General features: G+C 43.1%; 1 protein-coding gene across 6 annotated transcripts; it reads left to right on the plus strand.

The window, feature by feature from the left end:
- The first annotated feature begins 2,284 nt into the window (after positions 1-2,284).
- On the plus strand, positions 2,285-42,199 carry RNF152 (ring finger protein 152). Of its 6 annotated transcripts, none has more exons than XM_058832893.1 (3): positions 34,633-34,742; positions 34,879-35,334; positions 40,933-42,199. In XM_058832893.1, the coding sequence occupies exon 3, from the start codon at positions 41,128-41,130 to the stop codon at positions 41,737-41,739; it is 612 nt and encodes a 203-aa protein (XP_058688876.1). In that variant the 5' UTR covers positions 34,633-34,742; positions 34,879-35,334; positions 40,933-41,127; the 3' UTR covers positions 41,740-42,199. The 6 variants fall into 6 exon arrangements, with proteins under 6 accessions (XP_058688877.1, XP_058688881.1, XP_058688879.1 ...); XM_058832895.1 differs by having other exon boundaries at positions 34,696-34,742; positions 34,847-34,902; XM_058832894.1 differs by lacking the exons at positions 34,633-34,742; positions 34,879-35,334 and adding an exon at positions 2,285-2,385.
- Positions 42,200-71,684: the final 29,485 nt, after the last annotated feature.

Below are 71,684 nucleotides of genomic sequence, written 5' to 3' on the forward strand. Positions count from 1 at the left end.
GCTGTGCACGGTAATCCATTCAGCAGAGGGAGTCAGATGCTAAAATCTGCGGTAGCCCCTCCAGAGCAGGACCTTGTGTTTGCATGCGGGATCTGAAACACTTGATACTTTGCTGTCTGCCTAACTTGGATGGTGGTGTGTGGGGCGACCTGGTCTCAGCTGAGCTGGCTAAACTCTGCTGTAATGATACAATCACAGCAGGAACAGCAGCAACAGCAGCATTGAGTCATTGTGTAAATGCTCTTCAACACTGCACTGCGAGATCCATCTCGGCGAGCGTGTGATCTTTTTCTACATCTGTGTAGCCCCTCTGCCTTATGGGTGGACATCACCTGCAGCAGGGCTGACCAGTGCAGAGTTGGAGGGACATTTGATGCCATTTTGCAATGCATTTTCCTCCCTGGAGTCCATGGAGATCTGGTACCACAGCACTGTCTGTAGACACCAGATGCCACTTTTTTTCTGAGGAAGGGGAAAATGACCTAGGAAAAGGTAGGGACTTGGTGCACAGAGACATGTAAGGATTAATGCCTCCCAAATCTGGTATGTCTCTTTGAAGGCAGGATGTTACATGAATTCACTGATGGGAATTTGGCTTAAATATCTTCTTAACTTGTAAAAGCTGTACAGCCCCCCTCTCCAGCATCTCAAAGGCTTTTTCTGAACAAAATCTGTAGAACCTTGAGTGGCCATGGCAGGAAGGTGTGGGTCACAGTAGGTGCCATGGGCCACATCTCATCCCCAAGAGTAGAGGGAAGGATGGCAGGAGGCCCCTGTTCCTTTAAGGGACACCTCAGAAGCATCAATTTGGATGTTTGCTCTTCAGATTACTCAGCTGGGCAATGGAGGAGGGGAGAGGGGGAAAGGGAGATCAGTAAAATATTTCACATAGTCCTTCTAGGTGATCAACAGAGAAGCGAAAATCAGCTGCATGTGCTAAAATGATGCATGTGGTGTAAAATACATCGTGAGAGGTCAGAGATGGTAGTGACTAATACTTCAGAGACACACATGAAGGGGGAACCAGAGTCAAACTGATGGCTGAAATTTGACCTATTTGACTTCTCCTGTGTTATCTCAATTATTTCATTAGGAAGTTTTGAATCAAGAAGCACTGTGGGATGCAAAAAGCTGCTTCAAACGTTCATTGTGAGAATGGTAATTGAGTTTTAAATATTTATGGCAGAACCTGGAGTTGTACTAGTGAATGCATTATAGGCTCTCCCTAGTGGTAAGCCTGGCTTGCAGGAGACCTTGCGCCGCAAATAGCCCCAGTACAGTGAGGAAGGGAAAAAGGAATTTTATTTTCTGAAAATGATTTATTTAGCTGATTTTAGAGGGCTTACTCCTTCCTAGGCTACACTTTGAGCGTGGAGCTACAGGATATGGGGAGGAGAAAGGTGTTCTAACCTGGATAACCTACAGGTCTGTGTTCACACCACTTGCAACTGTTTGTCCCCAAAAAACACTGGATCTGCAAAAAGATGAGGCAATGAGGAGTGGAAGACTCCTGCCTACTGTTGTCATTTGTAGCTCTTGCCGCTTGGCATTACTGATCCCATGTGAGACGCTAGGAGGTATGTACGCATTTTTTTCTTTTACTGCTGATGGAAATAGGATTGTTTTCTCTGCAGGGAGAGCAGAAACGAGTCTATGGTCCTGTGCTCTGTTGCCGGCATAGGCCTTGGTGCAGTGGATAAAACCCAGGCCCTCGCCTGGCTCTGGGTCCGCTACGGTAAGACAACACACCACAGGCACATATGACTTTAAGGTGCACTATTAACACAGCTCTAAAGCGCCAGCTGAGACTGATGGTCCTCAAGGCACTTCTAGCCGGCGAGCCTGCCTTGCGCGGGGTGTCCCACAGCCCGGCGTTCCCCGCGGGAGCAGCTCCGCAGGGTGCGCGGAGCAGGCGCCGCTCTGTCCCGCCGGGAATGCGCTCAGGTGCAGCCGTCCCTCACCTTGGGCCAGGTGGCACAACAAGCTGCAGCTTAAAGCCGCAGAGCCCTTCCTCAACCCTGAGGAACCCTCCGGCCGCCGCATGCTCCCTCGCCCCGCTGGCGGGGCCGGGTGGCACCGTGCAGGGCACGGGGTGTCCGCGGCCGCCAGCCCGCCCCGCTCCGGCCCCGCTGGGCAGCCGAGCCCGCGGCCGCCGCCACGGAGCAGCCGCCGGCCCCGGCTGGGGCGGGGTGGGACGCACCGGGGTCCGGGGCGGCTCCGGCGCTCCCCGGCGCCTCGGCCACGCCTCGCTCGGCCCCGCACCCCGGCGGGGCGGGGGGGACGGGGGGCGGCGCCGGCTGCCGGGGCGAAGGCGCCGGCTGCGGCGGCGGGCGCGGGGCTGCCATCCCGCGGGCAGGCGCGGCGGCGGCGGCGGATGGCGGCAAGGTCAGTGGGTGCCCGCTGCCCGCCGGCGGGGCTCCCCCGCCGGCCGGGCTCCCCTGCCGGCCTCCCACGGGGCGGCGGGCGATGCTCCCGCGCGGGGGATCCAGCGGCGGGGGCGCCTCTCCCTCCTCCTCTTCCCGGCGGGGAGCGGGGCCGCCGCGGGAGCGGATGCCTCCCGCCCGGGCGAGGGGCAGACGCGGCTTTCGCAAGCGCCTGTCCCGGGCGGGGTGGCCGCGGCAGAGCGGGGTGGCCCCGGGCGGTGCCGCGGCGCGATGCGCGGTGCAGGTGAGCGGCCGAGCAGCGCCCGCCGCCGCCGCCGCCGCGTCCCGGGAGGGCGGCGGGCAACGAGGTTACTTCGAAACCCGGCGGGGTCGCGCCTGCATCGCGCCAGCGCTGCTCCGAGCGGAGGAGGGTCATCCGTGTGCTTTGCGAGCAAGTAAATCCAGATAACTTAGACTCGGCGTTTGGTGGGGTCCTTTGTTCCAGCGGGAGGTTCGGTGGTGCTTTTGCCTTGGGTTGGATTTTGTTTTTGGGGGTTGATTTCCCTTCCTTATGCCGGCAGTTAGCGGAGGAGATTCGCGGTTACTCGGGTGTTGTCATTTAGTGCCAGACATCTCGCCGGGCTTTCAGAAAAAGGCTTTAATTATTTTTTTAACCAGCCTGGAGGAGAGGCGTGAAGCCCCCTGGTCAGGTGGGAGCCCCGCTGTACGGAGCGGCAGCGCTCAGAGTTCCTTACGGCGTTAGATACCGACCCGGCTGAGGTCGAGCTGCCAAAAATGTGATTTACGGACCCTGCCGACATCCGTCACCCAAGCGCTTTGTTCCGATACGCCGTCCGGTGGAGGGACTTCTCCGAGAGCAGCTCTGCCTCGCCGGAGATGTGGATACACTTAAGATACGTGCACCAGGGCTCCCGCCGGCGAGGCATTAAGAGTGTGTGTTTGTGTAATAGGTATCTCACAAAAAAAAACAACAAAACCAAAACCAAAGCAAACAGGCTTTTGATGAAGTCCCATTAATTGAACTGTAAACATAATAATTCCTCTGCGCTTGTTTGCTCACTGAAACTCTTCCTCCTTCTCATCGATATGGCCCATGCTTGGGTTTTTTTGCTTTTTATTTTTTGTTTTCAACTAGTACATTTTACAGAGCTTTTGATACAGATTTACTTAGATTTTTTGCCTGATTTAGGCTGTTGGAAATTATTTGTAGCCTTTCCACTTAGGATGAGTATGAAGGTCCTGTTCTCAGCCCTTCTGTACCACAGGCCTTTGTGAAATGCCCAGCGAGTCTGTACTAATGTAGAGCCTGTGGGATGACAACAACAGCAATCAAGGAAAAAAGTCCTTCTGCTGAGAACTCTGTTCTTGGCTATGTAACAGTGTGCGGCTTCTATTTGCATGAGAGATGGAATGTAAAAGTAGCCCTGGCTGAGGAGTGCGAAGGTGGGACAGCCTTGTGCTGTTGCTGGCTGTGGCACTGGTGGCACTGGCGTGCCCATGGCTGTGGGGATGGGGCTCTGTGGAAAATTCCCGCTATGCACAAGCTGGCAGTACAGTTAAAAAGCCCAAGCCTCTGGCTCGAATCTGTGAGGTCTCTCAGAGGGTTTGGACAGCTGGCCAGGTATGTGAAGACAAACGAAAATTATACCTGTTTTTTGCTGCTTTTGTGGGGGGAAGAAAGTTGGTTGGACCACATACCTGATAGAAGTTTTATATGCATGTTGTGAAGTCTTCTTGGGAGTATTGGACAGTGCTGTGAGATATTCAGAAATGCCAGGAAGACAATAAATATTATTTTAGCCTTAATACACCGTGTTTAATTTATACATGGAAATGCAAGAACTCAGAATGAGCTTCTTTCAGGACCTGCTGTGGCTTAGGAGAGTGTCCAGGGAATGGGCAAGTAGATCCTTGTGGGTGCTGGTCACCCTTTCCAGAGGGACTCACTTTGTCCTTCAGCTTTGCCAAAATCCGTGGATATGTTTTTGTCATACGTGTTCTTGGCTTCGGTTCAGGGCTCTCACCTTGACCCCTCGATGATCTAGATCAGCAGCTCCATCAGCCACAGTCTGATGGAGGCTTCAGCACAGGTTTGATATCAGTCATGTGAGTTTCCCCTTAGAAATTAGAGGGATACTTGAAAACAAGCTCGCATGTGGAGATTTCAAGCTCAGGATTGTCTCTTATAAGCTTTTCAGGATGTGAACTGCACGTTGTTTTTGCTTGCATGGGACTGAGAACAAGTGCCATATCATGTTTGGGTTCCCTCCAGAACAGCTGACCATACTTGGGACCAATACTGGCAGAGTAGGAGCAGTGGTGCTTTGCTGGAGTTTTATGGAGTATTAGTTTGTGCTTGGGGCTTGAAATCTTGCTGGAAGCTAATGAAGCTTATGCTCCTAAATGCTCAAGCCATCCTTTTGAGCAGAATGTAGTTTTCTAAGTCAGTGAAGTATTTTTCATATTGTGACCTCAGTCAATTGACGGGGCCTGGAGGATACAGGTCTAGTGGTGTGAATGGATCTAGATGATGCCCTGATCAGCTGACATGACTCTACCCAAGACCTGGTGATCTGTGGTTCTGACCACATGGCTCTTGACTTTGGGACTTCAGCCTTTTTATAGACTGTCCTTACACTGCCTTTTGTATACCTGTGTTTATTTGTCAGCCACTTCTGCAGCCCCCTTCCATACACTGAATAGAAGATACTCAGGCAAGTAATGTCACTGACTTGAGTGGGGTTATTCAGCTGAGTGAATGGTGTGCAATCCAAGTTCAAAGCAGTAGATTTTGGGTGTGAGTTTTTGTGAAATACATGGGAAACTAATTTCTAGAGCCTGGGATCTTGGCATGCCTTAAATTTTCTCCTGTTCTTATGCTTTGCCTCTATCTGGTGGGTGGGTGGGCTGGAAGTCAGATGGAAGGCTGGGCTTTCCACCCTTTACAGAAAGCAGCTCTTCAGAGAAATTCCACAGCTGTTCCTGAGTCTGTCTGGAGTTGCCTTCTTTGTCGCTGCCGTTTCCTCCTGCTGTGCTCTGCTCTGTGAAGGGAGTGGAGGAGTCCTTGGGACTGATGCAGCTCTGTGGCATGATCTGTCACACCGAGCAGGGTTAGAGGAAACCCTCCCAGCCTTCATCAGTGCAGCCTCTCCCTGAGTCCTGGACAGGCCAGAGCTCAGCATTTGCTGGTCTGACTGCAGCAAGAGCTGCCCCTGCCTAAAGGCAGTGATGGTGGCCAAGCACCACCAAGCATGGGTTGAGGGATGCTGGGGATGGCAAGCAGAAGGATGCTGAGGTCTCCAGGACGAATTCTTTTCCAGGGTTGTGAAGGAGAGCTGCTTTCACACTGAGATCTGAGTAATAGTCCTTCAGCCCTGACAAAGCATTTCACCGCTTTCAGATGCAAATCCCCTTTCCCTGTTTTTCTGCTGCAGAAATTACCTGCTCAGAGCAACCCCCAGATGCGAGTTTGAAATTTGCCCCTTCCTGCTCCAGATGTGTAACAGCTGGGGGTGGTTACAGAGCTGAACTGCATTGTGTGCTATGCAGCTCACAGGCTGGACTGAGCAAGGCGTTGTTTTTTTGGGATGTAGCAGAACATGAGAACACCACTAATCAAACATCATAGTTTTCATCTGGTTTTATTTTATTTCATTTTAACTTAGTTTCCCCAGGAAATGAGTGCTGTTTGTTTCCTGTTTGGCCAGTTTCAACCAAATTGCACCAATGGTTGGCAGTCTGTAAGATCACTAATTTCCCACTTGTGTTTGCTAAGAGTAGTGGGTGGCTGGGAAATCTTTGAAGCAGTGCTCTGATGAAAACTAGACTGCATACAGCTTCTCTCTGCTCTGCCTGGTAGCAGCTGCCCAGCCAGGCATTGCATGTGTGTGGTCAAACACACAGCACCTCTGCAGCCCTGGCCAATTTGCAGGGTGTGTGTGGTGTCCAGGGCAGGGGTGGATGCGAGGCAGCATTGAAGGCAGCTGCAGGGGCAGGAGGGCAGAGGACACAGATGCCCCACAGATGAGTCCTGTTTGTTACTCTTCCTTGCAGCATGGCTACCCTTGGGTTTGTCAAGCTAAAACTGCCCAAGATTTAGGAAGGCTTGTAGGCTGACATCCACAGCTTGGACAAGCCTGCTTTCTCTGACCTCCAGGACACCCTGGGAAATGAGCTTTGGAGCAGATGGAAATGTGCATGCTGGGCAGGACTTAGCAGAGGTGTGTGTGCATGGGCAAACTCGCATGTGTGCAATGGCAGCCCTCTCCCCAGAGTCACCTTAGGTAGGTGTGCACTTGGGCTGAGGTGCTGCTGGGAGATGTCAGGGACATGCTTGTGTGTTGCTGAGCATCCCTGTATAGATGCAGCTGGTTTGGCATGGCTGTCTTGATGGGTCTGCCTCAGAAATGTGGACACCACTGTACAAAGAAAAGCAGACTTTACCCAGGCTGTCTGTGCTAGACAGTATAGCTGTGCTGGGTGTGGTGAGCACATTTCTTCCAGACTTGGGCTGAGGGAAAAGACAAGCATTGACATTAGAAATAAGAGTGTCAGAGGTGTTGAGCATTTATGGGTTGCACATGCAATTCCTCACAATTTTGATACCCTTTTTGTTGCTGCTGTTTGTCAGACAGTGCATACCTCTTGTCTTGGGGCATAGAGCATGGCCCTGCAGAGACCACCAGTGTCAGGCTCTAATGTCAAAATATTATGTGGCATATTAGAGAGCCAAAGTAAATCTCAAACACCCTTAGAGATCTGGGTAAAACCAGAGGCATCTGTCAAGGTGAGGTGAAGGGAGGAACTGTGTAGCTGGCTCCCCATCATGGTTTACAGAGGATGTGGAGGCACAATGTTATTCCCTTTCCCCACACAAAGTCTCTGCCTAGCCATCTCTGGCATCCAAGTGTAATTCTCTACACTGTTAGGGATATGTCACTTAGTGAAGCAGAACATCTCTTGCTTCCCTTCTTTTCACCTCCATGAACACCATTTCTTACCACCAGTAGCTTAGCATGGTAGATGACTGTGGTAGGTAAAGAATGGACTCTTGGGCTTGGACAAGACACTGCAGATCCCTCCTCTGAAGGTGCCAGCCACCCAAGCTTCTGTGTTGTAAATCCTGAAGCAGGCAGACGTGGGGTAGAACGCGGCTGTGGTATTATCTTTGCCTGTTCTCATTAGATGTATTGTGCTACCTGTATATGTTTGGGGATGGTGCAGTGCTTTCTCTGTTAGCTTTTAAAGCTGAACTGAGCAGGTTGCATGCCAAGAGGGAAGGGCTGCAATGTTTCCGTTACCACAGTGGACTTTTCCATGGTGGAGCTTTTCCAAAAGATGTGTACTGAGAAGAGCTGGTGGTGACCCGAGTGCCTGGGACACTGCAGGCTCTGACTTGACTGCACCTCAGGGACTTGACAGCTCCAAGTTTTACAAGCTCTGCTCTCTGAGGATGGGGAAAGACAGAAGTGAAGCTTGCTTTGTTAGGTGCACAAGATCATGTCAAGCTTTTGGTACTCGCTGCCAGCACCCCACGGACAAGGTGGAAGTACTACTTAAAAGAAAGGCTGGGTGTATATGTTTGCAATTGGGTACATACAAAGGCAAACAAGACTTTTAAAAAAGCATGAAGCATGCATAGGGAGCATGCTGTCAGACGCACTGCCTCTTGCCAGCTAATGCCATCTGCAAATAAAACAAGTTAGGTTGTTGCTATTGCAGCTGCTTTCCCTCACAAAGCAGGCTTACCCAGACGCTGAGAAACATGTTGGCAATTGGCCTGAAGTCGGAGGTATGCAGGGTAATTTACTTAAAAGACCCAATATAACAATTGTCATCCAGGATGAACACATACAATTGTAATGTTTGCTTGCCAGTTGTATTTTATATGATGCTCTCCCTGAAGTTGCTCACTGACTGCATCTACCAACTAGCACAGAAACACAGCCTTCTTCCTTGGGCTTCTTCCCTGACCTGCAGTTAGGAGCAGTGATTACACTTAAACAGGCTTTATTGTGGAGGTAGGAGGGATTCCATGGCTTGGGCAGAAGGCTGTTAATGGGGTCGTTTGCGATCAGGCCTGGGAAGCTTTTCTTCTGACTTGGGGCAAGGCACATCAGCTGCTTGGCGCCTCTGTTTAAAAAATCTGATTTGTGACAATCAGCTTCAGAGTAGGTGATTGATACTGGTCTTGGTTTCCTCCTCTGAAACAACCCCAAAATCCCCAAATATTTGTGCGTGGAATTGAAGCAGAAAAGCTCCCTTTCTTCTCCTTGCTGTTTACCTCAGATCAAGGTGGAAGAGAGGTAGTTGTTCACAGCCATGTGCTGGAGGCATCCATCATGTTGGGAGCAAAGGCTGCTGGTTGTTCCACATGTTATTAATGATGAAAAGATCTAAACATATGATCACATAATTGTGTTGCATTTCAATTGCTTACAAAATTATGACATCAGGAGAACAATGGGGTTGCAAAATCAGGTGGACAAAAGTAATGAAGTTCCAGAACTAATGTTGCAGAACTCCCCTTTGCATCTGCATTATGATACAATCTTTAATTCTGTAATTGCATAATTTTTTCCCTTTCAGAGTCCTTTTTTTCACTGGATAGGTAATTGCTGCATAATTCATTTTCTCTTCCCCACATTTACTTTCTCCATGTGGCTCTACATCTATTTATTTTTACACCCTACCCAGACCTTGAACTGAACAATTGCTAATTTCTGGAGGACTTTCTCAGATGGGGAAGTTATTCTTGCAGCATATCAGATACAGGTAGTGTCTGTTTTCATAGTTGAGGAATGAAGTCAAAGAGCAAATCAATCTCGGGTGATTGAAACACCTTAAATTTTGGCTGCGTCAGAGAGGTACTTGGGTATGATTTTATTTTTCACTCATCCCAGAGTACCTGGCATGATGTAGCAGTTCATCTGCTGGAAGCACAAGGACAGCTGACCTCAGCTGCTGGTGTCTGTAGATTAGCCCTAAATGCCTTAAGGGTGGAACCGCCCCATTAGGGGTCACCCGAAGAGAAAACTGGTTTCAGAGACTTGCTGAGCTTCTTAAAAGGTTGAGTGTGGAGCCAAGAAGGAAGTAATTCCTGCCTGCAGGTGATATGTCCAACTTCCTCAAGCAGGGTGGTTGTCTCTCTCTCTCTTCCTGCATTGCTTTGTTCACTAATGTTTCTGACCTTCACTGAGTGAGGCAGGGTTTTAGGGACAGCTGTTGCTTTTATCACACAACCTTACTGCCCTTTTTTTGAAAGCAGCTGATTTCCTGAGCTCCAATGGTTTGTGATCATTGAATTGGAAACAGTCAGTGCAGATACATACAGAGGCTGGGTGAAGGTTGTATGGGCAGTATTCATTATGATACCTCCTAATTTTGAAGTGAGCAAGTTTGCAACCTTTGTATTAAAAAAAATAACATAGCTAGGTTTAAATGTAATTTTATAACTGTACAAAGGGAAAAGCAGGAGATAAATAAAAGGCCTTGTCATGTGAATCTGCAGTGGCCTGAGTCATCCAAAGAGCACAGACCCTTGGGATGTACCATTAATTTCTAATCCATGAGGTAAGGGCCTGGTGAGGAAACAATGTTTGGCTATGGATGGTGGTCAGTGGTTGGAGTGGGATGACATGCTCAGCAGGTTGTCTGGTGCTGTACTGGGGGGTTTTTCAACTCAGAGTCTGATATCCTCAGACCCCAGTTAAGGATGGGGTAGGCAGAATTCCAATGCTTCCCAAGTCCTTTCTGACTTGCCAGTGTCTGTTCTTCTCTTCACTACATGGCAGCCTAGTCATCCCCTTACACTCGCCCTCCCCAGTCCTCCCTCCTTTCACCCTTTGTTTCTCTGTTCCCCTATCAAATGCCATCTGCTTCTCTCCATGTTCTTGGGTAACATCACTTTAGCCTCTTGTTTCTGGTGCCACTTAACGTTTTCCAGAGGTCCCAGATAGCCTGGTAGGGTTATGAACAATATTGATTCCAGTGTAGATCTGTAATTTTTGGTTGTTCAAACTGTAGTTGAAGGCCAGCCCAATACCTTTGAAGCATTTTAGAGGATTCATCTTCCTTACTTTTAGATCAGAGCTGTTACTATAGGATACTTTGAGATCAAGTAGTAGGGAAATGCTGCATTAAGCCAACTCTATTTACACCTTATATCTAAAGAATATGCTGTGTTCCACCCTGTTCCTCAGTGTTTTGCTGTATGCAGTATTGCTTGATGTCACCTACCTTCTGTGGGGTTAAATACCATACTGAAATTACAACAGTTCATAGTGAGGAACACTAGTTGCTCATGCTTTTGTATTTTCTGGAAATGAATAGCAACATGATAGTGCAAGAAAGAGGGTGCAGGTTCTAGAGGCTGAGCTTCCAGCTGAAATGCAAGTTAGTGAACTTGGCCACTTTCCAGAAAAGTGATGTCTGTTGTTCCAGCAAGTCATTAGATGTCTGCACTTCTGTCTTCTGACCAATTTACAGTGAATCTCTTCCTACATCTTTATTCAGGGGAGGGGGTTGGTTAATACCAACCTAACACAGTAAAAGAGGACAAAGTAGACTATTTCTGGTTGTGTTCAAATGGCTTTCTTTATGTACTTTGGGATTTTTTTGTTTCATTTTACTAGATGAGGAAAAGTGGATGTACCAGCAAAGAAAATATGCTTGCCAACAAATCTGGTCTTGGAACCACTGCAGGCTGACCTGCAGTGAAACAGTTGGGATGATAATAATTTAAAAGTTAGACTGGTGTTCTTGGGAGTTTGTGATATAAATCATGGCCATGATCACTATAAACCATGTCAAACTAGATTCATAAAATAATGTCAAAGTGCCTTAGAGTTTCAGATGACTCAAAGGATTGTACACCTTTACAATTAATAAGGCTTATATTAATAAGCCAGATGCTAAAAACTGGCACCAACCGGTTTTTCTCCTTGCATTGCCACTGTGTGCAAGTCCAAGAGACAGTATTTGATTACTGAACTTCATGTATTTGAGAAGAGACAATTAACAGGAACATGGGACTGGTCTTCAGCTCTTACCTGGAAGTTCTTGGGGTTCCAGGGAATTTGTCAAGCCTGTGGAAGGTTACTGGGAGAAATGGCTTGTATCAGTGGAGACATCTACACACCTTTAAGTGGTGGGGGACAGGTTTTGTGTGCGGGAAAAAGTAAACAGCAAAAAACTGTGCACTAGTGGCCTAGGCATCTCCAGCCCGGAAGGCGGTGGTGCGCCTGTGTACTTAGGATTTGGTCTGAGCTTGGATAGGCTTCACTTAATCCCTGATAGAACCTTGTTCTCTGTGTGGTTTTCTTTTGAAGTAAGCATGTTTAGGCAGACCTTCAGCCACTGTAAGTTGCCATAGCTCCCCTGGGAAAGAAGCAGCTCCTCTGTGGGTTGGGCGCCGTGTTAGATGTGTCCTGCTGGTCTCTCTCCACCCCTGGTTTTCCTCCCTCCTCTCCCCTTCCTCACAGCATCTGTGGTTAGATGCTGAAAGGCAGGGACAGGGCTTGGAAAAAGCTGGCTCAGCAGAGGAGGTGGAGAGCCAGCTGATGCCACTATTAATGTTCTTTCAAAATTGATGGATGAGACGATTACAGAATTGCAGAGGGAAGTTAAAGTTTACAGAATCTGTGTTTTAATTGTGTTCTGGATTGTTTTCAGCAGCCAGCCTCTGAGATGCAGGACAAATCATTTTTGTGAGGATGTTAATGTGGACTGCACACTGTACTGTTTTTAAAGAAAGAAAAAGATTCGGCCAGTCTGTTTTCCACACTCTGCTGCTCTCAGTCTTCTTTACTTGCCCTGTGTGATAGTATGCTGTGTCTGGACAGTAAATCAGATCTGAAATACTGTCCCGATGCAGCTAGAGAAAAAAGAGGCTCTTGCAAGCACCTGTGGTGTCAAAGTGCTCAAGCCTGTAAGGGGTACCTAGGTTCTGGACTTGTAATTTCCTCTGTGTGTCCTTCATCCCTCTGGAAAGCAGTGAGGATGATGGAGCTGTCTGGCTTGTGAGTGACCAGCAGTCCCTTCAACTTGAGGGGGATTCTTTATCACCTGATGAAGCCCTCCTGCTCAGTCTGCAAGTAGCAGTTGCGTGCTGCATGAGGTTTTCTTCTGGACAGGTGTTTTGCTTGAGTATACTTCATCCAGCATTGCACCAAAACACTTTCTTCTAAGTTTTGTTTTTCTTCAGGCTTTAAATAAACTAATTTTCATTCTAGTATTTTTCCTAGCTTTTCTTTCCTCTGTGACTGAGAACTTCTCCCCACAGGCTCCTTAATTCAAACATAACTTGCTGTAATTCTGCGTATTTTTAAAAATTAGTTATGTAGGTAGTTAAGAGAATGAAGTATCAGTCTTTTCACTTGCCTCCTCCTGCTTTCTCCCAAGTCAAAAGCTGGGAATGGGACACATTTCAATGGTCTTTAAAGTCCCAGTCTCAAAGTCCTGGCATCTTTATCAAAGAGGCATTCTTTTCCATCAGCTACAGGTGCAGTTGCGTAAGAGAAGGTATCCTCAGAGTCTTGGAGAACTGCTCTGTTTCTGAAAATTAATAATTTGAGGTGGAGATGATCTTCTGTCTCAATGCTTTAGCATGTGTGTTTCTTCCATCACTCTGATACCTTTATAAGTATTTCTCTTGGGCAGAGAGGAGCCTCCCCCATTTCTCCCTGCTTACCTTCATGGGGCAGCAGCTGCCATTCTAGTGGTGAGATTTAGAAATTGGTTCCTCTGGCTTCATTTCCTGCTCTGGAGCTGGTTGGTATTTTAATGTCTGTAAGGTGACAGTAGGCAGGGCAGCACACCAAGGAGCTGGACTACTGTAAAAGGACAAGTTCCTCCCATTTTTGCAGAGAGGAAAACAGGCGTGTGAGGTGTGGTCGTGATCCCTGTGAGTTCCAGAGGCACCTTAGCTGAGCAAGGCAGTAAGTGGGGAAGATGAGCAGTGGATCACAGCGGCTTTCTGACATCCTAAAGGACACAAAATCTTTGCAGTGTTTACTCTGAAAATATTCTCTCTGCCTTTCCAGAAGTGCACTGTTTACACGCAAACACAGAGATTTTGCAGTGTACGTAATTGCGCTGTTTGTGCTGTGGGCACAGCTGGTAATGCTGATAGGAGGGTTTCTCTTGTACAGATGCTTGCTGCTTAGAAAGTAGAAATTTGCTGAGAGTGGCACTGGAAGCCCAGCAATTCTCCTTCCAATGGGGTAGGGAACTGCTGGTGGGGGCTGAGCTGTGCCACAGCAGGACCAGGAGTACTGAAGTGCTGGCATTGTTATTTGGAATATTTAAATCCTTTAAGCTTTTTTTTTCCCTTAGCAATACTTTCCAAATCTATTTATTTAAAAGAAAACCTGAAATACGCTATTTTGCAGATGATTGGGAGCCTTTTTTTTTCCTTCTCTCATGGTAGATCTGTTAATGTCAGTGACTGCAGCTACAAGTTGCTTGTCCAGGTGAAGCTTGTCTTTGCTTTTGTGGTATCAAGCCCTGTTTGGTATGTTTTGATCTGATTCTCACAGAATTTCCTTTTGTTTGCTGCACTGTTGTGTATGCCAGTTTCCCTGTAAATGTTATGAGAACTGGCAGTATGGGCCTGATGCCAAGGGTAAGGGACTAATAGAAATACATTTATTTTTATTTTGGAAGCTCTTGCAATTCACACTTCGCTGGCAGGGTGGTAATGATGTTTCACAGAAGAATGCCTTTCTTTTCATTTTGATTTCAAAGTGCTCTAACAGGGTCCATCCACATTCTTAGGCATGGCAAATGATGCACCAGGATCAGGGGCTATTCAGCAGCAGGAGATGGGGATGGAGATGGGCCTGGGGGCATAGGATGGGCCTGAGGTTCCTCCAGGATAGCAGCACTGCTGTGGCATCCCCAGAGCAGGGTGTGATCTCTCTGGGTGTCTAAAACAAGGTCATGTTTCCATTTTTTAGTTGCCAGGCCAGTGGTGTAGCCGTTCTGCTGTGTTGCTTATTCAGTGTTTTGTTTTAGGGGGCCTGAAGATGCGTTGCTGTAGCTGAACAAGGCGTCCTCTGTGAGATCCGAGATGCCTGCCTTTGCTGTACCTGGCTGTTTGGGGTGTGCAGAGCCAGGGACAGAAGTGGCTGTGAGCCCTTGGGGCAGCTGAGGGTTTGCCTTGGCTCATGGTGCTGTGCTCAGCAGTGTGTGTGATGTACAGATCATTGTCATGCCGGGGCTCCTTCAGTGGGACGCGGCAGCTTTGGCACCCAGGGCTGTGCAGGCTGAGGGCGCAGTGTTTCAGCCGGAGAGACACTTGATGGGAGGTCAAGATGGTTATTTGCATTACTGATGAGATGATTAGTAGATGGTGTTCATGGCTCTCATTAGAGACCTGTGGAAGATTGGTTCAAACAGAAGGATCTCTGTGTGTGCGTAATTTATAAGGGCTGCTGCTCAGACCTTCATTCGTACGCTTAATTGTTGCACAGTGGCAGTGGGGAGGAGAAGCTGGAAAATGCTAATTGTGTCCTGTGCTTCCAAATGGGAACAAAGGCGGCCGTGCCATGTGATCTGCAGAGGCTTAGATGCTCCTCTGTGCTGTGGATCAGCAGTGTAGTGCAGGGGGATCTGATTTTCTTATCTTCTGAATGTCTGTTTACAACTGATGATTGGCTTTCTTTCTATAGAACCACCCATTTTTTAAAAATAGCTGAAATCTAAGGGGCAGGCTCTTTGGTCTAAAACTATTTGTTCTTGTTATTTTGTCACATGCTTAGTTGATTGAATTAATCAAATGGCAAGTGCTTTCTCCCAAACCAGAAAACTTCCATGAAAAGAAATGTACTTCACCTATTTTTTTAATTTAAAAGAAAAATAGAAAAATATCCCTCTTCTCTGCTTCCTTCTCTCACCCTCTTCCTTCTATGTTTCTCTTGGTGGCAAAATGAGCAAAGTAAAAGGTTGAAGAAAATGTTTTGTATGGGCATTCCCACATGTATGTATGGAGAAAAACCCTCAAGTATAGGGGGATTTTTGACTTACCAAAAATAGGCTAGTGAAAAATCAGTGATTTATGTAAGTCTACTTGTATGAAAAAGATGCATTCTAACAACTTGCAGTAACTTTGCAAGTTATTCCACTTTGTATTCTGGTGGTACATAAACAAAGGCTTAATTTTCCACTTTCTTGCCCCTGCATATCATTTTCTAGCTTACAGCACAGTTGCTGTTCATATAAAAAACTAGTCTAGGGTATTGAATAGCCTTGTCTAATTAATTTTTTTCAGCTCATTGTCTTTTTTTAATTTTTTTTTTTTTTTTTTGCTATTAATTAGTGCTACAGGTGGTGGCAACCCTTACTTCTGAAGTGTGCAATGCACCTCTTTGAGTGTCCTGACCTGCGTCACAGTTCAGGAGCCTCTCTTCTCCATTTCCTTCATGACACGTGTCTGAGCAAAAGCCAGTGACTGCGTTCAGAAAGAGGGTCTGGAGTCATGGGTGTGATGTGCTGCATACTTTTGAGATGTATCAGCTTCCCCCTTTTGTAAATCAAATCATCCTGCGATAGATGCAGATCCTTTTATATTTCAGCATGGCTTGCTTGTTCAGTGAAGGGGATGCATGCAGTTGTCTAGGTGGATGAAACTTTGAGTGTTTCAGTACTGCCGCACATGACAGAAATTCTGAACTTTTTATGAAATGTGTCTTTTCCAAGGGAGGAAAGTCCTTGACTGTACTTTCAAAACCTGGGTTAAGTAATTACTCTATGACCACATTAACATTTTCTTTTCTTGCCACTTTTCCAATTGTGGCAAGATTTGCAGGCAAGAAAAAAGAAAAGTAATGTCAGGGAGCAGATAGTTTGGGGGTTTTGCTTCTTTAGTGCATCTTATCTGCATCTGATTTCTGGCAGCATTTTGTGACCTCCAGTGGGTCTCATGAGAGTTTTCCATTTGAAGCTCCAAGCAGGCAGAAACATAAGCCAGAGCACTGAAAGCTCTGAACTGCCCAAAAGGAAAAGCTTCTTGCATCAGCTCTTCCTCTTTTCTCTTGTGTGAACATTGAAGACAATTGTTTAAACCAGCTGAGCTTTACTGCAAAAGAAAAAAAGGAAAAAAAACACAAAACTGTCAACATTTGGAGAGAAGTACAAAGAGGAATGACCACTCCTATTCCTCCTCAAGGCAGTCCCAAATTTATTGCTGGTCTTTTTTCAATACATTTTTAAAGCTTTTGAAGATCAGCTTCATCTGAAAACAGAAATGTGGTTTGTTTGTAGTGCACCTAGGAAGTGGGGATTAGTCTTGTGTGTCAGGATACATGTGTTTATCTGGAACTTGAATATTCTTGGAATATTCTCCAAGTGCTAACTGGGGGCCATCTAGGCATTAGCTGAAGAAGAGAAGGTTTTAAGTCGCAAGAATCATAAACAGAGGAAATGCAAGTTGCATTTCTCTAGCGCTGCATAAAAGGAAATAGCTAAACATGTTCATTTGGTAAACACGTGGGTTCATGAACTGTATTGTATTGCCTTTTTATTTTTTTTGTAAATGCCCCCATTTCATCAGCTTCTGTTCTAAGATAGATTTTTGGCACGTTACCTTCCGTAGCCAAAAATCAAGAAGAAAGAGGTTTGTAGGAGTAGCAATTTCAGCGGACTGCCTGCAATCTCAAACTGCTTATTAGGTTTCTTTGAATTATTGGGTGATGTATTTGGTAGCTGGTGCTTTGTATCAGAAGTACATAATGTAAATAAATTTAATTAGAATAGTTCTCATACGCTTTCTGTCAGTCTTTTGACTGGATTTTGCTAGCTTTGTAAAGCACAGAACTCCCAAGTATTGGCAAAATCTCTTCATGTGAACACCTTCCCTGTAAAAAGCTGGTGCAGAGTAGTTCTGTTCTATCAAAGGGAAAGACGAGGAGGTGTGCTGCTCCTCCTGAAACAACACAGGTCTCTCTGCTACTTTGAGGATGCATGTTGATGATTTAGCTCTTTCTTCATCACAGTTCAAGGCTCCCTCTTTCCTGGTACCTTGGCTGCCACTGCAAGGCCTCCTTACAGATCTTGCACCGGTAGAGGGAGGTGCCCCTGCCCTTACCTGTTGAGAAAGGGTGCTCAGCATCTGGAAGGCACAGACACTGCAACCCTTGCTCTCCCCGGGAAAGCTGAGGCAAACCCAAAGAGCTGGAGAAGCAGGGTCTGCAGTCCACACAGTCTGCTTCCTAGGTCTTCGTACAGTGGCTTTTTGGAAGCAATGAAATTAGATGGCCATGTGCCCAGTGCAAGAAATTATTCACTCCACTGTACTTATTTTTATAGTGAAATTGCATTTTCATATCTCCGTGAGAGAGACTGTAGCAGGATACAAACCCAGTGAAGCATTTCTTTTTGTGGACATAGCGACTTTGGCACAGCTGTGATGAAGCTCGCTACTCTCTTCATGAAAACACACTGAGCTGGGAATACTGCTGGTTTGCATCCTCTCTGAGGAAATTTGGCCATGAAGTTGTGGTGTGTGGAGATGGTGTTTTGTCACACTCCCAATTGACATTGCTGTGCAGGAAGAGATGCGCTGGACAGACATAGCTTTAGTAAAGTTATGTGACTGTGATTTCACAGTGAAACAAGGGATTAAGGACGACCTAGAAAATAATTTCACTTTCTAGTGACTCAGGAATGCGAACACTTTAGATTTGAGGCACATTTCTTAAAGGGGTTTTACATTTCAGTGCATTGAAATTAATATGCATGCAAAAGCTTGAGAGTATGAAGTCTGTGCTTGTGAAATGGGCAGTTAGTGGTTTGGCCCACCTGCATTTTGTGTTTACATGCAAAGTAATTTGCATTAGCACTAGAGCATTCCATGTGCATATAGCATGTGTTACAACTAATCTGCACATGAGCAAAGTAGTTCTGAGTATAGGAGGCCATGTAGTTAACACAGGCTACTTGCTGGAGATCACTAGATTATATCTTGTCTTAAAAATAGAAGAGGGGAAAAAAATGAAGGTGAGATGGTGGGGGTTCTGTGATTGTTGTAGTTAGGAGCCAGTCCACTTCAAATCATGCAGCCTGCTGTTGATGTTACAGAGTTACTCAGGGCTCTGTTTCAACTGATCTCCAAAATGACTCAGTGTAAGAACTGAGGTCATGTGGATTTTTTTAAAAAGACCTATTGGACTAATTAGGCTATGCTATGTGGCTTAGTATTAGTTAAGCATGCCCAGAGTTACTGGTAAGAGCTCAACCTTTAATTTTCTGCTGGAAGCAACTTCCCTTCAAAATCCAGAGATGTACAGCAGTTCTGATGAGAGATTGTAACATTCAAACCCCAAAGCATTGTAGAAATTGAGGGAAGGAAAGAAACGGGAAGGGGTGTTAATTATATGACAAGGGATCCACTGAAAAAGCAGATGGCTTAACATTCAGTGTTGCAGGGAGAAGATAGATTGTATGAGTATTTAGTAACTACTTTGAGTCTGTTCATGTGCATATAATATATATAAAAAAATTGTGGCTGCTGTGATTATGTATAGTGGCTTATTATGTAGTTGTTAGAACAAGGCAACAGAGAAATAAGACTCCCAGATGTACTTCTTTTGCTCATTACAAACATTCAGTTCCTCTCTCTCCACCTCTGGACACACCAGTGTTGCTTGCATGTTATCTCTGTTCCCCCTCACTTCCTGCTCACTCTCTGTCCCTACCCACCTCCTGCCCCTGCCCTGGCCTCCAGCTCCCGTAGGGAGTCTGGTGTCTTTTCTCCTGATGCCTTCTCCGTCCTCTTCACACATTTCCTAAACTTCAGTAAGGCAGATGTAAATCAGGCAGATTTTCAGTTCCCTCTTAATTTCTCTCTCATATATAAGTACAAAAGATTAAAAAAAAAAATTAATAAAGGTCTTCATCCAGTGTTTGTTTCCAGATACTGTAAATGATTGGTGAAGACCTTAGATTATTTCTACAAGGAAACTCTCTTAGTATAAACTTTGCCAAATTTTACATGGCTGAAAAAAATCATCTTTTGACCCATAATTCCAGAGGGGTAATTTTACTGAGAGGTTCAGACTCAGGTTTTGTATTGTAGGAAGTCTGTGTCTGCTAAGGAAGAGCTTTCATCTGTCACATGCTGTTTACTGTCCAGAGGCAAGTTTCAAGTCTGGAAGTGTAAGGCCATGTGCCATTGTGAGGGTTCTGTCAAAATCAGGTCTTTGTATTGCCAGACCAGAGGGCAGTATGATCAGATGAGCTAGAACATGGCAGTGGGGTGTTTTTAGTGATGGAAGTTCACAGAGCCTGCTGGGCAAATGCACTGAACCAGTAAAAACATATCCAAGCAATGCTGTGTTTTGTGCCTGTGGTGTCCGTGGATGAATGTTGGGCTGCGTCAAGACCATCTTTATTTTGTGTGACGCTTTGGCCTTGTGCTGGCAAAGCTTACAGAGTGGCATTGGACAAACACTGCCTGGTTGTCCCAGCATGATGTTCAGTGTGGTGTGCTTCCTCCAGCACAAGGTTGGCTTGGTTTTCTGGTTGGAATTTGATCGAGAAGTGGTAACTCCTGCCACCATGGGGTGGGTACAGCATGGGTGTTGTACACAACATGTCTCTATACTAGGCCCGCCTGGTTTAGTGGTGGCCAGCGCTGAGTCCAGAGGATTGCTTTCCTTTTCAGCTGTGCTTGGTGTTGGCACAGCGTAAGCTAAACTTAAGATGGTTGAATAACTCATTGTTCTTTGCTACTATTTGGTCTTCCCAGCACAAACATAATTTCTCCTCTTCAAAGGCTGTTGTTACTCGCTGCTTTTTTAATTTCTTCCCTCCCCTCCCAGTGACACTTCCAGTAATGTTTCATTGCCATGCAAAAGGAGGAAAGCACTTTGTCAGCAGCCTACTTCAGGCAGAGAAATTTATATCTTTGAGAAGCATAACTACAGAACAGCAATTACTCAGATCATCAATATTTATATAGCAGATAATAGACATCATGGACAAGATGAATATTGTCACAAGAGCAATAGCTGCTGGGGAGGGGGGGAGAGTATAATTGCTAGATTTCTTTAAATGGGATAATTATTTAACTTTCAAGTGATTGGTGAAAATAGCTTAGAGTCTGAATTAACTGTTGAGTGGGAGTTCATCTGCTTCTAGAAAGAAAACCCCCTCCTGTCTACCCTCACTTCACACAGTGAAAGCTGCCTGGTGTATTGTCCCTCACATGTGCCTTTAGCTGAAGGCAGTAATGGTGCCACTCTCTGAATGAAGAATCATATAAAATAACAAAAAAGTAATCAAGCAGCTTGTTTTGAAAATTAATTTTTGTTATGTCTGCTGTGGATGGACGCTTGTGGTTGAGATGGAGACACAGTCACACGTGCTTTAATTTTAAAAGCTGAACCCCCGTGTTCAGGGAATGATGGCCATGCTGGGGCAGGTTTTTTCCCAGAGCTTTGCAGCATCCTGCCTGCCAGCTGATGTGCTGCTGGCTGCCTTGGTGCTGCCTGATTGGATGGGCAGCCCAGTGAGTCCCTGTCCGGCCCCCTGGCCGGAGGGACAGCCTAGGTCATGGCTTCCTGTTTGCACAGGAGATGCAGCTCCTGAATTCTGCAAAGAGAATGCCTCCGCCCACCCAGCCTCTTTAACCTTTTTATGGCAGTATGATTATTTGTAGGGCTTTCATTAACTGGCAAGAAAATATGCTAGCTTGTCCTCTTCTTGAGATGTATTAAATCAAAAACTAACTGCATGTGGGCTGTTTGCTACAGATAATTTATTTGCTGACTTTTTTCTTCTGCTTGTGAAATGCCTCTGAATAGCTCCATTTTTATTTTATACTGACTAACTTTTCACTCTCTCTGTGGCTTCAGATGAGTATCTGAAACTCTGCACTCTCCTGACTTCTTTCAGCTGAGGGGGAACAGTGGATGGGAAGGTACAGTACTTTATGTTCAATGTTCGGCTCAGTTGGGTTGGCTGTCATTTGTAGCATTAATCACATGGTTTTCAAAACATTAAAGCAACTTGGGAACATTTGCAAAAGAGTTGGTCCACAAAAGATTTAAAGTACTGCAGTATCAAACCTCTGGGGGCTCTGTGTTCTATGGGATGCATATAACAAGTTTCTTGTGCAATGCCCAGAGAAAAGGTGGAATGGGATTTGCAAAAGCTGGCATCCTAAATCAGGACACACACTAACTGGCTACAAGGGAGGATCAAGATGAGGACTTGTGAGTCAGTATCCTTCTTTCTGTTGCACAAAAATCAGCTGAACTGCTTCTTTGTATTCCTTCCTGTTGAGTTGTAAGCAGTGGAGGAGCTAGGGCTTGCTCTCTCTGACTGAGGTCTGATGCTCAGGCCAAAGGAAACTAAGGCGGCGTTCCCACCTTTGTCTAGCAGCTTTTGATTATAGATCTTTTTCTCTTCATAGGTAAACCCATTAGGCTGCCTGGATTCTAGCCCTTTTTCAAATTAATTTTTAATGTAAAATAATTAAACATTGATTGGAGCAGGGACAGGAACTTCCTTCCCCTCACACTCACTTTTCCTTTCTGACCTGGATATTGAATTATGCGCTTCAAAGTGGAATGGGGTTAAGGAGGAGACATTGGTGAAGCTCTCCTGAACTACTGAAATTCCTTGTACTTGAAACTTTAATCTGGGAGAAGTGAAAAAATATTGTAATTTAGTCAGATTCACCCTTAGTGAAGAAAAGTTTCCTTCTGCTGTGAGCATACTCAGGTTCTTCTGTGGATTCACTGAGTCTGCTACTGGCATGTGGCTTGGGGAAGTCCTGACCCTGTTGCATACAGCTCAATTTGAACTGAAGGCTTGTTTGAAGCTCAATTTAGGCCAGCTTAGATCTTGCTAGTGCAGGTAAAGCTGCGATCTCCATTAATGTCAGTATTAATAGTTTAGATGCTCATTCCAGTGCATAACTGTAGTAATACAGTGGTTTCTAAATTGCAGATCGCAGACCCAGTATTGCAACTATGGATGTTTCAACTTTTTCTAAAGTAGTACCCCCTAAGCTTTTGATGGTGGTGATGTAATCTTCACTGGGAATTTAAACCTGCAGTCAACAGACTCACTTTCTTAGTTACCTGCCCCAGATCCCTTTGAGGCAGCCACTCTTGAGATTCTGTTGAAAGATTGTCTGCAAAAGGGTTAATTTAAACATTATCTTTGGTCTGAGGTTCTTCCTTGAGGAAAGTAAGCACCTCTTGGAGAGACTACAGTAATTCTCAAGCCAGCCCCTTGCATAGGTGAGCCTGCCCTGTGATGGAGGCATGCTTGACACATTCATTGCTTCTCCAGGTGCATTGCAGCTTGGAATAGCCTTTTTTCAGAATAAGGGGGAAAACAAGGGGCCATTGAAAAGAACAGGTTATCAGCATGACTGATATGCTAGATTATTGGATTGTGTTGAAATAATGAGTTTTTGCATCAGGCTAGATTGTTTGTACCTAATTCTCTGAATAGTTTTGTTGTTTGTTTTTTTTTTTTCATTGTGGTAACTTGCACAAAGGTCCTGGAGATGATGAAAAGGATTGCTTTCCCCCCCACATTTAATGAGGTACTTGCTGTGTTTTGGCTATCTTGTCCCATTGCTAAGCCTTGACATTTATATTCTTTTTAGAGGACAAGGTGTTAGTGGCATGAGGAAGTGGTGAGCTTGCAGCATCCAGAAGCTGTGACCCTCTCTTAATTCCATTGCACTTCAGTGTCAAGCACTGGGGCACCACCATGAAGACTGTACATCAAGGGCTTTCTGTCAGGCTGGTGCAAACTAGCTAAAGCCTTGAGGGGTTTTGGTGAGTTAAGTGTGTAAAGATCCAGTCCCGTGTAGTGATTGTCCTTTAAGGCAAAAATGGGAAGAACTGCATGGTGAAGGATGGGATCAGGGATATATTGCTACAAAGGTTCAAGAAAAAGGTTCTTGGAAAAATCCCTCCTCCTTAGCTTCTGAGCAGTACAAGGGTGAAGCTTGTGTTTGCCTCTTCAGTTGGTTTTTAAGCTGGCTTGAAGATTTGCCCTGCATTGCCTTCTGGAAGAGTTTTTCTGCATCCTAATTTTGTCACAATTCATTGGTTTATTTTATGGAGGGACACTGCCCCCTCCCCCCCCCCCCCCCCCAATATCCTTTCACTGAAAAATAGACCTGAAGTATTAGATTTAGGAATGCTAACACCGTATCCCATGGGAACTGTAATTAGCATACTTTATTTCCCATTCTTCCCTTGGGGTTTGGCTTTATAACTGACTTCCATCTCCTCTTTTAAAGTTGAGTTGCCATTGTGGTTATGGGAAATACAGTCTAGCTGAGAAACCAAATCCCTGTTTTGGAGGTTGGGAACAAGGGTCATCCTGTATGCAAGTACCTTGAGCTGGAGTGAGCAGCATTTCACAGTTCTGAAAATGGATTGCCAAATTTCCAGTATTTAGTAGAAAGACACCACTTCCCTTAATGCAGGTGGCATAGCTGTTCATTTCATATAATTCATAAGGTGTTAATTTGAAAATTCATAAATTTTCATGACAACTCACTTTTCTGTATTTTTAATTCATCATCTTGGCTTAATTTGCAAGCACAAAGCACCACTTTCAGGGGCTTGTCCCACACTAGTGAAGTGTGATTCTAGGATACTGCAGTTAGTTGTAAGTTCAAAGTGTAGCAAGTAGGGGATGTGATATGATTTGCCTGAGGTGACCTCTTGTTTGGAATAAATATTTCTGACATGTGGAATGGAGCTAGACTGAGAACAGGAATAAACTACTCTTTAGACTTCAGATTTTACTTTCTGAAGTAGATAAGATTCCCTCTTAAAATAGAAATCAGTAGAAATGCTGAAATTGTGTTAATTGAACAGGCTGATAGTCAGTAGATGTGTCAGTATGAAGTTTAAGGATATCTAGAAGAGAGAAGCTGGTCAGCAATAGCAAATTAGTTAGAATTCAGTGAAGTTGTGTTACTCACAAATTTGCTTTCAATAAGCAATGAGCTATTTTTACAAGGACTGTTTACAACTGCTACTTTTATGGTTGGCTAATTAGCAACTGCCTTTGGAAAGAAAAATGACCCTCCTGAAAGTCTTCAAGCATACAAAAACTTGGATTTTTTAATCCTCTCAATTTCACGGTGTCTTCTGCCTTTCAGTTTACAATCTCTTGCAAGCTGCCACTCTCCCTGTTTGTGTGATTTCTACAGAAAACACAAGTAATAGTAGTTGAAAGGGAATTTTAAAATAGATCATGAAATCTAGGGCATGTCAGGATGATTTTGAGGTGGTCTTAAAAAATCCAGTGGTTGTCTTCTTTGAAAGCTTTTGGGGAATGTTTGAGATTTAGTCTTCCTCCTCTTTATCTAAAGGTTGGGAAAGTCTGTTCCTCTCAGACAGCACATGTCACATGTGCTGGCATTTGGGAATTTGACCAGGACGGCATCTCCACTGGAAGGATTCCTGGGCAAGTCTGTCTCAAATCTGCCCTTGAGAGCAGTTACTGTGAAAGGAACTTCACCCAGCTCAGTGGTACCGCTTCATATGGAGCGGTCAGTGGCAGAAAGAAATGCTGGCAGAACTGGACCCAGGCTGGTTTTCACAGCTTTAAGGAAATTGTATGTTCACCTGCAAAATGTCTGTGATACATTTCCTTAAGCTCATGTATAAATTTATAATTCTTTTCATGCGTAAAATAAATTAATTCATGCTATCGTATTGGTGCTCCTGAATATCTTTGCAAAAAAGCAAGATAAATAAGTGAAAAGCATTTTGGTAAGAAGGTGTGCATTTTAAGACTTTATTTTGCCCATGTTCAAAAGCAGTTTAGAGAAGAAGCTCCCTCACAATGATTTACCTCTTGGAGTACTGATGTACTGTGCAGATCTCTTCTGATGCAGCTGCATCCCTGACACAAGAAGGTGTGAACTGGGCTACTTATGGTAGTGAGGAGTTATTTGAAGGAAAGTTAGAATTGTGTGGCATACTGGCTTTCCTTCCTTGTGTTGTTCTGTTTGGAGTTAGTGTGACCCAAAGGTGATGGTTTTGGTGAGGGGCAGTGGAAACATAATCCCACAACTACAGGAATTTTATGGATGTAGCTCTTGGAGGAGCTGCAGCAAAAACCCCTTCATACTTTGAGGAACCCGATTCACTTTTTCCAGTGTTACAGGTTTACATCCGTGTGCTGCTGCTTCCTCTGCTGGCTGAAACTCCTTTATGTTGTCCATTGGAGAAACTCTCTGCTATGTTAATGGGTGGATATGAAATGAGAGCAAAAAAAATTAAGGATCATGAACTAGCAATTTTAGGAAGTGATAAGAATCTACAAATTTGTCCTTTAATAAAATTGTAATACTGTTGCTTTTTCAAATGAAGAGGGACACAGAGGTCCATAACCTGTACTTGTGCATTTTAAAATCAGAATATAATGCTGAATTGGAGTTTTTCAACTCGCTCCTTTCAAGGTCTCATTTTCTAACATTCATGCTGATTTCTTTTGTGTCATTTTAAACAATATACAATAGCATTTTTCCATCAGGAAAGGCCTGTGCATTTCAGTGACCTTTACTGCTTTCTTTAGGGTGGTTATGCACTCAACATATGGGAATGAAAATATTTAATGATTTTTTTTTTCTTATAAGAGGTCTTACTCCTTTATCCTTATGATGGTACACCTCACCTGTGTTTTGCACCTGTGCTCTTTATTTTGAGGAGCCTGAAAGTCTGCTTGCAAAATCTGAGTTTGAGTTGCAAAAATTAAGCTAAAAAAATAATATAGGTGGATAAAATTATTGCTTCTTTAAAGCAAGAAGCTTTCATTCTAGTATTCCTCTTTTGGTGTCCCACTTCCATGAAATATGATATTTTCTTCCAAATTTCACAGAATCACAGAACTGACAAAGAGATTGACCCTTTTCATGTCTATTGACTAGTCAGTGCCAGAGAATTCTGTGTGCCTTTCTGAAACTACTTAAAGTGCACTTGCCTGCTTTTTGCTGCTTGGCAACATTAAAGCTCCTGAGAGTCCACACTAAGTGCTGTCTCCTCACTAGAGATGGAGGTTTATTGCACCTAATAGCAAGGAGAATACTGAAGCCTCATCACCTCTTAGTTCTGCTTCCTGATCAGGTGGGAGGTATATTGAGGAGAGCATCCATGCATGTGTTCAGGGACATCCGTGGAAGCAGGAGATCCAGGTAAGTTCTTCGAGCAGCAGCTGTGTGACTTGCGAACTTGGAAACACTTGTGGTATTAACCAGGCAGTTACACACCTCATTGCTGCTCTGGGTATGGGTTACAGTTATGCCTCATAATTTGTTTTCCATAGGTGAATATTTTATGGTGTATCCACAGAGAGATAGCAGCTAGGAAGGCAGAGTAAGCATGAGCAGTTGCCTCATTCTTCTTTCCATGCCGTCAACCCATCTTTGTTTATTAAAGACAACTTATTCTAAAAACATGTTTTGAGCAAACTTGTGTGCAGAGCATGTAACACATAAACTTTGCGCTGAATTATGCCTCTTTCAGTGGGTGATACTAGTGAGCCATCAAGAAAAAAGGTGTTTGTAGCTTGTGAGTAAATGAGTGAAATTTTAAATACAAAGGAATTTCCTAAGTGCAGTGGATATCATGGCATTCCTTGTGGGCCCTGTTCTGCAAGAAGGACAAATTACTTCGGTTTTATTTGTTGCTCATATCCACAGATATGACCTTAAACTTTTCCAGTTTTGTGTCTATTTATATTTGGGGTCCAGTTCGGAGGGAGGGGGCAGGGAAATGCCAGTGATCCACTGACATATACAGGAGAGGAAAGGAAATTACTTTATGACAGATCTTTTCTGCTATTTTCACATGAGCAGATGGATCCTATGATACAGCTTTGCCTTTAAGGAGAGTTTAAGCAGTAAATACTTTGCTTATTGTAAGAGGGCTAGTTATTTTCCATGTTTGTATAGGTTTTAGGTAGTTCTTAAAGACTTTTGATAAAAATGCAGGCTTTTTTTTTTTTCTGCCCACTTGTATGACACTTCAGTACTTTTAAACTCTAAATTTTTCCAGGATAGAATGATATGAAAATTGTATCTTTGTCAACTGAAGCGATTCATTACCTCTCTAAAGGCTGACTGTTGTGCTTGATGCCCAGAGTTGGATAAAACAACTGTCTTACAGTTTTTCTTTAAAATTTCATTTTCTAAGAGAGTGGCACAATCCTTCTAGGTTTAAAGATGCCTCCTTCTGTGTACTTCAAGTTGCACGGTGTTTTAAAGGGCCTAATTTTGAGCATTAAAGGATTGGGAGTGTTTTCAGCAGGAGCAAAATAAGTGATTGCTGTTAAGAGTTGGATGAGAGATGCAGAAACCAGGTGGGCCACTGCTCTTTGAGGTGGATTTATTCTGGCTGCTGGAAGATCTAGACAGAGGTTTTACTGGCAGTCAGTGTTTGATTAGAGGAAATGTTAGGGTGACTAGCTTTGCTGTGGGAGGGGTACAAGTGTTGGGGCAAAGCAGAAGGCTCAGAGCAGAGTGGGTGTCTTCACCCTGGTGCCTTGGGGGAAAGCATCTGTAGTGACACTTCCTAGCCATGTAGGTGTGAGTGCTGTTGCTGTTTGGTGTGTGTGTGTAGGGCACAGGTAAAAATAAACACAAAGGAACAGGTCGTCTGATTGTTGGGATCTGTTTTTTTGTTGGTGGTGCTGTCTTAAAGCAGAAAAAGCCAGCATTCTTTCAGCTCTGTCCTGTGTTGGGAGGAGTGTAGCAGACTGGGGGAGGCAGCACGGTGCTGGCACTTCTGCATGCACAAGGTGGGAAAGCCTCTCTACTTGCCCTGTGGGAGCTTTCCCCTTGGTCAGGGAGAGAATAATGAGCTCAGTGCTTTGGGTGTGCTGATACCCCTTACTTGCTTCTGGAAAGGACTGCACAAGGTGCATTCCAGTCTGCTGGTGCATCCCATCCAGCAGCAAGGTAAAAGCTGGGACTGGCAGCACTTTTCCTGCTGTTTGGGAGAGAGAAGGTGGAGATGGTCATCCTAAACCAAACCTCCTGAGAGGTGATAAAGGTGTAGTGTGAGCCAAGCAGAACTGGCTTCCTTGGTTCTGCTAGCCCTCGTGCTTGGTGGTTTATATTCTGGAGTGCCACCTGCTGGCTCTTCTCTCTTCGCTCTTCGCTAGAGGCAGCTGCTCCAGAAGATGAGAACAGAGTAAAGAAGCATGAATGTAAATAATAGGAACAACAGTACCAATTATTTGTATTGATCTTTACATTATTTTTTTAATCATCGTGGCACTTAAGGATCCTGTTTATTGGCAAAGAACACACTCTGGCAGGTGTTCTGCAAGCTTGGTATGAAAGAAACTGGCAGAGGCTTCATGGCTTAAAAAATAAAGAGCATAGTGTGAAGGAGGGGTTTAAAAAATAGAAAATTAATTTTCCATTCCATGCTGTTATTTGGCAAAACATGAAGCATTTTTTTAAAATTTATGACTTGCTTTAGTAAAATGTTTGGATCATTTTTGTGAATTTCTGCCTTGCTTTAGTAAAATGTTTGGATCATTTTTGTGGTTGGCAAAAAAAACCGCAAAGCAGTAACTATTCCATTGAAAGACACCTGACAATGAAGGCACTTAGGCAAAAGTTAAGAAAACACTGACTCAACTCTAAAAAGTAAAAATTAAGTCAGTAAAATAATTCTGAAAACCTTTTGGCTGTAAAGCAAGAGATACTATAGTTTGTGCCACAAAACAGATCTGGGTCCAGTGCTGAATTTTTTAAAATCCTAGCCAAGAACTTGTTTTGGCAGTATAAAAGAGGCACTTTTTGATTCTGTTTTTTAACACAGTTTTTCCATCTGTGGGTCAAAGCCTAAATGTGTATTAAATCAGTGTAGTGCCTTTGGCATCAGTTTGGTTGTGTACATTGGCATTGCCAATGTTCAGTGTGCCACTGTAAGACACAGATACAATGCTATAACAAAAATGAGGTAAAGAACTCAGATGAGTGGCATATGGTCAGATCTTGCAGATATGCATAAAGCTGTGTGTATTCACACCATGTCTTAGATAATCACATCCAGTGCAACACGCTCTAGATTTTTTGCCTTTTCCCTTCCATACTGAGCTGTCTCTAAGGCACCTCTTTGGTTCCTAATTGCTATTCTGTGTGATGTTGCATGGAATAGAATCCCAGAATTGTTTAGGTTGGAAGAAGCCTTTAAGATCATTGAGTCCAACCATTAACTCAGCATTGCCACGTTCACCGCTAAACCATGTCCCCAGGTGCCAGATTTCCACATCTTTTAAATACCTCCAGGCACAGTGGCTCCACTGCTTCCCTGGGAAGCTTGTTTCAATGCTTTACAATCCTTTTAGTGAATAATTTTTTTCTGACATCTAATCTAAGCCTCTCCTGGTGCATCTTGAGGCCATTTCCTCTTGTTCTGTCACTTGTTACCTGTGAGAAGAGCCCCACCCACACCCCACCACAACCTCCTTTCAGGCATTTTTAGAGAGTGGTAAGGTCTCCCCTGAGCCTCTTTCTCTCCAGGCTAAACACCCCCAGCTCCCTCAGATGCTTCTCATCAGACTTGTGCTCCAGACCCTTCACCATCTCCACTGCCCTTCCCTGGACACACTCCAGCACATCAATGTTACCCTTGTAGTGAGAGGACCAGAACTGAACACTGCATTCAACGTGAAATACATGTTGGAAATGTGTGTTAAGGCTTCTCTGATGTAAGGCCTCCAAAGTAGTTAATGATCTTGAGATGTGTGCTGAAGAACATTGGGATGAGTGTGACTTTCTCTTTTATTTTTAAGAAATCGATGACCCATCTGCCTTTTTGCTGTACGATCCTTCAGATTCTTTACAAGAAGCACTTGTAAAAACCAGCAATCCTATTGACCACATAGGTCCTCTTCAGCTTTTGGTCACATTGTGAAATGTTACTTGTATGTTGAAAATGCTGTATGTTGAGATTTTTTTTGTAAGACAGCAACCAAAAAAGCTGAATAACAATTGTTGAAAACACACTTCTATAGAACCACATCTGATAGTTTCAGCGTATGTCATTTGCCTTTATTAGACTAGGAAAGAAAAAAAAAAAATCATGGTGTGTCACTAGACAGTAGAGCAGTGCGAGAGACACTTCTGGCTCAGCCAGTGGCTGGCCATATCAGAAGAAAAATTATTCCAGAGTCCATACAAAAAGCTTTCTTTGCCCTTTACATTACCTTTTTATAAATTTCTTCTGAAAGAAAACAGTCAAATGGAAATTGAAATGAGCTGAGGTGTTAGTGGAAATTTCCATTTTTGCTGAAGGAGAAAGTATTGGCGTAATTTGATCTGAAACTGCCAATGAATTTGTTCACCTTAAAACTTCATTTCTTTAGTTAGCTCTAACTCTCATGCAGAAATCACAACACTGGTCTGCAAACCAGAGACTGAAGTTTAAGGGTACTACCTAAGTGGGATCTGAAGTTTATGTTTTCAGGCTTCTCTGCAGATAAACGGGACTAGCAGCCTTCTTTTTACAGAGTATTGACTTGATTGCCCATACTCCTGTGAGTCTGGGAGTCACTGTGGCCACAGACTATCAGGATTGTGATGATGCGTTGAGCATTAGCAGCATAATGCTAGTTTCCTTCAGGAAGTTTGTTTTGCTCTTACATTGCAAGGACTGCAGAACCAAGCACAAAATTAAAAGGTGTGAAGCAGTTTGCTTCACTTTGATTGTTTTGCTCTAATATGGCTTAACACAGTCCTTTCTGAGCATTTGCACTCCTTCATACAGCAGAAATGCTGTAAACTGTTAGTTTAAGTGGTGCCAAATGGAGGGTATTTTCACACCAGGATGTTTCAAAAGCAGATTTTGACTGGCAGTAGTATGATGGCCATGTCTGGCCTAAACTTTCAAACACACTGTAGATAATTAAATTCAACGTAATAAAACTTGGCAGGTCTGATAAACTTCATGCAGGTGCAGGAGTGGCTCTTGGAGTTGAGTACCATCTCTGTGAAGGAAAGCAACAGTGGGTTTCACATAATATGGGCAGGAACAGTTCATCTTCCCATGCCTGAGCATTTGAGCAGCCAATTGCCAGTCCCCATGGCAGCGTGTCTGCCACAGCAGAAGGAGTAGCAGCTCTGAGCTCAGGTTCCCAGAGCTGTAATTTATCTCAGTCCACTGGAGAGGGTTGTGGTAGTGCTGAGTTATGATCATTGCCCTTGGGAGAGCACCTTTGCTTAGCTGCAAGAATACTTGTCAGAAAACATGTGCTGGTTCATATGATGGAGAGACTGGGTGCCAATCCCCTTGCTCTGTTCAAGGCTTCTAGAAGTCCATCCTTGGGAATCTTGTTGCTGTCATGGGCATGCCAATGCCCACATCCATGGGCATGGAGAGAGCCAGGAGCCTTTCCTGGTGTTGTGTTTGTTGTCTCATCACTAATCTGCAGTTTCACCTGGTAGTACTGGGGCTTTGTGTGTCTGTGTGGAGCTGGTTGGGATAGTTGATGTGTAACCAGTTTGTTTAGTTGCAGTTATTTTGGGAAGGTTGCCATTGTGTTTCTTCAGATCACACCTTTTCAGCATGGTGTAGGGAAAGCAAAGGTGTCAGCACTTGGAAATCACCTTGATCTGCCTGTGGCTTCTGGCACTGGGTTCTGTACTGGTGGTGGTGCTGGATTGGGTTAAGTATGTAAATGTGCAGCTGACCTCAAGAGCATGTGTCATCCCATTAACTTCCCTGGATAACCCCAGGTCATGTGCTTCATAACTTGTCTCAACTGGAGTTTGTGGAGTGTATAGTCACAGGTAGAAATGTGGTTTGAAAAAGTATTGGAAGTACTTATTTTTCTGCTATAGCCTGCTGCATCTCTTTGGAGGATTTTACAGGTCTAAAGACAGAGAGATAAATCATGAAATAGGAAATAATCAATATTATGCACTTCAGGCTTGATCTAACTCTGCTTGTGATCTATATTTGCAGCGAGAGTTGGCCTGTTCCCAAAGTCCAGGAAGCGAGGGTGGTATTAATATTACTAGTTGACAGAATGTTACAGGGTGAATGATTAGTTTCCAATAAGAAAGGAGCTTTTGGATCAGTTCCAGTTCCTTTTGATGTAACCTGCAAACCTGAATGACCAGTGCTGTGACTGGAGTATCTGTAGCACTTACCAGAGGCCAAAACTTCATGAAGATCATGATTTGTCTGTATTACTAAATGACAGAGCCGTTGACCTTGAGGAGGTATATTAGTTGGCTATCTTCCCCTCTCTTGTGAAGATAAACTCCTGGAAGTGGTGGTTTGGTTTTGGCACAGTAGTTGTGCATTCTCTGTTGATAAACAGGGGGCTTTACTTCTTTGTGCTGCCCACTTAGAGGATTGCAGGAGGAAGATAAAAACATGAACAAAGCTCCCTGTGCCCTTCTAATCTCTTTCAGACCTTATTCAACCAACTATGGTGTATGAAAGAAGAGAATTTCCTTACTTCTTGTTGTGGGGCTTTTAACAAAATATTTTCCAGTTTCTTACTTCTAGGCCTTGAGAGCAGCTGTGTGGACATGGGTCACATAGTTGTGTCCTCGGGGAAGCTGAGCTGGATGAGTGCAGAGAGCAGAAACCATGTTAAGCAGGTGGGGGAATACAAGGTGGGAACACAGAGCAGTCACAACAATTAAAACTTGAAGGGCTTTTGTTTCCTGAGGTTAAGTGTGAAATCGAGTTTGCAGTTTTTGCATTGTATAGGCAGTGTATGAACATGTGAGCATTGATTCCTTTCCTTACTGTTTGGGCTCATAGGCAGGTAGATTTTTATCCTGGTTTTATCAAAAACCACTCAATGACCTTGGAGAGCTGTAGCACTCTCTCCTGTAATTATAGACTAGTGTCTTAATAGACTCAGTCACCCACTGACCTGTATCAGTGAGAAAAGTCTGCATTCGAGCCTTATTTAAAATTAATTTTTTTTTTTTTTACAGTGTATTTTGTAAGTCTAATACCAGATCCTCAGGGGAGGGAGGGAAGAATCTTTTAATTAAGTTTCTATTTAGGTACCAGGCAAATTCTGTCAATGGCAGATGAAGCATAAAGCTCTAATGGGAGAGTAAAATTTGTAATTTAAGTCATCAGGTGCTTCATACCTCTCTCAGCAGTTTGAATGCCACAGTAGTATGTCATACTGATGTAAATGAAAATCCCTTAGAAAGAGGATTTAACATTGCATTTGAAAGGTGTTACCCAGTGTGAGTTAAGTGCCAGTAGCTCCTCCCCATATTTTGTGGGATTTTGGCCTGAGTGACTTGTGACCTCACTTTAAGTTAGGCAAGCAGTTTCTAAGTCTGTCTTTGCCAACTACCTAACCACTTGCCCCTTATGTCCTGCTTGTAAATAGCTACTGGTGCTGCTTTTATTCAGGGCTGAGAGGTAGAGTTCTTTTCATACCACACCTTCCACTGCCATTCTTCATGAACAGCAAAAGGATCTCTCACTTGGTAGTGGAAAAACCTGGCTTCTCATTCCTCTTATCCTGAGGTTTAGAATTGAGTCAGGCATAATTAAGAGCATCCAGCAAAACTGAAGAAGTGCTAATGGCCTTGGAAGCATTGTGCTCAGAGTGGGCTGTAGAAATGAGCATCATTTCCTGGGATGCCTTGAATGCTAGAGATTCTGTTTATTTGCAAAATGTGAGGAACCTTTTTATATCCTGCGCTGGAAAATTTTCAGACATGATAGGACCACAGTCAGTTTCATCCTGCTAGTGCATTCCTCATGGAGAGAAGGGAAATTTAGAACAGCAGGAATGGTGAGAAGTATCATCACACTCCTTGCAGCAGGGCAGAGCTGCCCCTGGGGGTGCTCTGCCACCATGGAGGGGGACCAAAACATTTAGAGAGCCATAGCTCTGGGACAGCTTGACAATTGACCTTGTCAAAAACCTGCAGACATATCAGAGTTGGGCTGGTGAGGACCAAATCATGCTCCTACCTCCTGGCCTCTAGGATCACCTGCACAGAGGGCTGCTGAGAGGCAGGAAAGCTGTCCACTCCCTGCCTCAGCCTGTCTGAAATGGGCATATTTCTATGAAATATTTTAATTTCAGATAATGTTTTTCACTTGTAAAGTGCCTCATGTGAAACTGTCTGATGAGCATATCACAGAGAAAGCTGTACTGTTCTGCCTCAGCACGATGAAATGTTTGCTGACCTGGCACGTTGCAGGTGATTAGTAGTGTTTGCTGTTGGAACAAAGTGCAGCTTATCCTGGTCATATTTGACCAAAATAAGGTCTTTGGAGGCAGGGAATGTGGACGTGTCAAAGTTTGCAGATAAAAAGAGGGAGCAGCACGGCTGGTGATGTGAGATGGAGCACGGAGCAGCATGTGAGTTTCTCTCTGTTTTCTCTGAACACCAAAGGCTGGTGTTTTCACCTGATCTGTTTTTGCTTCAAACCCATAAATGTCTACGTGTCATTACATTCCTGTAGGTGACCTTTCTGCCTCTGTCTTCTCCTCCTAGGGCTGACTGGTGACAGTTTCTAAGGTAAATGCTGTGGAATGATACCGTGCAACTAGGCTTCTTCTTTGTGATCCACCACTGATTTCTCAGCTGCCTGAGAGCCAGGACTGGTGTTCTGTCTGATGTGTACTGTCGGGATCATCCATAGCAGGTTCTCTTGCTGCCAGCATGGATCCCCTGGTGCTGGTTCATAGGATATTACAGACTCAGTCACACTCACAGATTCAGTCAACTTTATTTTTTGTGGCTTTATGCACCCAGGACTCTGTATACCAAGATGCTCATCTGGGCGAGGGCTGGACTAAAGCTAAAGGAGCAGTGACAGCTTGCACTGGTTAAGACTTTGGCTAAATTAAAATAATTTCCTTCTGCATTATTTCTGTGCAATTGTGAATACGAATGGAAAGGATAGTGGGTGTAGGCTGCCTGGCTTACAAGAAGGTTCCTGGAAAACAGGTAATTCTGGAGAGAAGAATGGATTTACTTTGTTGTTTTATTGTTAGCTTTATGTCCCTCAAAATGCATATAGTCTCTATTGTAATCTGCATGGTGGATGAACTATGCCTGTGGAGATATGTAGCTTCTGGGGCACTGGCTCTCGTGTTTTTCATAACCTGTGAAAAAGCTGATATGTTTAATGAACCCCCCCGTGCCCCCCCAATCACAGGCATACCATGGGGATCCTGCTAGATGAAAGAGGTAGGGGAAAATGTGTACATTTCTGAGCTTTGTTGCAGAAAAGAATCTCTCATCTCTGCCCTATGGATCATGAGGTGAAAAGTAGATCTGTGATAAAATTGTACTGGAACTTTGAGGCAATCTGGGTGGTGCTTGCATGACCTTGGACCAACTGCTTCGTCTCTCAGTGCTTCCTTTCTTAGATGATGAAAGAATATAATGATGATAATACTTGTCTCTTAACAAGGGTGTTCTGATGAATAAATTAATTGTTCGTTGTGCTGTTCTCAGTTACTATGGTAATTAGTGCTACAGAACAGCCTAAAAATAAATAAGATCATTTAGTGAAGGATATTCAGGGGAAATCAGGTAGTACATCCTGGGCATTTGCAGTAGCCTGAGTGTGTTTTGTCCAAATGTGAATTTGTGAGAAACATTCACTGATGCTGAATTTTTGTAGCAGAAATTCTTCCAATTATCTTTTTGGAAGTGGCTCTAGCACACATTTCCTTCCATATCTGTGGGCACATGATTCTTGCAATTAGTTCTCCTATTGAGAACAGCACTCCCGTCTCACCCCATCTCCTTTACAGCCTAAGGGCACCTGAAACGAATGATTCTTTCTTCTTCATAAATCATACATACTCAGTAATACTGCCAAAGACTTGCTAATGTGTTTGGGGAGTTTACATAATGAACCTTTCTCGGTAAAGGTGAAGTATTGTCGATGCACTGCCTTGCTGAAATTCTGTTATAACCTTGCTGTATGGCAAGTAGATGGCCTAAATCCATGTAAGTCTGTGCAGTTTTTGAGGCCTTGTATCAGTGATCAGTTAACTACATCAGTATGCCCCAGAGCCAGCCTTTTAAAATGTTATATGATGTTTAATCATCTGTGAATTGTATTAGATTCCACAGGCATCACTGAAGTATATTTTTGAGATTTTAAAGTTAGTATAATTTTGGGCCCAAGTAAGTTAGGAAGTATGTCTTAAGGCAGTTCTGAGTCCTTCAGTGAAGGCATCACCCTTTCAAGGCTGTGGTTTCCATTGCTTAATATCACAGGGGCTGTCCTTACGTAGGAAAAATATCATGTTGCTAGGCAAAGATTTACCATTAATTACTGTGTTCTCAGACTTTATGTACAGCTCTGGGCTTGGATGTTCAGTGTCTTCCTTTGCACTGGGTTCCCAAAATAGCTGTCTTTTCTGACCTGGCCAGCTGGAGACCAGTTTGTGGTTAGTGTTTGTGCAGAGCAAACCTGTGCTTTCTTCCTCTCACTGTCACAGCTACAGCGACCTTCATCTGTTCACCTCCTGTGTGCCTCCCCACCTTGTGTTGGGAAGGTGTCACTAGTAAGAGCAGCAAATGCCCCTTCTGCTTCTTTGGGAGTAGGAAGCTGATGCCTTGGCATTCCTGGCCTCGTGCTCACCCAAAGAGCACTTGGGTCATTGCTGTGGTCTCTGGTGAGGTACTGGCAGAACAGATAACATGACTGACAGACAGCTGAAATACTTGCTTTATTCTTCTGCTCTTGGGTCATAAAATTTGAAAACTCATGGCTTTTGCAGAGAGCAGCCCAAATCTTCAAGGGGGACCTTTGTGCCAAGTTCTCAGCCACCTACCTGCTGCAGGGGTCATCAGCTTTGCAGGTTTCTCCCTGGGACTCTGTAACATACTGTGAATTCCTCTCCTTGCCAGCCAGCAGCAACCTTGTGGATACTGGGCAGATGTACAGAAAGGGAAAGAGAGTGCAGGGCAGGCAGAGAGGCTTCTTTTTATGGCCTGTCTCTTCTTGCTTCCTTTGCTGCTGCTGCACCTTTCTGATACATGAGTTTTCGAGCTTGGATTTTCATTTCCAGTTAGTTATTATTTGTGTTACAAGTTAGATCTCAGCCCTGAAGAACTTCCAGTTGTCAGGTTTGTGCCAGGCAGTCACTACGTGTAGCTGCAGTTGTGTCTGTGTGTGGTTTCTCTGTTGTAGTCCCCACTGCGTGTTCCACATGTGTGCCCCTGTTCATACATACACGTGCCATCGCTTTTGCAGAGACCTGTGGGTATCCTTGACAGTGTTTTCCGCTTTTTTTCTCTCCTCTTTGCTTCCCTCTGTTCCTTTGTGCACCTTGAGTGTCACTGTGTGATGAAAGCAAATGACACAACAGTGGTTTTGGCTGATACCTAACATCAGCTGTGCCTTCATGTGCAGTTCTGGCTGCCTCTCCATCTTTGTGCTTGAAGCACAGAGAAGAGTCCAGTGTGAGTAAGCTTGGCATGAGCTGTTCACCTGTGACAGCTCAGTACCTTCAGCTGGTGTGAGGGTGCACTGAGTGCAAACTAAAGAGCTTGGTCTCCTGTCCGAGAGGAAACGTGCTCCTCTTGGCATAGTTATTAAAGTGAAGTGGTAGAAGAGAAAGCGCTCCCATGGATATTTCCTTCTTGGGTATGTAGAGCAAATTTTTTTCAAATAGATTCTTACCTATTGTAGATGATAGCTTGACTTTCTTTTGTCCTGAAACTGAGCTGTGGCAGGGTGCAAGAGGGTTGTATGGTTGGAAATAAAGTTGTGTTGCACCTGTGAAGCTACATGTCCAACCTTTGAACCAAGGCAATGTCAGCAAAGGCCAAGGGGTTAGGTGGCTGTGGCTACTCTTTAACTTGTCTTTAGTTACGTTCTGAAGGAATCATACTGAGCTCTCTGCTTGCTGGCCATTTCTTCTGATCAGCACCTCTGATTATTATTTGAGATGTTTTGGGAAAGTATGATCAGTTTATCATGTGGGTGGTGTGCCCAATCCTGACCTCGCAGAGATACTGATTTACATCTGCAGAAGGAGTACCTCCACTCTGCCCTTTGGCAGAGTAGTCACGGGACAAGGGGAAATGGTTTTAAAGTGAGAGTAGGTTTAGGTTAGATATTAGGGAAAAATTCTTTACTGTGAGGGTGGTGAGGCACCGAACAGGTTTCCCAGCATAGCTGTGGATGCTCCATCCCTGGAAGTGTTCAAGACCAGGCTGGATGGAGCTCTGACAACCTGGTCCTAGTGGAAGGTGTCCTTGCCCACAGCAGGGGTGTTGGAACCAGATGATCTTTGAGGATCTTCTATGATTTTATGATAAACCTTAACTTCTGAATTTCTAGGCATTGGGATTTTTTTCTTGTAATAATACTGCAGTATTATACCTGAGATTTTTTTTTTATAGATTTGCAGGTAATAGTTGTGTCTTGTAACGGCTGAGCTCAGCTTTGACATGGACAGTCTGTAACTGCAGATTTTGGATGAATACTTCTGTGCAAAATACAAATCTGCTTGTGGCTGAAAACTGGATCTGGCAGCTTCAGTGATTCTTTTCTGAGTTTCTGTAACTAATTTCTATTCTGGCGATTGTCTCTTAATTTTTTTTTTTCAGTCAGAAATTGCCCAACATCATGAGTATCTCTCTTTCATTTTTCTCTCTCAGCTGCATGCTAGTCTAATATGTCAGCTCCTTTCTTGTTAGTCTTCCTTTGTGTGTGCCTGTACCATAGGCATATGGAGGTAGTAATGGATAAGGAAATAAGGAAGATAAAACCTCTTCTCATTTTCTTCCACTTTCCCTTGGTGTGGCCCACACACAGCAAGCAGATGTGTAGCCCCTTCTGCAGCAGTGTTCAGCTCCTCAGCACATGGAGTATCTGTTGATGCCTTTGTGGAGCATGGCACTGGTGTGCAGCAGGTGTCTGATGGGCTTCATGATAGTGGGGGTCTGTCTCAGCAGTGGCCTCTGTGACACATTAAGAAAAAGCATCCCAAAAGTGCTGGGGTGTGCCAGTTCCCCCTGCACCCGTTGTACGTGTTTCAGGAGCTCCTGCCTTCTTGACTGCAACTCCCGCTCCCTCCCGAGTCAGGATTATCACTCTGTGTTTGTTGAAGCATCGTGCGAGCCAAAATCCACTGATGTTACAAAATCAGCAAGCAGGGCTAGTTCTGCCAATGTCAGAGATACCAGACATCAGCATCTGAAGAGATGACGTGAATTTTGTTTTCCCTATTCAAATATTGGGAAGTGCCAGAAGTAGGGTACAGTACAGTGAGGTCCAGAGCGCTGTCCTGGGTTGCAAACCCCATGTCTATGCCTGCCTTCTCTTTTTAAACTATGGTATTTGTTTTACTGATATCACCCATTGATCATTATGTTGCAACCTAGTTCTAATCTAGAAAAGAGAGCAAGAAATTACAGTATAGAAAGGAAGAAGTCCTCTGAAAGCTGTGGTCTTTGGGTGTTAACTGTAGTTTGGCAGTAACATTGCAATAACAGATCAGAGGTTACCCTGAAAATATTTTGGGTTTTCTTTATTTTCTGGAAGCAAATTCAGGCTGATACTTCTTCAAACACAAGAAGGAAGTAAGTTTAAAATGTTGTAAAACTGTCACCCCTTCATATTGATTGTGTTGGAGTGACCAAAATCAAACAAAGCTAAACTACACACTGTGCAGGTAAACACAGATGCCTTTTTTTTGGCAAAGATGTAAATAATAAGTGGGAAAATGGGAATTGTAAAGGGAATCCCTTTGTAAGGATTTAGAACAAGATTAGTAACAATTGTAATCCAGTGCATTATCTTTCTTTCTATTATTATTATTCTGTTTTATTTCTGTTCTTTGTGGTGTTCAGTGGTCCTGGGTCTAAACAGAGCCTTTTGCCATGGGTGAGGTTTTCATTAGTGAGAAGGTTTATGTTTCAGAGGGTCATGTTCAACAAGCTGCTTGTGTAACTGGAAAACAGTTAATTTGACTGAAAATGATACCATTCCTTTTCATTATGTTCAAATGTAGGTCTTGCAGTATAGTTGCTTGGTTGCTCATTCATGCACAGGCACAAGTTCAGGAGCCTGTGGTAATGCTTCCATTTAAACATACTTTTTCTTTCCCCTACATTTCATGCAGACTTAGCAGTTGGGCCAAATAGCTAAAAATCCTCAGGGATTTAAAGGATTAAATGAGAACAATTGTTTTGGTGCAGGAAGGGCTGAAAAATCCTGAAAATATGACAGGAGGTTGTTGCTGTGGGACCTGGCTAGTGAACTGTACAGCCACCTCTGTTATGGGCATAAATGTAACTGTGAATGATGTGTTGATGGGGGTTTGCTTACTGGGAAAATTAGGATTAATAAAAAAAAGAAACCTAGTGATAATACTGATGACTGACCTAAAGGTTTGCCACTGGGCTGTTTGGTGAAGGTGGTGGGATGGTGCTTTCTAGTGAAGGATAACAAATCTGTTTCTTCCACCATATAACAAACTCAGTGCTAATTTTCATTCTCCTTTGGCTGGACTCTTCTGTTCCCATAGGCTCCTGTGAGTAACCTGTTCTTTCATGTTTTTCTGTTTGTCCCAGGTATTGAAAGTTTGAGGCCAGAGGTTTTCCTGTGCTCTCTGTAGCTGCTGCCCGGTGCTGTGCTGAGGAAAAGCAGACTTGGGAAGGCAGGTGCTGACCTGAGGAGAAGTGGTGGGAAGGCCGCTATCCCTTGCCTACAGGGTGTCAGGGTGAGGGTCACCACAGGGCCTGCTGTGCTTCCCTGTGCCGGTCACCATGGAGACCTTATCCCAGGACTCTCTGCTGGAGTGCCAGATTTGCTTCAACTACTACAGCCCCCGCCGACGGCCCAAGCTGCTGGACTGCAAGCACACCTGCTGTTCCGTGTGCCTGCAGCAGATGAGGACCAGCCAGAAGGACCTGCGCTGCCCCTGGTGCCGTGGGATCACCAAGCTGCCTCCGGGCTACTCCGTCTCGCAGCTGCCCGATGACCCCGAGGTGATCGCCGTCATCGCGATCCCCCACACCTCGGAGCACACCCCCGTCTTCATCAAACTCCCCAGCAATGGCTGCTACATGCTGCCCTTGCCTCTCTCCAAGGAGCGGGCGCTGCTGCCGGGAGACATTGGCTGCCGTCTCCTGCCCGGCAGCCAGCAGAAGTCCCTGACGGTGGTGACGATCCCCGCAGAGCAGCAGCCGCTGCAGGGCGGCCTTCCCGCCGAGGCGGGGGCGGAGGAGCCGGACCGGAGAGGCGCTGTGAAAAGCTCCACCTGGTCAGGGGTGTGCACTGTGATCCTGGTGGCCTGCGTCCTGGTCTTCCTCCTGGGCATCGTCCTCCACAACATGTCGTGCATTTCCAAGCGCTTCACGGTGATCTCCTGCGGCTGAGGCGGCAGGGGCTGCGCTCCCCCGGGGGTCAGGTTGGGTCGGTGGTGGTGGCGTTGAGCGAGACAATTCCGTGCAGCTTTCCCCAGTGACTGCAGGACGCTGTGCAGCGGGGCAGCGGTGCCCGCCTGGCTGCGGCCCCCGCAGGGGTGGCATCAGGCCTCTCGGCAGCCTGCGGAGAAAATCACGTCCCGTGTCTGGCGGCAGTGGCACTGAGGAGGACTGCATGTGTCACCGCAACCATTTATCAAAGGGACTGCAACTTCACAGTGATCTTTTTTTATGTGTTACGAGATTAAAGACCTCTGTGTAGCTGGTTATACTGTGAAGCATACAGTATGGGCTCTTCTTTAAACACAGTATATTAAAATCAAAACTGCTCCACGTAGAATTAAATGAGAACTGGCTCACAACTCTACGAGGTGTTCAATACCAGTCCACACATGCATTATTTTTTAATGAGGGGAGGGAGGGAGGGAGACTCGTAAAACAAAGAAATCATTTAGCTGGTAAAACATTTTATATGTTTTAAATGGCGCATTAATTAAACCAAGTTAGGGAGTTGTATAGTAGTTTCTAAAAGGAAACATTTTACAAGCAATCATTTCCTTCCTTGGTGTCTGTTTTTTGCTTCTGTTTTTCCCCATTTATTTCAACTACAGGGAAGTGGTACTTCCAGCATCTTTTGTTTGAAGGAGCTTTCAAGAAGGGATGCAAAGTGGGCTAGAAAGAGTACCTAAAAGTGCAGTCAAAACAGTTCTGCCTAACCAGCTTTAGAGGAAGGATGGCTTTGCATGGTAAACATTGGACATGCTGTTTTACCTCCAGTCTGGCAGCAGACTTCCTGATGACCTGGCTTTCATAGCCATTAGTGAAGAAATGGGTCATGAGAAGTCCTAGGACTCCTGCAAGGATGTGATAACATATTTCTCCTAATTTTTTCTGCAGGTTAGGTTTACTTAAATGTTTTTGAAGAATTTAGACCTGTTTTACCTCCCTCTTTCCTAGGAGTTGCAACTGTGCACTAATGGGTGGTGTGACAGAGGTGTTGCTCTGAGAAAGCTTCACCATCAAAACTGAGACCAAGGACTTCTGTATGCAGTCATCTAGTAAGAGGCAGTGACCTATCTCAAAGAATCCAGGCCAGCCTAATTTCTTACTGTGTGGGCTACCCCTCCTAAACTGCTGTGGCTGTCCTGGTGTCAGAATGTCTGGGTGAGCGTAACAGAGCCTCTTCCCATGTTTCAATCTTACTAATGTTGATGATTTCATAAGGACAGGTTTGAAAAACAAATGCAGGAAGTGTCTCCCTCCACCTGTGACTGTCATGAAACCCCAGTCATTTGCAGTTCTCTTCTTGGGAAGAGCCAAATTCCTAAATGTTCACTGCAGTAGCACCTTGCTCTAAGCATTCCCACCAGCTCTAGTAGTACTGCTCATAAGTAAAATCGAGTCCAGTGTGAATTTGGGTTTTTGGCAAGTCTGATTGCTGAAACTTATATGAGATTTAGGGATTGGATCAAGGGGCACATGGCAGACCTTTAATAAGACAGAAAAATCTGTTGATTTGCGCTGCTTCTTTTTTTGAGTACAGGGCATAACCTCCCTGAAGCGTGTCCTCTTGTTGTCTATCTCCTGCTCTATCTAATTCTTGGAGATTGCTGAATGCCATATTATAACACAGTTTTGACTATGCAGTGTCAAAGTTGGCTCCGTAGTCATCTTTGGTTTTCTGGTTTTGTCACAAAATCCAGTTGCTGGTTCACAATAAGCATTCTCAGCTCATACTCTGTCAGGAACATACCTCTGACTTCATGCTGGATTTCTTTCCTTCCCTGTTTCTAAACCACCATTTTCTTCCTTGATTCCTGTTAATGGAAGAATAGAATATAGGGTGCTTAGTTGTGATGATGTGTGTGTGGTCACGTATGGAGAGGAACCATTGTGCTGATTTTTATCTACTGTTGTATGTATGCATAGCACAGGAAAAGAAAAAAAAGTTTTCAGATAACACATTCAATGCCTTTTTTGCGCAAGGCCTGTGTGCAGTATGCCTTGAACTTGGCTTGCAAATATTGTAATTACATGGACACCTCTCCGCAGCATGTTTCATTTGGTTGCAGTAGGGAGCACCAGGTGTTCCCAAATGTGTCTTGTGAACGTGCTTGTCTCTTGTTGCCAGTAGCTAGCCAGATTTCCACTGACATCCATGCTACGCTGCTTATTGTGTAAAAGAAAGCCAGTTCCTGCCTTTTATAAGACTCTTGAGGAACTGACCAGACACAGGACTTGACCCTCTACTGCCTTATCCTGTAGTGATTGCTGGGTGTACCAGAAGCTTGTGGCATAGGTGAAAGATGCTCCGAGAACAGTGCTGGTGCATTTTGCACCAGCTTCTGCATTTGTTTATCTGAGTTATCAGTGAATGCACAAAACCACGAGGCGGTCAGGGAGCAGGTCCTGGTGGCACAGTGGTGGTAATGTTACCTCCTTCCAGCCATACCTGCCTGACTGAAGCTCTTGAGGCCAAGGATTCTCTGACATTGCAAAGAAAGGCCCTCTTCATCTCCATATGGAGAGTGCAGAATAAAAGAGGAATCAGAAATTAGGTTAAAATACTACACTGCATAACACATTATACAACAGGCAGACCTGGAGTTTATCCGGAATTAATGACGTGTTATATTAGCAGAATACCATCCTGTACTATGTAACACAGTACATTGTTTCGTTAATATGAATTTCCTGTACTTTCGTGCCTGCTGAAATGCATGTTTGACCTAATTTCTGATCCAGACATTTGCCTGCTCACAGCCTTGTGTAAGAGCAATAAGTAAAACCTCAAGATTTTTGCCTGCGTGTACGCGCATGGTGTGTATGTTCATTCCTTTTTATAAATAGGAGTTCTGGAAAAGTTTTTGTTCTGGCTTTAGACTGTGACTAGAATTTTAAATTTGAAGCTGTCATATATGTTAGATCACCTAGCTTTTTTGCTGACTTGTGTAGAAATGAACTAAATAGTTTGTTGTAATGTACAGTGTTAAAATGTTTCTCAAGTATGTCAATAGTCATAATACTTTAAAAATGCAGTGCAGTCTGTCCCATTCCTTGGTTCAATACCTGGCATTAAAAAGTGATACTGCTATTTTTTTTATTATTATTTAAAAAAAAACAACCTTGTCTTTGTAATTTTTCCTTTGTGGAGAAACACATTTGGACTTGTGCCAAAACCATCAGGTTCCAGGTTAGCTTTTGTTCTCTGGTGTCCAGTAAGAAGTCACTGCCCCAGTTCCACCAAAAAGAAAGACAGAAGCTTACTGTGACCTAGTACTGTTTGAGAAACTAAAATTTATGCTAAAATGTGTGGGTAGTAGTTTAAGCACCTGCATTTTTAGAGCACATTACTCTGTATGAATGTGTATTTATTTGCTTGTTTAATAGGAAGGATGTGTGCATTGGGGTCCAGCTTCAGTTTTTTTCCTGGATGGTCCCAACTTCCGTTGTTGGCTTGTGCTTTGCTGGCAAACAGACTTTAGGGTTCACTCTGTGAAATTTTGTTTAGTGAATTTTAAAAATTCAAAATAGCCAATTTTGGTATGCAGGATTTTTTTAGGAAATTGTGTGTTCAGTGATTGTTCATGCTTAACCACAATGTAAAGGAGCCTGTATGTTTTGTAAACATGGAGCAGTCATGAGTCCAAAGTTTCATCTTTACTAATGAAGCTCATTCTGAATAAAACACTAGCAGGAAAAGAATGATAGCAAGTGAATTATGGTTCCTCTGTTATTTTGCCATCAAATGAAGAGCATGGAAGGGAATTTGGCAGAATTGCTCCATATTTTATGAGCGGGTGGCTGAAATTCATCACTCAGTATTTAAAGGCAATGTGTAAAGTGTGGGTTGTGGTAAATAGTGAAAGGGCATTCACATTTTAATTAGTATAGAATACAGAATTATAGCTGGTGGCTACTGAGCCACAAAACTTTTTTTGTTCAATAAAATCTAAAAATTTCAAGTAAATGCTTTGCTTATAGGAATGAGGGATTGCTGGCCTTCACTTAAGCTTCTGTTGTGCAGACTGGTACACTGGTTCCCTCTTGCCTTGAGCCCCCCTTCCCAGTCACATGATTGCTGGAGCCATGGGCAGACAGCTTTTTTTGATAGTGAAAATGATTTTCTGGAGTAGAGATGGTCGATACTACACACTGGTTTTGTTACATTTACAGCAGGGCTGAACCAAAGCCAAACAATTAATACATGGCCTGAACTCTTCTGTAGATGCAGCAGAATCAAAAGCTCTAGGCACCAGTCTATCATGTAAATTGAGCCAAGCCTGTGTTCTATGGATTTTTTCACAGCAATGCCAGGGAGCACAGGATGTTGCTTGCCCACACCCATGAGAATGGATCTGTACCCACCATCCAGACTAAATCCAGGGAATGGGGCCTACTGGCATGAGACACTTGCATGAGTACTGCAGGAGATGTTCACGTATTGAGTGAAAGCCTCTCTGGGGCTTGAAATGCCTCCTTATCCCAACTGCACAGAAAATTTGGCTTGAGGTTTATTTTTCCCAGACATTTTCTATGGGTGGGTGGAGGGGGAAGGGAAGGAAGAAGGTACATGGCAGCAAATGAATCCCAGCAGCATTTGGGAGGCTGCTGAATGATCTGCTGGCCCTGAAGGCAAAGTTTTTGTGCAAGAGCTTCAGTAGGACAAGATTGTCTGTAAATGCCGTGGATTTAGAACATGTTCGTGACCTTTCTGGTGCTGAACTGTGTTCATAGGCCTGACAGCTGGGCTTGTTGTGTTCTCTCTCTTTGTCACTTTACCTCTTGCATGCTCGTGTCAACAAGCAAAGCCTCTTGCTTCAGCCTCAAGTTGAACAATTTTCAAGATATTTCTGAAGTTGCCCTGAGCATCTCTAATAAAAAAAAAATGAACCTTCCAAGACCAGTGAAATTTAATGTTTAATGAATGTTCAGAAAATGCATTTGTCAAGCATTTTCTTGTGCTTTAATGTATTTTTATTGTAGGTCTAAAACCGATAATTTTTTGTGCTAATCATGTTCCTGACTATCAGAGTCAATTCAAGGGATTAGGTATGATCCACAGGCAGAAGAAAACATTTCTTATCCATCCCACACTCCCCCTTCAGCTCTACATCAGTCTGTTTTCACTCTCCTCATCCATTTCACACTGGAGCACATAATCATGGGGATGAAACGGGAATCCATGGGCAGGCATGGAGCACCTATGCATATGGCCACAGGGACACATTCCCGTACTGGGTGGGGGGCATGCACACAGCACATAGCTCACATGTAGTCAAGAGGGCTGGTAAAGGAGTCTCAGGAAGGTCAGGTACTTTATGGTGCTGGGATAGCTTGGTGACATAAAGCTTTGTTATGGCTACCTGGCTTTCCTGTGGGATGAGTTGCCACCCCCTCTGAGCTGTCCTCTGCAAACCAACTCCTTCTTCTGTTGGATGGAATTCTGCCCCACAGCTGACGCCTCTTCTGTTCAGGTGAGGAACCATACATTCCTCTGTTTCTCCAGGCTGGAATAGTCACCCAAAAGGGAACAGCCACATGCCCTAGGCTTTCAGTTTATAAGGAGTTTGCAAGACAAACTGGAGTTCTTTCGAAACAGAACTGCATAGAGCACTCTTGCAAGCTGGAAGGCAATAAACAGATTTGGCCTAACTGGTTTGAAGGAGTGAAGAGTGGGTGGAGAAAGAAAGGATACCTGAAAATGAGCACACGATTAGACACTAGCCTGGAAATTCAGATCTGTATGTGCAAAAACATCTACTGGGCATGTTTTACAGTTGCCTGCTTATATAATTCCTGTCAAATTTTGTCTCAAGAATGTCACTGAAACTCTAGATCTTGCTTTCTCTTCAGCACCTTTGAGCTGGGAAGCAACTAATTTCAAAAGCGCAGCTTTTTACCTCACTGAAAGACTTAATGGATGTACAGAAATTTTTTAGGGTATTGAATCATGATAGAAGCTCAGGACTTTGACTAACGCTGAACAGGAATTCACTGGGGAGAAACTGGGATAAAAAAGCCAAATCTTTAATTCTTAGTGTGTGCAGTTGAGTCACTTCGTTTAAAATAACTTTGCATGCGTGTCTCCCAGGACAAATAGTGAAGCTGACGAAGTTGGTAATGCCAAACAGCTGAAGACAAGACTTAATGAACCTATTAGATCTGAGAAGCTGAAAACAAAAAAAAATGACTATTTGGTACAGTTAGTGCACTCAAAATAAATAGTAGGATTAGGTTAGGGGTTTGTAGCTTTCTGGCTTGGTTTTCAAAATTAAGTATAAAAACCAAACTTGAACTGAGAAACCTGAGTGGTTTCAGGCTGAAGGTTACTTACATTCTTATCTTGAGAATTATGAAAGGATGAGTGTGTTGTCACTGCGCTCATCAGTTTGGGAAGCATGGCCCTATAGGTGCCTGCATGCCCTGACTTGATCTGAACCACTGGGATTTGCATCTGCTTGAGAGAAATCTGGATGTGCCTCAAGATGGGGATGGAAATCACCTTCTGCAAGATGGTTTGAATTCAGGTGTCATTGTAAAGTGTGTGATCTCACTGAAGAATTTAAAAGCGGTGGTGAATCTTACAAGACTGTCAAAGCAGCCTGCCTCGTGGTGGGCACATGGGGCTGGCTGTGAGCGTAACAGGGAGATCAGTTCCCAGGTATGGCAAATTTGCTGATTGAATTGTAAATTAATAATTTCTCACTTAATTTTTTTTATTTTTGGAATAATGGTTGCAGATGTTTCTTGAAGATTTGCTTACGGAATGTATTAAATACTGGGGACACGATTCAGAAAGTATGCTAACTGAGAAAGCATTAAAGTATCAAATCTGAGGAAACCAAAGGGATTCAGTCACAGATGATTAAATACTTTCTTGAACAGAGAGGGACTTTACATTCACATATTTGTTTCTTGATGCTTGGCTAGTCTGCACAAATCTAAAGGAACATTTGAAGTAAAAAGCTTTGCTTTGGGGAAGGCTTGCTTTTGAAATTTGAAAGTATATTGACTAGGAGAGGCTCTTTAATACCCTAAGGCAGCTGTTTTCAAGCATTTGAGTCTAAAATCTTTTATTTCTGTAGCTCCTGTTTTTAATTGCTTATTGCAACAGAGCTGAGCATTCTTAATTTATGGTGGAAAACTGCACAACTTTGCAGTTCAAACCCACACCAAAACCTACCTTAGGAATCCAGAACAACGATGGTTTAAAAAGCTTGGGAGAAATAAACTGAATTCTAATCACTTATTTTCTGCTATGCTGAAATGCGGAGGGATTTGCTAAACCTACAGGTTCATAAAACTGAATCGCTGCTTAATGGCTGTATTTGCTAAACCAGCTAACTGCAATGGATATATAGTGTGTTTTTTCTTTTTGACCTCCCCTGGTTTAGAGAAGACAAGATTTGGACAGTTGTAGCTGGGTTGAACAGTGTGATAAGAGTTGTAAAATGTTACCAGCAAGGAGTGTGGTTTTGTGATAAACAAAAGATTGCAACACTGAATGTCTTTCAGCAGCCATCCAGGCAGAACAAGCATGCAGCAACTCCAGCAAACCTGGGATTGAGAGAAATGTCAGGAGTAGTGCATAAATAAGGATATTTTTTAATACCATAGATACTGTCTCTGTTATTGCTGATGCTTGACATCTTTGGGTTGCGATTCTTTCTTTTGTCGGTGTAACAAGAAGCCTAAAAATCACTTTATGCTGCTTCCTTAGGAGCATGCTGTCTCCTGTTTCCTTTTCTTCAGCCTGTTGTTTGGGCCATCCTGTTTCCTTACAGATTCACAAGGAGAAATTTTCCTTTGTATGAATGAGTGGCTGCAAATTTCTACTGCATTTTCAGTGATGAAACTGGTACCAAAGTCTTCACAGAAGCAGGAACTTCTCTATGGCTCCCAAGTTCTATTCGCAATACCCCTTTATCTGCTGTTATTATCATAGGTCCTTTCTAAATCAGCATTTTGGATTATTGTTTCTTTAATATAGCCCAAATGTTTTTGAAAAAAGCAACAGCAGAACAAGATAAAGCAACTTGGAGACCAGAGATTATTTGCACAATCTGATTTTTAAGATAGGATCATTTATTTACATGAGTGGATCATTCATTTTTTTTGTTTGATTGTTGGGTTTTAGGGGGGTTGTTTGTTTGTTTTTGTTCAGTGTATCAGTGACATTAATTTTATGACCCCACTTCCTTTGGTGAGGGAGGGAGATAAGGAAGAAGAAAATCCACATTCACAGCTCAGATTAGATCTGCTGAGTTTCGGAATGCATGTATGTGCTTCTGTTTTGTAAAACCTCGTGGACCTCCTAACAACTGAAAACTGCAGTAGCACCAAAATCTTAATGAAATGTCACGTGCTGCCTATTAAGTTTAAAATGTCTGCTGAAATGTGCAGAGCCTGGACTTTCTGGCTGTCGAGCACACAGAGCACTGTGTGTGGAATTAGTTGTGACTGTCAGTTGTCTGAGACCAAACTTGAGTCTTATGCCTCATTTAGAGCTGTTAGCAGACTTGGGCTCTGAGGATCTGTCACATGTCCTAGATGCAGTGGCAGCCCTAACTTTATAGATCTAAAGCAACCAGCCTTTGATAGGGAGACATTTACAAATTCTGAGGGCAAGTTATCCACCTCCTTAAGAGATTCTTAAATGCTTAATGACTCAGCATTTGCTAAAGGAAATGGAAATTTGGTTAAATCATCCAGGCTCTGCCATACCCTGCTGTTCTTTGCTTAGTGGCCCAGAGGAAGGAGGTGTCTTGGGATGGGTGTTGAACCAGGTAAGGGGATGTGACCCACCACAAATCTGTGTTGAAACCATGACCCCATAAGTACATACCTCAGGTAATGCTCCTTGTAATGAACCAACGTAACATCTCTGGTAAGAGCATAGGATTCCTCTGTTGTAGATAGGACTTTTAAGTTTTACAAGAAACTGTAAGATTCTGCAAGATTCCTGCAGCTGACAGAAATGTAAAGCCCTTCCTGCCGTCAAGTCCTCTGCAAACTGGAGGAGCTGCTCTTCTAAGTCACCTTCAGGTGAGGAAAGTCTTGAAGTAGCCTGCCTTGTGGCAGGGTGCTGTGTCTGGTGCTGCACTCAGGGGTAATGCGCTGCTCAAATGCTCTTTTACATAGCCTCTAAAAAGCATTTCTCATCCTTCCCCTCCTCCCCTCACCCTTTTTTTCCTTATAATTGTTTTGGAAAAAATAAAAACAGATGCTAAGAAAAACAAAAAGAAGAGTAAAGCTGTTCTTCATGCAGGCCACGTTTATACCATCTGTTCTGTATCTATTTAAACTCTGTTGGGAGAAAGCAGAGGTGCCCCTGAATTTCAGCTATGCTTCAAATGAATCCCATTGGGCTTCCTGTTTTGGAGACTGAACCTTGCTAAGCAGTGGACCTCTGAGAAGAAAAATTTTTTCAAGTCCCAGGGGTGAGCAGATGTGGTCAGTGGCTGCTGGAAAGAGGAGAGAGGGAGCAGGGGCAGTCCTTGCAGCGAGGCACTTTCCCTGTGCTTCTAGACCAGCCGGCTACTACAGCACTGGGCAGCAGCGGGAGGGCAGGACTGGCTGCACACACACACATTCTCTCGGGGTGCTGCTTGACAGCTTCCCAATGTGTATTTTGAGCTGCTTGCAGTTGGTATCCTTTTAAATTACTCCAGCTACTGTATCCCTGATTGCTCCAAAGACATTGCAAGTGAGCTGTAACCTAAAGCAGATGTGAAAAGCCCATCCGACAGGGCCTGTCCTTGCACTATTCCCATTAGCAAAGGTTTCTGTATTACTAGGGGAGATAGGGAGGAGTGAGGATGGTTGGATGGTTGGGGTTTGTTTTCTTTTTTCGGTGAAGGCAAATAAACTTTGACAGGTGTTAAAACAAAAAGGCAAAGGAAAAATACTGAACAGTCTTTATGTCAGCTGAAGTGTCCTCAGCACAGCTTTGAAGTGAGAGCTAGCTCTCTATCTCAGTGCCAACTTTGAAGATGTGTGTCTCTATTCACATGCTTAGTGTGTTAATTAAAACAAGAGCTGAATGAAGGTTTGTCTCTTATTTTAAGAATAGTTGCACCAGAAACTGGAAGGTTGAGTTTAGCCTCAGGCACGCAGGTAATACATGGCTCTCCTAGAGCTCTACCACTGTCTCTGCTCCTTGTTTTACACTCTGTTTTACATGGTTCCTTGCCTTCCCTAGGCTCCCTCCCCAGTCCTCATTAATTATATTCTAGCTAAATAAGCAGACTGGCAGTGTTCAGTGGCTGTGAACTAAAGTCCTTGATGTGTTTCAGAGGCAAGAACACGTATCATTTGGTTTTACATAATTTCCCCCTTTTTTTCTTGAAGGGTCAACCAGCCTCTAAAGATCCAGGTCCTGCTGGGGCACCATGTCAAACCCTTGCCAAATATTTACTTTATAAGTGTGAAATCAAAGTGCTGGATAAATCAGAAGGTCTGGAGAAGCATTCTTTGCTTGCTGTGTCTGCCCTAGAAGGTATCTCAAATACTGTTCAGTTTCTAACCACCCCCTTCTCTCTGCCCATTTTAATACATGGTACTTTTGTAGGTCAATCTCTGTAGTCTTGTCTTTTGTAGAGGTGGAAATGCCACTTTAATGAGAAGAGTTCAGACACATTATTTGCTATGATTAAAATTCTTAAAAATTATTTTCAATAGACTAGTGTGTGCTTTTTTTAAAATACGAGAAGCAAAATTGGCTGGCACATTCACTCATCGGTTCCACTGAGAGCTTTAATAGAGTTGAGCAGTAATTAAGAAAGACTGAGATCCTCAGCCAAGTTTCGGATGGGTGGAGGTGACATTCAAGCCACTCTTGCAAGCTTGTGAGAGAGAGGGAGAAAAACGGTTTGCGCTCCCCATATTCCTCTGGTCAGCTCTACCTTTTCCAGTTTGGTACAGCTTTGATCATGGCTTAGGTGCAAATCTCTGTCCTTTGGGACAGGAGCTGTTGTGATATTTCCCTATGAATACTCTGTGATGCCTGAGTGCACATGTGCTCATGCACACTCATGTCTATGTATGTCTATGTCTGTATAGATCCAGAGATGCTCTCTTACCTCCTTAACTTACATACATCCTTACAAAGATGGAATTAATGGGCTACTGGTATTAATGAATGTAAATCCAGTGACTTCAGAGGATATCTGAGGAATTGCAGCACCCAGAGTGAAGACCAATAGATATAGATAACTTTTTGTGTTCACCAGTCTCTGAAGTTTCAAGTCAGGGTATTATTCTGAATGGAAGTACAGCTTACTTTTCCTTTTAAATCTTCCACTTTATAAAGTCTGATTTCCTGTGTGTCGTGGTTTTAAACCAGTGACTAAAAAAAGATTACCTATTTCTTGCTGTGAGATATGGATTAGAAGAAGAGCAAAGCAGGCATAAAACTTAAAAGGAATAAAGAAAGTTTATTAACAAACTACAATAATAAGAACACCAGAATAAACTTCCAGAAAACTTTTTTTTATCCCCTACTACCCACCATTCCTTTGTTCACATGACAAGAGAGACAGAAACTTTAGAACTTTGATGGTTTAAACAGTCCCAATTCCTTCTACAGTCTTTTCACCAGTCTTTGTAGAGAAACAGAAATTTCTTTCTGTTAATTTATGGAGTTTCTCACAAGAAAACTACTTCTGTTATAGTTTCTTGTTGCCCTGATATCGGCTGCCCAGAACTGCTGTTATCAGAGCTCACTCCTCCCATTTCACATCACTCTGAGGTATGTATGGGCCATGAGTCTAGGGATGGCATTTTAAGGATGAGTTATTCAAAAGCAAAAGTCTTCTTCATCTGTTTCTGTGAGCTTCACTAGAAAACAGTTTTCTCGTTGCCTCTCAAGGCTTCAAATCTTCCAGCACTTCACTGTATCACAATTATTCTACTTTTTACTCAAATTTTACTCCTTGAACACTCTATTCCTCCCCATACTCTGTCATGAATTAAAGGAGTTCTTTTCAGGACTTCATTGTCCATCTCCATAGCTTTAACAGAAAGATATTTCAGCTTAATTAAAGCATCTCCTTATTCTGTACCTTTTCTGAAGCTTCTTTTCTTTCCTGTCACTGGTAGTTTATAAAGTCTCTTTTCATGTTGATCACTCTCTTTTTCTCTCTCTGGATAAAAAGATTAATCCGCAAGTCTCATCTGGGTAATGAAAGAGTTAAAATCTTGCCCAGGCTTTTGTAGATGGTTTGGTGATCTCTGCCGAACAGGAGCTGGAGCCGTCTATGATGGAAGGTTCTTCATGGCTGCTCTGGAGAGTGTGGTCTCTGTCTCTGCTTGCAGCAGGTTCAGAGCCCTTTTCTTTCTTCACTCGGCAGTCTCCGGTGAATTCAGTCACAGCAAAACCTGCAGCCAAGCCAGGAACCGGCCGCATGGCCTGGGCAGGGAACGGGAGGCCAGCCGGAGCTCTGCTACCTTTCACAGCCAGGAAAACAAAGAGAACCCAAGTGCCCTGACTTTACATCTTAAGGTAGGGTTCACAAGTTGATCTCCCTTTCCAATGGTTAAAATTGCTGTCAATTTCCAGTAATGACCAATAATTGGTCAGGAGACCTTTCAGTCCCCAGCAACTTTAACTTCCTTAGCTCTCACAACCACCTTAAAGGTAAAGTCACCTCATGACACTATGGAAATGAGACATGCCCCCACATACTCTGAATGCGTGTGTCCCTTTCCACTGGCCTTTCAACCCAAATTTAATGCAGTGACAGTTATCCAAAAGATAATTAAATTTCTGTTTTGATGATGTGTAAGTAGAAGAGTAGAGGGAAGAGAGAGACAGATCCTGTTAGTCCCAAATATTTGAAAAAACTGCAGTGTGTAGTTGAATCTCATTATAAAGACCATGTGGGGGATGACCCTCAATAAAAGACTCAAGCAGAAGAAAAACTCAAATTGAAACTTGCAGTGAACAGTAAGACAGCACAGGAAATTAGATTTTATATTTGCCTCTTTTAATGCAATTAATTTTCTTTTGAAATGCAGCCTCTTCTAGCATTTTAAACATGTATTTTAGTCTTGAGTGATGAATTTAAGTGACACTGGTTGCAAATATACAGCCCGCGGCAAGTGGAATTTTGCAGTCACCAGAAGCTGAATCTCTTCATTAGTAGAGTCATAACACAGCTTTCCTGACATCACTTTAAACAACTAAAAAATTTCACTGAGATGGGGACAGATACCAATTGGCAGAACTGTAGAGGTGTGTCATCAAAGGGAAATGCCTGGTAATGATGTGTCTGACTGGATTTTAATATAAAAAGCAAGGCAAAACTATACAGTGCTCTGTCATTTATGAAAGCATAGTAGATATTGTAGGTTTTGCTGGGATGAACTAGGAGTGTAAATTAGGTTAGGTGAGGTAATATGTTCTGTTACTTGAAGCAATAAACAGGAAATGCATGAATTATTGTACCCACAAACTCCCCTTCTTCAAGGCTGTAATAAAAGTAGCCAACATCAAAACTAGGTACAGTTGACTTAGTTATGCCACTTATTTGGAATAGTGAGATAAAAAGAGAGATACAAACTATGGAAGAGAGGAAATTTTGTTGAAGGCCAGGAGAGCTTTTAGCCAAACAGAACAGGTAGAGAGTGCAAGAGGCAATTTCACTAGTGAAAAATTAAACAGGTTGGTTAAGGGAGAAAAGGCCTGAGGGAGACTTATAATTTGGCATGAAATATGGAGATTCAGTAGATCGCAGTCTAACAGATGAAGAAATTTCAGGATCCAGTACAGCTGTTAATTCCAAAGACAGATGGAAATTCTCTCAAATAGCAATGCATTTTTTCCCCCTGTGCCATCAACAGGCAGGCATAGTGGACATTTGCAATGTTTTTAAACCAAGCAATACCAAATAGGGCTTCTGAGTAAAGTTTGATATAAAGGCATTTGGTATTTTGAGTTGTGTAAGTCTCATATAAGGCAAATTTGTCCAGAGACTTGATATATTGCTTCAGTGAGTAAAAGCCTCTTGTATGTCATTGAGCTATCTAGAATAACCTAAAGAGTGCTAATCAGTGAAAACACATCTGGGGAGCAGAAATTGTGTGTCAGCGCTTACTGCTTCAGATAGATGGAGAATGAGAAGGAGAGAAAGAGAGAGAAAGAAGAAAGAAAGAGGAAGCGAGAGGGAGGGAGGGAGGGAGGGAGGGAGGGAACTACGCTTACCTAGGGGTTGAATAACCATTAGGAGATGCAGACTCCCCTGAACCCTGCACCTGTGTCTGTCCCAGACTGCAATGCTCGAGTCAAGAGCAGGGTCTCCAGGGTGAGAGTTACATATGTCACGGTGCAGAGCGTGTGAGCATCTGGCAGCCGTAACCTGATCCCTCTTGGTGAACTTGTCTTTTGGTGGGATGTTTCTTTGCTTCTCTGAGTGTAAAAGGAAAGCAAAATAGGGCCAGTTGTAGTGATTCTGCCACTGGGCTTCCTCTCCGCTGCCAGTGCAGGAAGGTGGGAGGAGGCTCCCTACAAGAAACGGAGTGGGGTAGCAGCTGCACACAAAGGTATGAAAAATATTGTTTCATGAAAAGCACCCCTTTCCTACCAGCTGAAGGCATTATAAAAGATTGCTGGTAGCTGAAGCCTTACACAGGAAGACAGGTTAAATTATCACAGTGTTCTTCATGGCCTCCCAGGCAATGAATCAGAGAAGCAGTGAAGTGGGTTGTTGCTTTCACTATGGAGGAATTCATCTCAGTAGCCAAATTAATGGCTGCTTTTCAGAAGTTTCTCCTGGTATCTGAAGGACTGATTTGCTGTCTGCTGTTTGTTATCTGTGGCAGTTTTAAGTTTCACTGAAGTGAGTATATTGCTTTCTGTGTTTAATGCCTGAATACAGCCTTCCTAACCTTGATGATGTCCATTGCTTTGCTTTCTTCCTTTGCTTGGCTTGATAATGATACCATAACGATTTACCTAGCTAAGAACTGGTTCCTCATTTTGCCATGTGGCTACATTAGAGTAATTGTCCCTTCAAATGGCCATGCTTGCAAGTCGACCTTAGGGTAGGAGCAGTAAGGCTGAAGTGTTTCACTGGTATTTTAGGTGCTGTCTGTGTTTGAAGATGTAGCACAGGGCCTTTGGTGGCACTAGGGAAGGGGGACAAAGCAAACAGGTTGGAGGAGTGGATGCAAATGATCTTCTGAAGCCCTGACTGGAAGGCCTAGCACCGACTGGCTGATTTGCACACATCCTGAGCTGGGTTTAGATTATTGAGAGCACTATCCTGGCCCAGGGCTCTCACTTGCATTTTTTTTCTTGCTGTGCTTCTATCACCTGCCACAAGCTGAGAGCTGTGGAGCTACAGTCAGAAGGCTGCCAGGACAGGCAGCTCCCTGGACAGTCCCCAGGAGAGGGGCTGCCTGCAAAATGATGTGGATCAAATTAATCCTTCAGGAAACCTTACTGAGAAGGAGAGTGTTGGTTGTGTTCCCTGGCACAGCTGAAAAATATATTAGTAGAATAAATACAGTGGCATGGCTGACAAAGTATATTCAGTGGTTTTCACTCTGACGCTATCTTTTACCCAAATATTAAGCCTCCTAACTCACACAAATTAGTCTTTCATCAGCTTTTTATACAGCTTTTGCTGCTGAAGCATCTGGATGCACTGTCTTGTCTCCAAGTCTTCTGTCCAGGACACACCAGACACACCTAGACTTCAACAAATGAGGTGTCTCCTTCACTCAGGGACCCCCAGCTCTCCATCCTACCTGTATTTGAGAGGAACTACAAAAGAAAAGCAACCCAAACAACACAACCAAAATATGGAAGCTGTAATTTAGGACATATTCAGGGGAATCAGAACATACATATAAGTAAAAAAAACTAGTGTTTTCATCCACTTCTGCCTTGGTTAGAAACCCAGAACAATTGTCTGTGCCGGGCAAGCAGCTCCCAAGATGCTGTTCAGCTCAGCAGCCTAATTAATGTGTCTCCAGCCTAATTAGCTGGTCAGAGGTGCAGATGAGCACTTTAATTGTGCCAATGTATCATCACTTCTGACCAATCCCAGCCATGCCTACACAAGGAGAACAATGCAACTTGTGCAGATTTTTGTCTCGGCTCTACAAGGAAGGTGGATAAATCATGGAGCCCTCATTCTGCCACCCCTGTGCTCACAGAGCGAGAAGTCTTGTCAAGAGAGGGGTTTGGAGCGCCGGGGCTAACAGTGAGTGAAATACTCTCAGCATGAGTGAGTGTTCCTGAACAGCAGATTAGCACACTGAGCCAAGCGCTTATCTAAAATTAAGCATTTTCCTGTACTTACACCCTGACATTCTTGTCTCCAATTATATTTATTTTGTTTGTTTTTTCTCTGTGTATATTCAAATGCTGATGAGAGAAGTCTATACAGAGACCAAGGAATGAGTGAGGTTTGAGTAGCACACTAATATAAAAGCTTGGGTGGAGTTCAGCTGTTAAATCTATATACTTTAAGTATTATTGTCTTCGGCTAGGTTTGAAATACTAATGTACCTAGGCAAGAAAACAAATTTACAGTGGCTTAGTTAGAAGTTCCTTCTCCAGGAAGAGCTAGAATAAGCAAAACATAACCTGAAGCAAGGCCAGATTCCCTTGGAACTTACTGAAAGGGATCTTCTTGAAATTAAGTGTTGTGTTCTATTAAATTAATGCAGATCCCATTTGGCCACAGGCTGACACACAGTCCCAAAGCTGCATTGCAGAGGGGCACAGTGGAGTGCTGGCACCCCAGCAGGACCAAATTCACTCGTGTATTCACTGATTTTATGGAGACAGCAGCTGCTGACATGACACCTCTCTGTTAGTCTCCTTCCACACCATCCAAGGAGGGCTCTTGTTTATCTTTCTTCCCAGACCTGGGAAATCCTGTGTCTGCTGGCAGTGTGCCTGGACAAAAGGAGCTGGGCTGGAGTGTTGGAGTGCTACAGCTGAAGCAAAGGGAGGATGCAGACAACTGCTGGTGCAGTAGCCCCTATGTCAGGGTTCCTCTTTACCTCAACAGCAGCTGGATTGGTTTGCCAGGAGTCCAGTAGAAGCAAACTAGGAAATCAGGCAGTAGGTGTTTTCCTTTGGTTGACAATCTGTTGCACTAAGAAAAAATTTTTTTTTGCCTATGTTAAAAGCCAGTTTTGAGGGGAGAGTTAAGATTTCAGCTTCCTCTGCCAGCCTGTTTGGAAGTGGGGAGGTCACTTTGTGAGCATATGTGGACACCTGAACGCTGCAGGGGAGCTAAGAGTGGCACTGCTTCCTGACCTTGCTGATAAACATGTGGCACTTCTCATAGGCATAAAATTGAATGGAGCAGCTTGCTGATGACACTGAGCATTCTCTGAGATGTCTGATGATCATGCCCTGCTCACATGCTTCTGGCAATGGAAATCAACAATGCTAAGGGCAGCAAAAATAACAAAAACCCCAAAAATCCCACCCAAGGTTAGGTGGGTGTTGGTGTTCTGTCTCTTTATAGGCAGAGAGGTTCAGCTGCTGGGGACACCTGCACATGTCTGCCACGCAGGATCAGACACTGGAGAGCTGCTAGGTGAGGATGATACATACCTCAGTCTTGTTTTCCACGAGTGCCCCATACTTTGACTTTTGCAGGAGTGAGGCATGCCTGTAGCATCAGGATATTTGGATGAAACTGAGAATTGTGCCAGATGGTCTAATGATCCCTCCCACCTTCTATAAGGTTCTATAAAGCTTCATCTTTGAGATGTAGCGTAGTCTACTTGTGCAAACCTGAAAGAAAAACCCACCACTACCAATCCTCCATATTGCACCTCCTGAAGACCTTGTGCAGCAACTATCTTAAAATACCTTTTTAAAAATATGGTCAGGTGTTGTTTTTAAATGAAGTCTCTGACCTTGCTTACTTGAGAATACGTGGCTGAATTAAAAAAGAACTGTGTAAAACTTGTTTAAAATATTACTCTGCATTTCAGAATATGGCTTATATGAAAACTGCATATATATTAAAAATGGAATTGTGTATTAATATATCAACATCAAACCTGTATATTAGTGTAATTAAAACCACCCTTTTGTTGCTTGGGAAATTACTTAGCAGTTGACAAGTTCAAAGGCAAAAGAAAGTAAAAATTTCAGACAAACCTGGTTTTGTCCTTTACTTTGGTAATGTAGTTATCAGTGTTAGTAAACTGTTTTTCTTGTATGTCTTAGTCAAACAGGAAGTATGATGGAGGTGTCATGTCAGAGTTGGGTAAATTTGCTAATAACATGTATTCCTTGGAAATTTTTGAAATAATAATAAAAATAATGAAATAACAATTATAATGCCATAATTAGATGTTCTTTCATGTTTATCAAAAATCTATGTGTAAGTTCAGAAACAGTGCAAGCTGAAGCATATTTTATAAATGCCTATGTGTATAAATAGATGTTTATATTTGAGCATGTGCTCAATACATGTGTGTTTATCTTTTATGATACATATATTGAAAAAGTGCACATGGCATTGCTTGAGAAGCCTCAGCAGCACAGAATAGTTATAGTAAGGTTATAAAAGACTCATAGGGAAAAGCTTGCCAAATCCTTTCATCTAAAATAGTGACAGAACCATCATAGATTCACGGAATGGTTTGGGTTGGGAGGGACCTTAAAGATGACCTTGTTCCAACCACCTGCTATGGGCAGGTACACCTCCCACCAGACCCAGTTGCTCAGAGTCCATGTAAGGTTGGAGATTTTACTCTTCAACACATCTCACCTCAACATGGAGCTTTTCAGTTTTGCAGGAAGCAGTCTCTCTCTGCTCTTTTACCCTTTCATGCATGCACACGTATGGATGGATATACCTTCCCATAGGAGGTGACTCGAAATGACTAGATAGCTATACTCCAATATTAAAAGAGCATGCCCTGGTCCCTTTCATCTTGGAAATAATTTCATGTGACTGTCCTGTGGAAATTGATCTATATAATACACTGATGTAATATATGCATGTGAAAATCTGGAGGAATGCTTTACAACAAAGCTGGATGAACATTACTGTTGACCAGATGTTGCCTGTGAGTACACCACTGTATTTTCAACCATCCTTTTTTTGCTCAACAGAAAATTATTCAGAGGTATCTCAAAGGTAAAAGTGTGGTGAACTCTGGAATAGTAGAGATTCATATGGGTCATATGAATCTCTAATGAGAGATCGTATAGCTATGCTTTCTTTTTCTTGATAATTTTTTTTTTAATCAAAAAATGCATTTGTTGGTACTACACTCTTAAGATGATTGCTTTTGCTTCCATTCCTTTGACTAAATATGCAAGGGAAGCAAGGACAAGTAGATACTCCTGATATCATTATGCATTTAACAGAGTGTCCTGGTTCGGGAAGACAGGATTAATTTTTGCAGAGGCCAGGAGAGGCTATGGATGGGACCTGAAGGTTGTTTTGTAACACCTCAGGTCATTTTCCATGGATGGGGAAAGGGGGGATCCCTTAGGGGCTGGTAGAGGGAGAGGTTGGGTATTGTCAGGGGTGAGAACTCATGTGCAAATCCTTTGTTTCTTGCACACCTTTGGTACTATTATTATTATTATTATTATTATTATTATTATTATTATTATTATTATTATTATTATTATTATTATTATTATTATTTGTTTGTTTGTTTTCGTATCTCATTTCTGTTTCGAGTAAATTGTTCTTTTCTCAATCCGTGATCTTTACATTTTGTGGCTTCAATTCTCCTGTCCATTCTGCGGCAGGAGAAGGGGAAGAGGGAGGAGTGAGTGAGTGAGTGAGTGAGTGAGTGAGTGAGTGAGTGAGTGAGTGAGTGAGTGAAGGGCATGTAGTTTGTAGAGTCTCAGTGGGAGCACTAAAATGGGGAGTATCATTTCCAGACCATGACACAGAGCAAACAGGGTAGTTTCCACTGCCAGCTGAATGCAAGTGAGACTCTTGAACATTTCTGTTGTTCTGTTGGTTAATGGAACCTTCCTCTTTAGCTACAACACTTGGATTTTTTTCCTCAAGCTTCTCCAAAGTACAGGTGCCACTAGAGCTTTTCACATTTACAGCCCACAACTGCTCAAGAACACTAGAAGTACTGCAGAGGAATAATTGCTATGCCCAGGTTAGTTGCATTACTTGTAGCTGGGACCTGAAAATATGCAAAATGTTCTGTGAGAGACTTTATATTGGGGTCTTAACAGGTAAAAGAAATTAGGCTGTAGAGTCTGGAGACAGGGAGGCTGTTGGGAAAAAGGCAGTGCAGTAAATGCATTATGCACACAAATGGTTATGTATGCTTGTGACCTAAACTGAATTGCTGGAATTTCTTACACTATTGCAAGTTTGGTATCACATCTTTCTCTATCCTTTCTGTGGGTCTTAAATTTTTTCCCCCAGAGCTCCCTGCACTGTGACAGTCCATTTTTCTATGCTTATGGTTGCCACCTCATGCAAGAAGAAAATACATAATTTCCAGGGTAATCTTGTGTGGAAAACCAGGCATAAGCAGATAAGCATGTTTTATTCTCAAGCATTCTGACTGTTGTGAGAGGAAAGTTGTTAATGGAAGAGAGAGTTCTGGGGAGATGGGGCAGCTCTGTTGTGAGCCATCTTCCTTTTCTGCCTTGAGGCTTGTGCTCAGTGTGCCTGCACTGACTCCCCCTCAGCCCAACTCACTTCCTGGAGGGCTCTAAAGGGCTGTCTGTGCATGCACAGATAATGTAATGTGAATGGTGTGATTAACCTATTTTACATAAGACATGTGCGCCAGATAAACTACAAAAAGGAAGTGGATCGGTGCCTTTCTCTCTTTGTGTCTCTCTGTTGACCCCAGATTTGGACTATCCATGGTGGCAGGACCAAGGTGGGATCTAAGGACTAGTGATCTTTTTCCTTCTCTTTCTCCCTTTTTTGTCTTTATTTCTGTCCTCCCTTGCTTTGTCTTGGCAAAGTGCAGTTATCATATTCTTACCCCGTACTCTGTTAGTACTGAAGTTTGCTGTAAGGATTGGTAGCTGTAAAAGTTGAGATCTTGTTAGCCAGCACTTCTCTGATTATATAGTGGGCTAGTTTCTGGAATTACAGTGACTATATAAGAAAAGATAAGAGATCCCTGACATGTGGACTGGTGTCTTTGTTCAGCCAGATGAGAATTTATAATGAACAGCATGCCCTCTCCTGAGTGGGCTGTGGCGTCCTGCCCTGGCAGTTTTGACCACCATGCAGAACAGTCCAGGTCCAGATGGAAAACCACCTGTAAACAAAATGATGGACACCCATCCAGTGACATTTCCCACAAAAGAGATTGTCAGCTGGAGATGTGCTATGCACCTGTGCTTTATCCTTGGAAAAGTTTGGGTAGAGTCCTGAAAGCATCCACAGCTCTGGGGTGGAAGTGAATGAATACTGGGCTTCTCCTAAGCACTGCTGTGCTACGGGGCTTACTTGGGCTGTGTTTGCACCCTGTGTGGTTTCACCCTGCCAGCTGGAGCTGCACTGCCTGTTTTAGCCATAGGAACTCAAGCTCTGCTCCTTTAGCCTGCACAGAGGAGTCCTGCTTATGGTCTATCCAGAAAGTTCAAGGATCAGATAGCACCTCTCATCTTCCTTGCTTGTAAATTGTCCAGGAAAAATAGTGTTTACCTCTGGGTTAAAGAACTGATCTTATAATGGTGTCTGCAGATGGCAAAAATCGGCTGGATATATAAAACCAAAAATGCCCCTTTGGCCTTTCAAAGCAATAGAGAAGCTGCCACCTAGAAACCAGCAGGGATGTGTACCTTTCTCTCCTGTTCTGAAACAAAGGACAGATATTCTCCTATTGGCTTTTCAGTGAGATGACTTTTTGTGTATTGATTTTATGACCTTTCAACTGCTGTCTCTCAAGTCTTTTGCACTGACAGCATTATGAGGATCAGCTGTAAGGTTGGAGCTTGGAAAATGTTTTTATTTTTGGTTCTTTCTGAGTCAGATGGGTTCACAAAATCCTTGGGGCTGAATGATGATATAATTTCTCACCTCTGTACTTCACAGGTCAAATTGTTGCAGCTGCTCAGAGAATTGGAAGAATTCAGGTCAGAGAATTAGCCTTCAGCATCCATTTCTGCTCTTAGTGAAGTTAAGGGAAAATTCCTTCAGGATCAGATTGGCTACCAGTTTGTGCTCTTTTGCTCAGGCTGAAACCTGTGGCTGTATGCCACTATGTTGAATTCTGCACCTAAAATAGATATCTTTGTAGGAACAAGGGGCTTGCTTTGTTCACATTTATTCCTTTATCCCTGACTGATTGTTTTTGTCTGTCAGCAATGACAAAGCCTCATTGTTTTGGTGCTCTAACTGGGACACGTTAAATGGATCCTGTTTTCAGAAACTGCTGAGACCCCGAGCCCTTGAGAGTGTTTCACCCTGGATAGCCCAAAGTAGTGGCAGTTGCACCTTCCCTTAATAATATCTGCTTTTGATGCAGTTTTCTGCAACTCAGTGATTTAAAGCCCACCCAGTTTGTGATTGTTGGGGAGAAGAGACAGTAGATTGCTCTTCAGATACTCACCTTGGCATTTTCTAGAAAACACTGCTGCTTTTTAGCCAAGTGATCTCTCCCTTTTGCTCATTCTTATCCTGCTGACCGTTCATTCTCCATTCACCAGGCTCACAAACAACCTCATTTTTCACACCTACTTCTCCATTTGTTGACACTTTGGGCTCCTGCCCATTGCTCTCCCTCAGCAGCAAGCTCATTCATATTCCATATTCAAAACCCACAACATGATTCATTGAACACCAAAATGCTTTTGCTTTGCACTGTTTGTCTGAGACTGACCTGAAGGATGACATTATAAATGAGCTCTTACATCTGAATTGCTTTGTCCTTATTAGCAAAGTCAGTAGAAAATGGCAAGGAGCTTTTGGTCTTGAGTGGGATCAGCTGCTTCTCCAAAGTTGCTCTATTCATTGATCTTATGCGTTTAGTTCCCTCTGTTGCATGGAGTGTTCCAGTTTTTAGGCTCTCGAGGGAGATTTTTGAAAGGGACAGTTTGCTACAGATGACTTTCACAAAAAAAAAAAACCAAAACCAAAACCCAAACAAAATCCCCCAGCCAAATCCTAAACAAACAGAATGGAAGTGGCATTCAGTTTGAAAAGACAGGGATGAGCTGGACGTTGAAAATGTTGTAAACAATGAGAATGCTGCAACTTTAATTTTGCTGATTTGAGAGGTTTCAGTCTGCGCATTTAGAAGATCATTAAAATTAATGGGAATATTCACCCCTCAATAATAGAATTCAATTTAGAAATGTCACAGTATTATCTAAATTCTTTGTTGGTCATTCAGACTAACATTCCAAATTCAGATATGTGACTAATTTTGATGCATGTCACTAAAAGAGAAGAACCAAAGATCAGTCTTATTTTTGTCATCCACAGATTAATGTGAAAATATTTCCCCAGTGATCTGTCTGTTTTGCCGTATTTACTCGGCTTTCTCTTAATTTCAGTTGTATTCCATATCCATGCCATTGAAATCTCAGTCATGACCATTGACTACATCAAGATTTATAGAGCTGCAAAATACTACTCTGAGGGATAAGACCTTATTTTGAGACATAATGAGTCTCAGTAGACATCATAATAGAGATTATTAAGTGCTTTATTGCACACAGTAATTATTGTTGTCGTGCAGAACATCTCAGCTTGTGTCATAAAAGTGATAGTTTTTCAGATTAATATTAAGGAAAAGGAGTTTAAATTTGAGAGAAGAAAAGCATTCTTAAAAATGATCAGAGTAGGTTGTGAGCTTTCCTAGCACCTTTTATTTTTCACTGATATGAATGAAACTCTGCAGTAATACAATTGGCTGATGAAGAACAGAGTTTTTTTCTGTTATAGAAAGAAGAGAAAGATAGAAGTGGAAGCATCAAAAGAACAAAAACATAGGTTTAATAAGTGAGAAACTTGTAGTGTCTTAACACTATTGGAAGTTGGGACTCTTTCGATTTTAATAAGATATTGTTAAAGGTATAACCAGTCTTTGGTGGACTGAAGTCTCAAGAAACTGGAATTCAGAAATTAGAAACTGTCTCAAAAGAGGTGAGGAAGGAGAGAGAAGTATGATATATAGGAAACAGGACTTTGTTGTACTTCAGGAAGGGTGAAATATAGGTGAAACATAGGTAATACTTGTGGGTGATTTACTGATTTGGTTAATAGTTTGTGACCTATGTGTTAATATTATTAACTCAACTATAAGTAAGTTATTAGTTAATAGTATGTGACCCATGTGTGGCCAGTGAGATTGTTACAGACTCTTCCAGTGCCTGCTGTTTCAAAAAGATTTTTTGAAACATAAATGAAGTGAGAGTGAATGTTTTTTGAGGGCTTAGGAATCTGGTGTTGAAACAAGTCTTAAATATCTCAGTTTATTTTATCAGCAATGAGAATCAAGAGGTGACAGGTTTACAGTGGAGAAGTTCTTTCAAGGAGAGAGAGTAATGAGGTCTAGACAAGCGTGTGACACGATCTTATAGCTGGAGGCTAAAATTACACCAGTGGAGACAGCAAACAAAGCACAGATTTTGAACTAGGAGCTCTGGTAACAACATAACAAAACCCCAACATTTTTTTTCCCCCATCCTTCTGCTATTCATATGACCTCTTTGGAATGTGTACTTCAAGTACAAGATACCGGTTCCAGTACAAGACTAGGTAGGTGAGCATTAGTCACTTTTAAAATACAGAGAGGCATACTGGGTCAATTAATTACTGCTTTTTGTGGCCTACAGCTCTGTGGATCTATTATGCCCACTCCTTTCAATCACAAAGTATTCAGAGACCAGGATCATTTCTGTATTATTTGTTCAGATGTGGAATCTTTCCTCTGTGTCATGAATACGGGATATAAAAGTGATAGATACTCTCCGTGTTCCTTTTGCATTCAGGTCCGTCTCCCATCAGCTCAGAGTTTAGGACTGAGATTGTGGATGCTGCTTTGTCATGCAGTCTATGGCTTTCATCACTGTCTTATCATTTAAATGTAGGATTTCAGTTTCAGATGTGGATGTTATCACAGGATTTGGACATAATGCCCTCATTGTTGCCATGCAGATGTAGGCAGCATGTTAAACACTGCTTAACCGAGTGTGGTCTTTTTCATGGCTCATACAATTGCTGCCACCTGTATTCTAAACTCCCAGACCTTGGGCACTGACCTTGAGGCACCACTGTCCTGTGGTTAATGAATATAACGTGATAATTTCTGGAACTAAATAACCGGTCACATTCTGTACGATATAAACTCATTTCAATATTACAGCTTTTCTTCAAGGGGAAAGAAAAATCCTTTTTCAGAACAATATTTCCCCGTTTCTGTTATTTACTTGTTTATGAGGAATGATACAGTAAAGACAGGGAAAAAACATTTGAAATTCTAGATATGAGGTGAAAAGATGCAAACAGTTGCTAAAAGTATAAGGGGAATAGAAAATGGGTACCACACTCAGCTCTTCTTTGATTCTGGAAGTTTGAATAGAGTTTGCGAAGCTTTCCCCCTATATGGATGGGGGAATGCTCTTTGCCTGGTACACAGGAAATTAACTATAGGGACAGAGGTGTACTGGTCTCAGGCTTGGCCATTTATCAGGTGTTCTACCCCAAAGTGAAACCCAGTAACTTAGTCCTCACAGAGGAAGATGTGGAGGAGTTAGTGTACCAGGGTTTTCTCATCGGGATGCTCTAGGAAAATTGTTGGCCTGACTGATATAGAGCAAACAGGTATTTTGTCAGCAGGAGGTTAAGTGGGAAGAGGTTACAAGCATAAGAGGTGAGGAATGAAGTCAGAATGAAGGACAGCTTCTCTGAGGGGGCAGGCCACTTCATATAACTGCTTTTTCATGCCTGCTGGGCTGAACCTTGTGCTGGTCGTGAAGCAAAGTGAAAGAGCTGCCAGATCAGTTCAAGCAGAGCCTGTGTAAAGAAAGCAGGTAGCTTGGGCTGTTCAGTGCTGCTCTTGCAATAATCCTGCACACCAGGAGCTGCCTAGGTCGAAGCCTCGAGCTGTGAGGAGTGGGCTGAGACCTCTGAGATGTGGGTGGGTGCAGAGCAGTGAGCTGATGAAGCCCACTGTGATGATGTGCAAGCACTCACAGTTCAGTCCTAGGCTATTTTGTCTGCTCAGTTTTACAGCCAGACAGCAGCTCTTTCAAAACAGTTTGTATACATGGGATATACGTGCTTTATCAAATTCTGTGTGCCCTTTTCCCAGAGAGTCGGCATCTGTGAATTTATGGCACTGTATTGCTTGAACTGTGCCACTTCCTTCTCCCTCATTTAAGCTGGGAAGCTACAGCAACTGGTGTAATAAGGCTTATGCATTTAACCTGAGAGATTTCTGAGGTTTTGGGGAGGAGAGGAGAGACTCTGTGTGTGTCTCTTGATATGGAGCCAATTTAAGCCTCAAGGAAAGATTTCCATTGATTATAACACTGTTAAAATCTGGTCTGTAATACCTACTAAACAGCAAATCATGTTGTGATCCTTTTAAGTCATGACTTTTATATAAAATCAGGAGAATTATTCTTATTTATTATCCCTTTCACTTAAACCTTTTGGGGATAGAAACGCATTCAGTTTCAGTGATAATGAAAAAGCTGCAATCAGTTGCCTTGGAAAATCACTAAAAAAAAAGGGTTTGTGTATGATATTGACTCAGTTTTTATCCTGCTAAGTACCTATTGTGGAACAGGAGTGATTTAATGGAAAGGGGAGAAAACCAGAGCACAGTAGTCTTGATACTTCACAGCTAAGTGATGGAGGAGAAGTTTTAAAAATAATACAATGATGTCAGAAGCTTTTCATAGCTTGTAGGGTTTTCCCTACTTGAACTTAATTTCAATTGGAACACAATTACCTGGTGTAGGCCACTCTGGGGAGCAGAGGGGGAAATCCTTTAGTGTTTTCAAAATTGGTGATGGAAAGAAAGAAGCTGTATTTTAGCTACATTTAGGACTAGAGCTTTTTTTCTTCATGCCTAGATTTTGCCTTCTCCACTAAGACTGTGACATACTTGAAGCTGGTATTCTGCAGTCTCATTCCTCATTGTCATCTTAACTGTCTAAAACTGCCTCTAACATTTGAATGGAGAAACACAGGGACAAATCACCTGGAGTTTCTCATATTTCTCAAAATATTCTGTTTTCAGTATATCCTATTATCTGAAATACCATTAATCATAGGAATGTTTGTTGTGTTACAGCTATTCCTCAGGCCAATTGCAGAAGTAAACTATCCTCTGTATTTCAGATCATCTTACAGTATGAAGGCCTTGGCTGTGCCTCCTCAGCTTTGCAGGATAGTTTGTCAGAAAATGACTGCTCAATTAATTTATTTTTCAACCAGTGTGGTTTAAAATTCACAGACATCAGAAATACTGATATTACTGCAGATAACATCTCTTTATGGACCTCATGCCACAATACCTAAGGAACTCATATTTTTTTTCACCCCAGTGATCTGTTTGGTCCTCCAGTCCCAGACTTGGAAGTTCTAGGCTCCTTCTCAGAGAGGCTGGGATACTGCATGGTAGTCAGACCAGAAAGTCCTGGGTAAGCACATTACCTTTTACCTCTCTGTTGGCTTAATGTAGATTTGTATTTTGATTATCAGCTGCTCAGCTTCTTTCAGTACAGAGTTTAAAACAAGGTTTGGATATATAAGTATCTCTGGGGCATCAGGAATTTATTTTTCTATGGAATGATCCCTCTCACTGAATTGTTTTCTGAATTGAACATGAAGAAGGTACTTCTCATTTCAGTAGCAGCCTGCATTGGCTTTGTACCAGCTCAGTCAGGTGGTGTAGGCAGTGGAGCAAGAAGCATTTTCGATGATGTGAAACTTCTCTCTGGGGTAAGGAAGACCTAGCTTTTTCTAGGAAGCTAGCACTTGTGAGTAATATTTTGTAGGTTCCTTAAAGACAGTTTCACAATTATACACATCCAAACATAGCCTGTAAACTCCTTTTGTTTGAGCTTATATGATTGGAAAGAGGTCAGGTAGATCTGCACCTTTGGTTTGCCCTGAGTGACTGCCTCCTAACTTCTCTGTGGACAAAGGCAAAAGTGCTTGTGCTCACATGATCTGTCTAGATTTGGTAGATATGTCCTTTGGCCACCCAATAGTTTTCCAAGAGGGAACATCACAGCTGCTTCTGAAGGGATTAAGCTCATGCTGGTTTGGGGTGTTGACAGGTGGCCCTGGTGTGCAAATAATCTCCCCTCAGGCAAATCCATTCTCCTCAGCAAAATCTATTTTATAGTTTTGAGTGATTACATTTCAAGGGTCGATGAAAGCAGCAACCTCATGCTGTTAGTGATGTGTGAACACTCCTTATGAATTACCTTTCAAAACAAGGTTTGAAAGGGGTACTTAGGCAAAGCAGAGTCTTGCAGTTAAAAGGGAGGTTTTTTTTTAAAGTGCACTGTACCTGGGAAGACTCCCCTTCTCAGACTTCTGTCAGTGTGCAGATGTGTCTCCAAAATGGCTTTGCTTACTCCTTGCTCAGAAATCCTGTCATGTTCATACTTCAGAGGCATACTGGCTCACTGAATGCCAGGCTTTTACTGCCTGATGAGAGGGCAATATTTCTCCCTTACTATACAATCTTGAAGCCTTATGGCAAAGCTTTTCTTTGACATAGGCAAAATATTTTATTTTGCCTGACTAAGGGACCAGGACCTTAATATATGCAATCTTTTACACTGGCTCAGTTTTTAATGCTCACAGAACTGAAGTGCCTTATGAATTACAGACTGACATATCCTTTATCAAATGAAATTACTATGTTGGACTCATTCATGGAATATTTCCAAGTGCAAAACTTGTTCTGCTTTCTATTTCTGTTAAGAACTGATCCACAGCACTCTGGTTTATGCTCACTGGTAGACATTTAACTCTTTTATTATAAAAACTTTGCACGATGCTATGTGTGGTTGAGTAGAAACAATTTCTCCTGTGCTACAGTGACAGCTTTAAGATAAATAATGGTATTTTCAAAATAATTTGAATTTTGTTTATAGCTTCATCTACCACTTTAGTAGTAATGCATGGTGCTTTAAGATACATGAAATCATCGTTAGGTTCCTGGAGGGGTGAATTTAGAGAGTACCTTGAAAACTCATTTGACAGATTTACTAGTAGCAAGAAAGTAAAGCAGGTATAAACTATCATGAGTAAATCCACCCTTTTACTAAGAAGGCTCATATTTCAAACCCTTCTGAAAAATTACTCTGAATACTGTCAGTCTGAAATCCAGCTGATGTAAATGAACAAACACCCTCCTATTGACACACAAGAAGATGTCGGGTTTCACACCAAGTCTATTCCCACATATCATCTGCACAGGCTTTCTTCAGAACATGCATATATGATTCCATTCATTTTTGATAATTAATGTATAGTCCCTACAGCCCCATATCAGAAATGAGTTGTTTTTTTTTTCTCCCAAGCTTTCAAACAGTTGATAGTATAAGAGATTTACTGCACAGGTGCCATCAAGGAAGAGCCCTGCTCATTTTAAGCTGTGCTCCAGTCTCATCTCATGTATTTTTTTCCAGACCAGTACTTCAGGTCTAGTATTTTTCACATTTTGGGTTCAGACCATTTACTATTTTGAGAGGAGTCTGGTTTGTTTGAATTCCAGGAACTCCCACCTAAACTAGGAAAATAACTTTACTTCAGTATCTTTCCATACCTTCACCTCAGATTTTTGTTGTTGTTTTTTCAGACAGAGATATAATTCAAGGTTATGATAGTAATTTTTTTCTTCATGGTTGAGGTGTTTTATGGCAGTAAGAGCCAGAAACAGAAGAAACTCACGGACCCAGTGCAGTCTCCTGCCATTCCAACACCTGC

This window comes from Poecile atricapillus, chromosome 2 (assembly GCF_030490865.1).
Source record: "Poecile atricapillus isolate bPoeAtr1 chromosome 2, bPoeAtr1.hap1, whole genome shotgun sequence".
NCBI lineage: Eukaryota > Metazoa > Chordata > Aves > Passeriformes > Paridae > Poecile > Poecile atricapillus.

Bases quoted from the DNA above. Each gene is read 5' to 3' on its own strand.
- RNF152 (XM_058832894.1), top strand. From the start codon at position 41,128: ATGGAGACCTTATCCCAGGACTCTCTGCTGGAGTGCCAGATTTGCTTC.